General features: G+C 42.3%; 1 protein-coding gene across 1 annotated transcript; it reads left to right on the forward strand.

The window, feature by feature from the left end:
- Positions 1 to 28,044: 28,044 nt before the first annotated feature.
- LOC140724636 (extracellular calcium-sensing receptor-like) lies at positions 28,045 to 53,695 on the forward strand. Its single transcript, XM_073039060.1, has 8 exons — positions 28,045 to 28,070; positions 29,051 to 29,342; positions 30,322 to 31,155; positions 38,862 to 39,089; positions 46,532 to 46,660; positions 50,006 to 50,107; positions 52,583 to 52,706; positions 52,794 to 53,695. The coding sequence occupies exons 1-8, from the start codon at positions 28,045 to 28,047 to the stop codon at positions 53,693 to 53,695; spliced, it is 2,637 nt and encodes an 878-aa protein (XP_072895161.1).
- The last annotated feature ends 18,394 nt before the right edge of the window (positions 53,696 to 72,089 follow it).

Raw genomic sequence — 72,089 nt, forward strand, 5'->3', positions numbered from 1 at the left:
CTCTTGACTAGATTTACAACCACCTTTCTACACCATGGTTCCTGGACCCTACCATAATTTCCCTGACTCATTAGAACGTACCAGGGCAAAGTTCACGCAACTATCACCTGAACATTTGCCACGTCTTCCGTACATTTCCGTGAGAACATCTATTCCTAATTTATGCCTCCAAATTCCTGCCTGATAGCCTCATATTTCCCCTTACTCCAATTAAATTCCTTCCTATCTTGTCTGTTCCTATCCCGCCCCAATGCTGTGGTAAAGGAGATAGAATTGTGATCACTGTCTCTAAAATGCTCTCCCACTGAAAGATCTGACACCTGATCAGGTTAATTTCCCAATACCAGATCCAATACAGCCTTTTTTGGGGGGGGCAAAGTTACTTCCGATGGTAGGGGTTTCTAGAACAAGAGTGCACGATTTCAGGATTTTGGAACTGAGATGCGGAGAAACTACTTTAGTCAGAGTGTGGTAAATGTGCGGAATTTGTTGCCACGAGCGGATGTTGACGCCAGCTCATTGGGTGTATTTAAGGGAGAGATAGATAGCTTCTTATTTAACCCAAGCAGCAAAGGGTATGGGGTGAAAACAGAGGAGTCGGGATGACTGAAAGTATTGGATCAGCCCATGATTCAATGGCGGAAAAGTCTCAATGAACAGAAAGGTTCATTTCTGCTCCAGTATCTTATGGTCTCATGGCCTAACTCCAGTAAGTTTGTCAAACGTTTTATACTCTTCATGGATCCTCAGTGGTTCTTTTGTTGCTTTTCAAAGTTTTCCCCTCAGTTTTCCCGCAGTTCGTTGTTTTGTTTTAACTCCAGATTTCAGCATCTCACGTAATAGCCGCCGCCACTTATCGTTTCTCTCCAAAGAATACAAAAATAGCTTTCACAGAGCACTCAACAGTATAATGTGTAGCATCAAAATGGACAACAATTGACTGTCGCACAGCCAACTATGTTGAACTAACTAACTAACCAACCAACTATATTTAAACTAATGTGGCAGGGTGATGGGCACAAGTGCAGAGAGACAGAGGGTGTAAAATGAGGGTGGAAGCAAAAAGTAGTAAGGTGAAAAGTAAAAGTGGCAGACCGGCAAATCCATGACAAAAAGCAAAAATAGCTACTTTTCAACATAATTGTATAAGGGCTAAGAGAGTTGTAAAAACAAGCCTGAAGGCTCTGTGTGTCAATGAGAGGAGCATTCGTAACAAGGTGGATGAATTGAATGTGCAGAGAGTTTTTAATGAATATGATATAGTTGCGATCACAGAGACATGGCTCCATGGTGACAAAGGATAGGAGCTCAACATCCAGGGATATTCAATATTCAGGAGGGATAGACAGGAAAGAAAAGGTGGTGGGGTAGCATTGCTCGTTAGAGTGGAGATTAACGCAATAGAAAGAAAGGACATTAGCCTGGAGGATGTGAAATCGATATGGATAGAGCTGCATAACACTAAGCGGCAGAAAACGCTGGTGGAAGTTGTGTACAGGCCACCTAACAGTAATAGTGAGGTTGGGGATGGCATGAAACAGGAAATTAGAAATGCGCACAACAAAGGAACAGTAGTTATAATGGGTGACTTCAATCTACATATAGATTCGGTGAACCAAATTGGTAAGGGTGCTGAAGAAGAGGATTTCTTGGACTGTATGAGGGATGGTTTTCTGAACCAACATGTCGAGGAACCAACTAGAGAGCAGGCCATTCTAGATTGGGTATTGAGCAATGAGGAAGGGTTAGTTAGCAATCTCGTCGTGCGAGGCCCCTTGGGTAAGAGTGATCATAATATGGTGGAATTCTTCATTAAGATGGAGAGTGACATAGATAATTCAGAAACAAATGTTATTAACTCAAAGAAGGGTAACTTTGAAAGTATGAGACGTGAATTAGCTAAGATGGACTGGCAAATGATACTTAAAGGGTTGACGGTGGATATGCAATGGCAAGCATTTAAAGATCGCATTGATGAACTACAACAATTCTTCATCCCAGTTTGGCAAAAGAATAAACCAGGGAAAGAAGTGCACCCGTGACTGACAAGGGAAATTAGGCATAGTATCAAATCCAAAGAAGAAACATATAACTTAGCATAAAAAAGCGGCACACCTGAGGACTGGGAGAAATTCAGAGACCAGCAGAGGAGGACAAAGGGCTTAATTAGGAAAGGGAAAAAAGATTATGAGAGAAATCTGGCAGGCAACATAGAAACTGACTGTAAAAGCTTTTATAGATATGTGAAAAGAAAAAAGAGTGGTCAAGGCAAATGTAGGTCCTTTACAGTCCGAAACAAGTGAATAGATCATAGGGAACAAAGATATGGCAGACCAATTGAATAGCTACTGTGGTTCTGTCTTCACTAAGGAGGACATAAATAATCTTCCGGAAATAGTAAGGGACCGAGGGTCCAATGAGATGGAGGAACTGATTGGAAATACATGTTAGTAGGGAAGTGGTGTTAGGTAAATTGAAGAGATTAAAGGCAGATAAATCCCCAGGGCCAGATGGTCTGCATCCCAGAGTGCTAAAGGAAGTAGCCCAAGAAATAATGGATGCATTAGTGATAATTTTTCAAAACTCCTTAGATTCTGGATTAGTTCCTGAGGATGGGAGGGTGGCTAATGTAACCCCACTTTTTTAAAAAAGGAGGGAGAGAGAAACCGGGGAATTATAGACCAGTTAGTCTGACATCGATGGTGGGGAAAATGCTAGAGTCGGTTATCAAAGATGTGATAACAGCACATTTGGAAAGAGGAGAAATCATCGGACGAAGTCAGCATGGATTTGTGAAAGGAAAGTCATGTCTGACGAATCTTATAGAATTTTTTGAAGATGTAACTAGTAGAGTGGATAGGGGATAGCCAGTGGATGTGGTATATTTAGATTTTCAAAAGGCTTTTGACAAGGTCCCACACAGGAGTTTAGTGTACAAACTTAAAGCACACGGTATTGATGGTATGGTATTGATGTGGATAGAGAATTTGTTGGCAGACAGGAAGCAAAGAGTGGGAGTAAAAGGGACCTTTTCAGAATGGCAGGCAGTGACTAGTGGGGTACCGCAAGGCTCAGTGCGGTGACCCGAGTTGATTACAATATATATTAATGATTTTGACGAGGGAATTAAATGCAACATTTCCAAGTTAGCGGCTGACACGAAGCTGGGCGGTGGTGTTAGCTGTGAGGAGGATGCTAAGAGGATGCAGGGTGACTTGGATAAGTTAGGTGAGTGGGCAGATTCATGGCAGATGCAATTTAATGTGGATAAATGTGAGGTTATCCACTTTGGTTGCAAGAACAGGAAAAGAGATTATTATCTGAACGGTAGCCGATTAGGAAAAGGGGAGGTACAACGAGTCCTGTGTGTCATTGTACACCAGTCATTGAAGGTGGGCATGCAGGTACAGCAGGCGGTGAAAAAGGCAAATGGTATGTTGGCATTCATAGCAAAAGGATTGGAGTAAAGGAGCAGGGAGGTTCTACTGCAGTTGTACAAGGCCTTGGTGAGACCGCACCTAGAATATTGTGGGCAGTTTTGGTACCCTAATCTGAGGAAAGACATTCTTGCCATAGAGGGTGTACAGAGAATGTTCACCAGATTGATTCCTGGGATGGCAGGACTTTCATATGAAGAAAGACTGGATCGACTAGGATTATACTCACTGGAATTTAGAAGATTGAGGGGGGATGTTATTGAAACATATAAAATTCTAAAGGGATTGGACAGGCTAGATACAGGAAGATTGGTTCCAATGTTGGGGAAGTCCAGAATGAGGGGTCACAGTTTAAGGAGAAGGGAGAAGCCTTTTAGGATCGAGGTGAGGAAAAACTTCTTCACACAGAGAGTGGTGAATTTGTGGAATTCTCGCCACAGTTGAGGCCGGTTCATTGGCTATATTTAAGAGGAAGTTAGATATGGCCCTTGTGGCTAAAGGGATCAGGCGGTATGGAGAGAAAGCAGGTACAGGGTTCTGAGTTGGATGATCAGCCATGATCATACTGAATGGCAGTGCGGGCTCGAAGGGCCGAATGGCCTACTCCTGCACCTATTTTCTATGTCTCTATGTTTCTATGCTAGATACCTTGTACCGGCACAGAAGTAAATGTCCTCATTTAGCTGAGAACAAAAATCCTCATCAGCTGTTGTGGTAATCCAACAAAAACTTTCTTCCAGAAAACGTGCACCACCAGCCGTCAAACTATTTAATTTAATTGTCTTACTTTTAGTTTATAGATACAGCACGATAAAAGGCCCTTGACCCCATATTACACACATGCGAGCGATCGCCCAACTAACCCCTACCCCTTTGGGAAATTTCTTTTCTTTTTTTTTGCTACGATATCTAAGCTGAATACCAGAACCACTAATGCTTGACGCTACGAAAGCATCGTTGGCCAAAACATCTATAGATTATTCCCTGCAAATCTGCATTTGTTTATTGTTTAAATTATTTTAAGGGCAAAGTGGTTATCGATGTGCTGAACAACAAACACATATTTTGGCAATACACAAGAGAACAGTACTCCCATTATTTCACGTTGATGTACAGTGTTAATATTACCATTTCACCACGCTGCAACGCTGGAACTAAAAGACGGTGGCAAGTGTACGTAAAATTGCTAGACGATAGTTAGCTCTCGAATTCAATTATCTACTCTGTACTCAATGGTTAATAGCGATTTCTGCAAGACAGAGCGGTGAAGTATTGCCAGTATACAAGAAGTTAACTCACGTTTTGCACAGGGTGCTTTTCGGGGAAAGGGTAAACGTATGGAAGTCGTGAATCGGATCCAAATGTATTGTGAATATCCCGCCAAAGTTGATGTCTCCATCTTTGGACAAATCAGGTAATCTGACTTTTGCTCGACGCTTGCAGAGTATTCCTTGCGTCTGTGGCTTAGTGACGAATAACAGGAGAAACAGAAACGGAGACATGTCCTGCCGAACGGACTTTTCACGATCAGAGGCAAGAGCGTGAATTTATATTGTCTCAAGATCCGAAGACGTCCCAAAGTGGTTTACACTTCAGCTACTATTGCAATACATTTAGTCTCCGAAGACGACATGGTGAATAGGGACACAATTATTCACAGAGAATCAGCTTGGGGAATTCTCAAAGAATAAGAATTACTTCCAGCAGCAAAAGGCAAACGTGCTCTCCCAGCAGCGTGTAAAGATTTTCGAATGAACTCCAAAACAACCCCGGAGAGGCTGAAGTTTCCGTACTGATAATAATTGAAACCAGATATGCAATTTCGTCATTAGACACCTGATCCCATCCAGATTCCAGCATTTTCACTCTTTTGCTTCGCCAACAGAATACAAGTACACTGATGATTTCACACACGATCAACACTTGGAAAGAGTTGAAAATATCAGCAAATAATGATGTGTTGAGGAACTAAAGCGGGAGTCTGTTACTGACCAAGAGTTCTATCCGAAAGGCACAAAATCTCCATCGTGAATTGTCTTAACACTTGCCCCTCGACAAGCTACATCCTTTGTCCCCGAATCTACTCCCTGTAAATTCAAGACTCTGTGGGTATATTCTGCTCGAAATCCAGTGACACGTTTGCCAATGCCACCACTGGAGGGTGCAATATTATACAGAATGATGAAACAGTGTATGAGAACGAGATGGTGGGCTAACATGGTGCTATGATAAAAACCTTCGAAAATATGCAGAAAATAAAAGCGATGGTCGTTGACTTCAGGAATTACCGTGGTGCACGTGTTGAGCATCAGAGCATTGAGAGTTTTATAGGACAGAACATCGCAAAGTTCAAATTTCAGAGTAATATTATCATCAAATAACATTTACCTCATCATATGCTGAGATTATTTTTCATTATGTCAATTCAGAGAAAATACAAAGAAACACGATAGATTCATTGGAAAACACACAAATCAAGAAGGAGAACCAATATGTAAAAGACAACAAATTATGTCAATACCTACAGAAATAATTCTATTAACAGGAAAATTTACAAAGAAAATTAAGAACAAATGACAATGAAAAAAAAAACAACACATTATGTACATTCCAATGCCCATAGATTAACACGGCCTCGGACAGAAGTGGGGAGAGGAATAACAGACATTAAATTACTACACAATAGTCAGTTAGAACTTTAATTTCAGCGACGAAAACAAGAATCAGCACTCCACACACGCATAATCAATTCTGATAAGAAGTAGACACAACTGAATTTCAAAGAGAGCATAAACCAGAAAAAATGAATACATCATCATTATTGTAGAAAAAAATAACAAATACCATAGCATGACCCTCCATGGGAGATATCCCTACTATTGGGCAGACTAGATGTCGACAATCTTGTGTCGAACACGTGGCTCAGATTTTGACCTCTCTTACCAGAAATAGAAGGGTTTCTTGTGGCAATACAGGAAAAGGTGAGCAAAACAAACAAAAAAAATCGCACATTCATAATAAAGGAACAATAAATTTATGAAGATAAACGTAGAAAATTCCGAGGAAAAAAACAGGAACGTTTCAACGCACTACAATACCCCACTGACGTTTAACACAATCTGATTACTTACACAGACGCAATCTAGTGGCAAATATCATTCTCCAAGCTTTTGCTTTAAAGTACAAACTCATGAAAGAAACCAAATTTCTGCCCTAATTGTTGACAGAACATAAAACATATCTGTTCCCAAATGAGAAATCACAAATGACTCAGTAAAACATTGTCTTATTACTCGTTTACAAACCGTATTTACAATTCTAACATCATGCATCTCGGAATTCATCACCACTCCCTTAGATAGCCATAATACACTAACAGAAGAGCAGAGTGATTGTGATAAATGTTTGAAGAGATGTAAAGCAAAACTGATAATAGATTCGGTAATTCTAAATCAAGTCTGAAAAAAAGGAATATTCATTCATGTTGTTATATTCACCACCAAGACTTTACAAGCGTACTATGGTGTTGTGCAGATTTAAACCCGCTCTTTAATTCATAAATAGGGTGAAAAGATGGTATGAAATCAGAAACAGCCAAACGAATTATACTTTGCCACTACAGCTGTAAAGGGATGATTTGAAATCATACGATCTTTTATCAGTAAAGCTAAAACAAGTAATTCAACTTGTATCATTATTTTCGAAAGACATAAATAGAACTTTGGACAGGATGTGCAGAACATTAAACATAAAGAAATGTGCAATAGACATTTCGACTTAAAGGTAAGGGTAATGTTTGTTCTGACAATGAACCTCAAGGTGGCTAAATCCCTACGGCCTGAAGAGATATTCCCCAGGTTATTAAAATAAGCAAGATAAGAGGTTGTTTTGCCCCGACCAACATCTTCGATTCCCAAATAGACATTCAACGTTCTCACTGGATGGCGAAAATAATAATGCTTTTCCAGACCAGTGAATATCAAGACAGTATTAGAGAAATTACTGAAGAACATTCTTAGGAATAGGACTTAGGAACATTTGGAAACCGACGGTCTAACTGAGGAGAGACAGCGGAGACAGCGTGGCTTTGTGCAAGACAAATCGTGTTTTACTAACCTGATTCAGCTTTTTGACTAAGTTTCAAAGGTGATTCATGAAGGCAGAGCTGTGGATGTTGTCGACATAGCTTGTTGTAAGGCATTTGACCAAAGTCTTTCAGAGTAGCCTCATCCGGAAAATTAGCATGCATGAATCGATAGTGAATTGCAACGCTGGGTTCAGAATTGACTTGCCCATAGAAGAAGGAGCGCAGTTGTCGAAGGGATTTAGTTTAGCTGGACGTCTGTGATCTGTGGAATTCCACAGGAACCTATACTAGTATCTCTATTGTTTGTGATGCATGTAAACGATCCGGATGAACATGTAAATGGGTGGGTTAGTAAGTTTACACATACGAATATTAGTGGTAATATAAAATCTGGCAAATAATACAATGGGATATATGGGTAGAGAAGAGGCAGATCGACTTTAACTAGGCCAAACGTGCAGTGTATATATTGAATTGTTGGGGGGTGGGAATCAATTTGAAGAGAACAGGGGAGAGGAGGTTAGTTCACAAATAGAGAAAGCTGGTAGTCAGTGTGTGAGGCAGGATAGGCAGGAGATAAAGAATGGGAGCGCTCAGACCGAAGACGAAGGGGAGAAGGAAGAAAGGAGATAATAAAGCTGTTTGCACTGTTAGGGCTAAACAGAAAGAACGAGGTGGAGTGTTTCTTAAGTGCATTTATTTTAATGCGAGGAGCATTGTAAGAAAGGTGGATGCGCTCAGAGAATGGATTGATACCTGGAAATATGATGTTGCAGCTATTCGTGAAACATGGTTGAAGCAAGGGTGTGATTGTCAACTAAATATTCCTGCATTACTTTGCATCAGGTGTGATATAATCGGAGGGGCAAGAGGGGGAGGTGATGCATTGCTTGCCCGAGAAAATATTACAGCAGTGCTTTGGCATGATAGGTTAGAGGGCACGTCTAGAGAGGCTATTTGGGTGGAACTGAGGAATGGGAAATGTGTAGCAACACATAGGGCTGTATTATAGACCAACTAACGGGGAGCGAGAGTTGGAGGAGCAAATATGTAAGGAGATAGCAGATATATGTAGTAAGCACAAGGTTGTGATTGTGGTTGATTTTAATTTCCACACATTGACTGGGAAGCCCATTCTGTAAAACGGCTGGAAGGTTTGGAGTTTGTAAAATGTGTGCAGGATATTTTTTTGAGGCAATACATAGTGGTAGTAACTAGAGAAGGGGCAGTGTTGGATCTCCTTTTAGGGAATGAGATAGGTCAGGTGACGGAGGTATGTGTTGGGGAGCACTTTGGGTCCAGTGATCAGAATATCATTACTTTCAAAATAATTATGGAGAAGGATAGGACTGAACCCAGGGTTGAGATTTTTGATTCGAGAAAGACTAACTTTGAGGAGATGTGAAAGGATTTAGATGGAGAGTATTGGAACAATTGTTTTATGGGAAGGATGTAATAGAGAAATGGAGGTTATTTAAAGGTCAAAATTTGAAGGTACAGAATCTTTATGTTCCTGTTAGGTTGAAAGGAAAGGTTAAAAGTTTGAAAGAGCCATGGCTTTCAAGAGAGATTGGAAACTTAGTTAGGAAAAAGAGAGATAGATCTTCAATAAATATAGACAGCATGGAGTAAATAAGGTGCTCGAGGAACATAAAGAATGTAAAAAAGTATCTTAAGAAAGAAATTAGAAAAGCTACAGGAAGATATGCGGTTGCTTTGGCAAGTAAGGTGAAACTAAATCCAAAGGCTTCTGCAGTTATATTAATAGCGAAAGGATAGTGAGGGATAAAATTGGTCCCTTACAGAATCAGAGTGGACAGCTGTGTGTTGAAACAAAAGAGATGGGGGAGAGTTTGAACAATTTCTCTTCATCGGTGTTCACTAAGGAGAAGGGTATCGAATTGTGTAAGTTATGGGAAACAATTAGGGTAGTTATGGAAACTATGATGATTAGAGAAGAGGAAGGACTAAAGCTTTTAAAGAATATAAAATTGGATACGTCTCCGGGTCCTAACAGGATATTCCCTAGGTCTTTGAGGGAATTTAGTGTAGAAATAGCAGGGCCTCTGACAGAAATATTCCAAATGTCATTAGAGACGGGGATGGTGCCGGAGTATTGGCGTATTGCTCATGTGGTTCCATTGTTTAAAAGGGTTCTAAGAGTAAAACAAGCAATTATCGGCCTGTATATTTGACGCCAGTGGTGGGTAAATTAATGGAAAGTATTCTTAGAGATGGTATATATAATTACCTGGATAGACAGGCTCTGATTCGAAGCAGTCAACATGGATTTGTGTGTGGAAGGTCGTGTTTGACAACTCTTATTGAACTGTTTGAAGAGGTTACGAGGAAAGTTGACGAGGGTAAAGCAGAAAATGCAGTTTATATGGACATCAGTAAGGCCTTTGGCAAGGTTCCACACAGAAGGTTAGTTAGGAAGGTTCAATCGTTAGGCATTAATATTGAAGTAGTAAAATAGATTCAACCGCGGCTGGATTGGAGATGCCAGAGAGTAGTGGTGGATAACAGTTAGTCACTTTGGAGGCCGGTGACTAGTGGTGTGCCTCAGGGATCTGTACTGGGTCCAATGTTGTTTGCCATAGACATTAATGATCTGGGTGATGGGGTGGTAAATTGGATTAGTAAGTATGCAGATGATACTAAGGTAGGAGGCGTTGTGGATAATGAAGTAGGTTTTCAAAGTTTGCAGAGAGATTTAGGCCATTTAGAAGAGTGGGCTGAAAGATGGCAGTTGGATTTTAATGCTGATAAGTGTGAGGTGCTACAGTTTGGTAGGAACAGTCAAAGTAGGACATAAGGTGGTGAAGAAAGCTTTTGGCATGCTAGCTTTATAAATCAGAACATTGAGTCTAGGAGTTGTGATGTAATGTTAAAATTGTACAAGGTATTGGTGAGGCCAAAGTTGGAGTATTGTGTACAGTTCTCGTCTCCGAATTATAGGAAAGATGTCAACAAAATCGAGAGAGTACAGAGGAGATTTACTAGAATGTTACCTGGGTTTCAGCACCTAAGTTACAGAGAAAGTTTGAACAAGTTAGGTCTTTATTCTTTGGAGCGTAGAAGGTTGAGGGGGGACTTGATAGAGGTATTTTAAATTATGAGGGGATAGATAGAGTTGACGTGGATAGGCTTTTTCCATTGAGAGTATGGGAAATTCAAACAAAAGGAAATGAGTTGAGAGTTAATGAGCAAAAGTTTACGGATAACACGAGGGGGATCTTCTTTACTCAGAGAATGGTAGCTGTGTGGAACGAGCTTCCTGTAGAAGTGGTAGAGGTAGGTTCGATGTTGTCATTAAAAAATGGATAGGTATATTGACAGGAAAGGAATGGAGTGTTATGGGCTGAGTGCAGATAGGTGGGAATAGATGAGAGTAAACGATCTGCCCGGACATTAAATGCCGAGAAGGCCTGTTTCCATGCTGTAATCGTTACATGTTATATGGTTATATAAGGAGGAGGGTGAGTAGCCAGAGGATATGGTTCAAATCATTACTAACGGGATAGGTAGAAAGGGAGTAGTCGGTCTGCTCAGAGAGTCTATTTGTGTGGAATTTAAAATTGGGAGGATTGCAAACACTGTGATGGGATTGTAATACAGAACGCCCAACAGCCACTGACACATTGAGCAACAGGTAGGCAGGCTGCTTAAGGACAGATGTAAAGCAATGGGGCTGTTGTCATGGGAGATTCTAACCTCCTGAAAGAACCGCACATTCTCAGTTCAAAAGGTTTAGATGGGATAGAACCTGTTAGGTGCATCCAGGATAGATTCCTAATCAATAGGTCGATCGTCCAACACGAGGACAGGCTGTACTAGAGATGGATTATCCGCCTGGCCAGGTGACGGATATTAAGTGGGTGAGCATTTTCGGAGAGATGACTACAACTCCTTAGGTGTTCAAATAGCTACATAATAAATAAGGATCAGCATGGCCTTCTTGGAGAGTATTAAACCGGGGCAGTGAACATTAGGATAAAGCTGCTTTCTGACATGTTGTGGATGTTTAAATACAAACTGCACACGAAACAGTTACGTTTCATTAGCAGGAAGGTCAAGGATATCGGGAGTGGGGTGATGATGGATTATTGTCGAGAAGTGAAACGAAACTGATTTAAAGCTTAGAAGGCTAAAATTCGCAAGAGCTAGGAGTGGAATGAAAAGACCATGGTAAGTATAATTAAGGAAGAATCCTAGATATTCAATTATCATTCAAGCTGCATGTTAATACAGAAGTGTGAGACAGTGTACCCCGGCCTTAAGGTACAAACATTCAAAAATGCCAGTAACAAATTCAAAGAAACATATTCATTAGAAAAGTAAAAAGATAAGAGTCTAACATCCTGAGCAACAGTGTCTGGCAATCGCTGGTAGTCTTCCGGTGGTGTACAGACGCGGCAAACCTCCTGTCATTCAACAGCTCGAACACGGGAGGGCAGCACCGATGGGTCAGGCGAAACCGCAGTCGAGGTCAACTAGGTAGTTCTACCTCCTGCTGTGCAGCAGCAGGCACGCTGGAGGTTTGTGGTCTAGTTTTCGTTACCACCGAGGCTACACACCTCCCATGTCCATTCTATACATTCATCAGGAGCAAAAGGTTAACAGTGCAACCCCTCAAGGATAAAAGGTGGGAGACATTCGACTGGATGCCAAGGACCCAGGTGATATCCTCAATGTGAATTTCATCTTCGTATTTACCAAGAGAAAGGACAAGGACGGTAGGGAGTTCAGCGCCCTGTGCATTAATATGCTGAGGCATTTCGAAGTAAAGCAGGAAATAATAGTGTTGGGTCGCTTAAAGAGCAGTGAGGAGTAAAAGGCTCAAAGGCCAACTGCGATATACCCTATGATATTGAAAGAGGGAAATGAAGAGATTGCTGGTGTCTTGACCGATAGCTTTGTTTCACATTTGTGCCTTTGTACACATGTGAGGCCCCATTGGACTAGCGAACAGCTAGTGTTCTAGTGTTCAAGACTATGTCCATTGATAATCTAAGAAACTATGCCATGGTGAGTTTAACATTAGTGGTTGCGAATTTACTGGAGAAAATTCATAGAAATAGGATTCATGTGCATTTGGAAATTCGAGGAATCATTGGGAAGGACCAACATGCCTTTGCGCAGGACAGCTTGTGTTTACTAATTAGACTGAACTTCCTGAGGAGGTGAAGTTGGTGAGGTTCATCCAGAATGTTAAGATGCATGGGATAATTGATAAATTGGCCATTTCGATTTAGTGCTCTCTCGCCAACAGAAGACCGATTTTACTGGTCGAAAATGCTTACTCTAGCTCGAATCCTATAATCTGTTCCGCTGGGAATAGTACTGGGATTTCCACGTTTGTGGTGTATGTAAAGGACCTGTATAAAAATGGTTGTGTTATTCGGATTGCAGAAGATACGGAGATTGGTGTGGTTATGGATAGAACAGATGACTGTTTAAGAATGTGCAGGATATATATCAGTTACAGATATGGATGGAGAAATGTCAAATGAAGATTAATCCTATAAACTCTGAAGAGTTGCACGTTGGTATGACAAATTTAATCGTGAGATCACTATTAAGACCCAGACCCTGAACAGTGCTGATGAGGGTGCAAGTTCTTATCTCTCTGAAAGTGGCTACGAAGGTTGGTAGTCACAGCAACGGTATCTGCCGCGGAGATTTTTTTTGGTCTCGCAGGCGGGCTTATGAATGTGGTCGGGAATCTCGTTCTTAAGTATGCAAATTCCATTCCTTTACTGCTTTACTGTGGTGGTATTCAATACAATTTATTTTAGTTAAATCTTGTCGACTCTTGTCCAAAGTACAAGAGCGTTATATTTGTCCGTGTTCCGAGAAATAAAACCACAGCATAGACTAATGTTGTAAAGGACAGGAATCCAATTAGCATTACGTTGTTGCTTCTGAGACGCAATGCCGAACTTAACTGGTATTTTAGCAGTTTTATTGAACTTAGCGTTAACATAGCGTTTACTATTTTGTTCTGCGCTGATCTTCTTAAACCAAATGAACTCTTCAACCCGCTTCAGTGCCTCGCCGTTTGCAATTCGGCTATAAACGCACAGCCAATTCAGCAAAAATCGGCCGCAATTTTTTTTCAAATTTGAAAAATTTGAGTCAGCCAGGTCGATTCGGTGATGGTTCGTGTTAACTGGTTTACATGGTGAAACTCTTAAACAACCCCCACTGAGCCTGATCAACGCTCTACTGGTGCTAGTTTACGCCGCAGCACAATCCTTCCGAAATTTGTATTCCAGTTTAAGAAAGTATTCCTGTACCGTGTCAAAAGTCGACCTGCCAAATCCGTGACCTACGCCAAGACAACAGTGCAGCCTGGATGATGAGAAACATCTTGCCAATCTAAAAGACAACCAGGAAATTGAGTGCACATAGAGAAAGGGAAATGTCTCGAACATCTTTAGATTGTCGTCTGTCTTCATCCTCTCACTTTTCACCCAGTCCAGAGTCTGCAGAGGAGCCTATGTTGGTGGGATACATGCACGTATCACAGCAGGAGCGAGATCGGCGCAGAACTGACTCTTGTCTCTAATGTGGCGAACCATGATCCTTCCTGGGTATCGTGTATCAACCGCCCTGTAAAAGGTTATACTCCTCAGCAGGAACGGGGAATTTAACGTGTCGGTTTTCCATTGTAATCACATTCACTGAATGTGGAATCTTAGAGCAATGCGCTTCAAGCTTTTGTTGACTCCGGGGCAGCCGGGAACCTTATTGATTCTCTCTGGTCCACAGCTGGAGTGTTCAGACTGAGCGATCCAGGGTGCATATCAATGTAAAGCTCTATATGTTCAGCTCCTGGACACTGGTAAGTTCTTCCTTTCCTCTGAACCCCTCCAATTCATGTTAGTAGTTACCCATTGGGAAACACTCTCCTTCTATCTTGATGATTTGACTGAAGCGCATTTGGAGACTGGTGTTCCCTGGCTATCGTCAGCCAACCTACGGATCGATAAGTCTCTGAAGGCGCTGCAGAGTGCAGTCTGGAATGTCTGTCTACCTGCTTGGGCCCAGCCCAAGGCCCTGTTAGCGTATCTCCTCCTGTGGGAACTGATAGTGTTGAACTTTCTGAAGACCCGGAACCAACAGATTGTCCAAATATGCATTTAAGCACAAATTAAATAAAGATATATAAAATAAGTATGAGATGCAGATTCCTTGCAAGTGAGTCCGTATATCTTGGGAACTGTTCAGTGTTCGGCGAATTATGTTGAGAAACATTATCTCCTCTGTTTCAATTCAGATGGTTGAGAGGTAATAACTGTTCTTGAACCTGATGGCAAGGTTCCTGATGGTCCTGTACCTTCTTCCGTATTGCATTAGCGAGCAGAGAGCATATTCTGGATGGAAGGGGGAGGTGTGGTTGTAGCGGGTTCCTTGATGATGGATGTTTTTTTTCCTGCAACACTGCATGTTGTCGATGTGACAAGTACTTCACATTATCCGTGATAGACTGGGGCGTATGCACTACATTTTGCTGGTTTTTGCCGTACAAACGCATTGGTGTTTTTATACCAGGCATTTCACCCATGATGGAATAGCGCTGTAAAGTCTGAAGGGCGAATGGCCCAATTCTGTGACAATGTGAATGGTATTATTGTCACTGTCGAAATTCTTCAGCTATGTCCAGAACTCTTTGCGGCAGCACAGCTGCCAGACCAATCTATACAAAATCTGTATAGAATACTTTCTGTCGTGCATTAATAAAATAGTGAGTATAAAAAGAAGTACACCAACTATCTTTCTCCTCATGAAATAGATATGCTAGAGAGTTTTTTTCTGAATGTGGCATTTACCTGACATGTCCAAAAGAGTCTTATAATCAGATAAATACAAGATCTACGAACTCAGCAAACCATCTTACACGAGAAGTGGCAAATATGGACCAAACCATAACCCAGGAGAGCTTGAATGCAAAATCAACCAATGAAAGAAACATCAAGCGGTATCCGAGACAACAACATTTTACTCTCAGATCAGCTCAATTCTATTTTTTATGGTTCCTCAGCACTTCGAACATACAGCATCAAATGCAAAACAATACAGCTCAAGAATAACAACTTTCAAGCGAATAGGTTGGGCCGAATCAATTATACTAGTAATCAAAGTGATGATTAAAATAATCACGTCCGCCTGCAGATTGCCGATGTTATTCCATTTTCCTCACATTCATACCGATCTACACTTTTCTTATAATCTAATGCTTCTGCCTTTAGCACCACCCATTCCAGGCGCCCACTACTCAGATGTCTCCTTTGAAATTCCCTTTTCGCACCTTAATTGCATAAGCTCCGATGTTAGACATATCAATGCTTGGAAATATATATATTGCTTGTCTACTCTATCTTTGCCTCTCACAATTCAATCTTTAGATATAGCACATGTCCGCGAATACAGGCAACATCGTGGCATTTCGCTTCTGCACCGTCTCCTTGCAATACCCCGAGATGTACTCTAAATAGAGCTACAACATAACTTCCTGGCATTTGAATTCTATGCCTCGACTCAAAAGGACAAGCATGCCATATATATTCTTAATATATATACACTGCACATTTAAATGTGCATATATATTCTTACATCTGTGGCATTCAAATCTGGCCACCCAGCCCTTTACCATAAAACCAGGTATGAATTGCGGAGGGCTACTTCAACGGCAAAGAGACAATTTCGAAATAGTTTGGAGGCGACATTGGATGCACGAAAACTCTGGCAATGTTTGCAAGACATTACCTCCTACAAAGCAAAACACAATAGCATTATTAGCCGCGTTGCTTCACTACCAGATAAACTCAGCTACTTCTATGCCTGCTTTGAAAAGGATAATAACAACAGGTGTGTAGGTCCCTGCTGCAGCAGATGACCTTGCGATCTCTGTCTCAGAGGCCGTTGTTAGGCTGTCTTTAAATAGAGTGAACCCTCGGAAAGCGGAAAGTATCGATGGAGTACTTCGTTAGGCTCGGAAAACTTGTGCAACCAACCAGTAGGAGTGTTCAAAGAGCTGTTCAACCTCTCACTGCTACGCGTGGAATAACCTCTCACTTGCTTCAAAAAGGCAGTAATTATATCAGTGTCTAAGAAGAATTATGTGATTCGCCTTAATGTCTACGGCCCGGTATCACTCACAACAAGAGTGATGCAATGATTTGAGAGGTTAGTCATGACTAGACTGAACTCCTGCCTCAGCGGGGACATGGTCCAATTGCAGTTTGCCTAACGCCACAATAGGTGAACAGCAGATGCAATCTCAGTGGCTGTTTATACAGCTTTAGACCACGTTAGCAACACAACATCTATGTCAGATTGGTGTTCATCGACTATTGCTCAGCATTTAATACAATCATTCCCACAATTCTGATTGAGAATTTACAGAACCTGAACCTCCTACTGTACCTCCCTCTGCAATTGAATCCTCGACTTCCTAACTAGAAGACCACAATCTATGCAGATTGATGATAACATCCCCTCCTTGTTGACGATTAACACTGGTACACCTCAGCGGTGTGTGCTTACCTCACTTTTGTACTGTCTATTCGTCCATGACTGTGTGGCTAGGCATAGGACAAATACTATCTATAAATATACTGAAGATACAACCGTTGTTGGTAGAACCTCAGATGGTGACGAGAGGGCGTGCAAGAGCGAGCTATGCCAACTAGTGGAGTGGTGTCACAGCAACAACCTGGAATTCAACGACAGTAAGATGAAAGAGTTGATCGTGGACTTCCGGAAGGATAAGACGAAGGAACGAATGTCAATCCTCATAGAGAGGTCAGAAGTGGAGAAAATGAGCAGATTCGAGTTCCTGGGTGTCAAGATCTGTAGGATCTAATCTGGTCCTAATATATCAGTTATAAAGAAGACAAGACAGATGGGGGGGAGTGGTGGGGAGCAGGTGGGGGGGGGGGGGTGCTGCTACAGCACAGAACCGAAAGAAGCTACAAACGGATGTAAATTTAGATGGCACCATCTTGGGTACTAGCCTACAAAGCATCCAGGACATTTTCAAGGAGCGGAGTCTGGGAAAGGCAGCTTCTATTTTTAAATACCTCCAATACACAGGGTACCTCCAATACACAATACACCCTGTTCTCACTGTTACTATCAGATAGGAGCTACCTAACAGTACCTCCTGCCCGATGTTTCTTTCTTTTATATATTGTATTGCATTGAACTGCTTCTGATAATTTAACAAATTCACGACACATGTAGTGAGAATAAACCTGATGCTGAAATTTTCCAGAATGATTACGGGAAGTAAGGGGTAAACATATCAGGAGCATTTGCCAGCTTTTGTCCCGTATTCGCTCGAATTTACAAAAGTACAGAGAGATTTCATTGAATCCTACTGAATGCTGAAGATCTAGATAAGGTGGATGTGGAAAAGATGTTTCCTCTAGTGGGGCATCTAAAACTATAGGGCACGAAACAAAATGGGGGGGGGGGGGCGACCTTTTAAAACACAAGTAAGGAGCAATATTTTGAACCGAGGAGTGGTGAATCTATGGAATGTTCTTTCACACTTTATGGTTCAGGCTATGTCCTTGGGTATATTAAAAGTGTAAGTTGATAGATTCCTAATTGGTCGTGGCATCAATGGAAATGGCAAGAGGGCAGGAGTATCGGGTTGAGTAGACTGTGCGATCAGTAATGATGAATTGGTGGAGGGGAGCTGCTGGGCTGTATGACCTAATTCTGCTCCTATGCATAAATTGCTCCGAAACATAAACTGGGAATAGATGTTCTTAGAGATATGCAGAACAGAAATGTGACAAATATTCAGGGGATATTTGCGTGGAGTAATGCTTGGTTACGTTCCAATGAGGCAGGAAACTAATGGGAGGGATAGGAAGCATTGTGTACAAGGCTGTTGAACATCTAGTCCAGAAGAAAGGAAAAGCTTAGAAAAGATTGAAAAAAAAAATACTAGGTAATGATAGATATCCAGGAAATTATAAGGCGAGCAGAGAGGAGCATAAGAATGGAATTAGGAGAGCCAGAGGGGGCAATGAGAAGACTTTGGCCATCACAATTAAGAAAAAGCTCAAATCATTCCACAAGTATGTGAAGAACAAGAGGATAAGATGAGAGATAATAGAACCAATCATGTATGACAGTTGAAAAGTGTGTATTCAAACGTAGGTGGTAGCGGGGGTGCATAATGTATATTTTGCTTCAGTGTTTACTATGGAAAAGGACCTTGACGATTCTCGGGATGACTTACAGCGGGCTGAAAAGTTGAGCATGTACACATTAAGAAATACGATGTGCTGGAAATTTTATATAGCATCAAGTTCGAGATGTCATTGGGACCAGAAGAGATATAACCCAGGCTACTCTGTGAGGCGAGGGAGGAGATTGCTGAGCCTCTGGTACTGATCTTTGCATCATCAATGACGTCAGGAGAAGTTCCGGAGGATTGGAGGTTTGCAGATATTGTTCCCTTATTCAAGAAAGGGATTCGAGTTAGCCCAAGATATTGTGGAGCAGCGAGTCTTACTTCACTGGTTGGTAAGTTGATAGAGAAGATCATGAGAGGCATATTTTGTGATCATTTGGAGAGACACAATATGGTTAGGAATCGTCAGTATGGCTTTGACAAAGGCACGCCGTACCTTACGATCTTAATTGAATTTTATTGAGGATGTGAATAAACAACTTGATCAAATTTAGCAGTAGATATATTGTATATTGATTTCAGCAAAGCGTTTGATAAGGCACCCTATGCAAGGCTTATTAAACAAGCAAGGAGGCATGGAATCCAAAAGGACCTTGCTTTCTGGATCCGGAATTGGCTTGCCCACAGAAGACAAAGCGTGGGTGTAAACGGGTCATATTCTGCATGGAAGTCGCTGATCAGGGGTGTGCCTCAGTGACCTGATCTGGGACCACTACTCATCGTGACTTTTGTAAATGACATGGATGAGGAAATGGAGGGATTAGTTAGTAAATTTGCCTATGATCCAAAGCTGGAAGGGGTTGTGTATAGTGTAGACGGCTGTCAGAGGTTAAGCAGAACTTCGATACGATGCAAAACTGGTCGGAGAAGTGGCAGATGGAGTTCAAACCAGATAAGTGTGAGGTTATTTGTAGGTCAAATATGAGAGGAGAGTATAGCATTAATTTTAAGACTCTTGGCAGTGTGGATGATCCGAGGGATTTGGGGGTCCGGGCGCATAGGACACTCAAAGCTGCAGAGCAGGTTGGCTGTGAGGTTAAGAAGGAAAACGGTGCAATGACATTCTCAACCGAGGGGTTAGTTCATGCGCCGAGAAGTAATGTTACAGTTGTGTCGGACCCTGCTCAGACTCCACTTGGAGTACTGTGCTCATTTCTGGTCACCTCACCAGAAGAAAGGTGTGGAAACTATAAAAAGGGTGCTGAGGACATAAACATGGATGTTGCCTGGATTGGGGAGCATGTCTTATGAGAATAGTTTGTAGGAGTTGGCCTTTTCTCCTTGGAGCGTCGGAGGATGAACAATGACCTGATAGAGGTGTATAAGTGGATGGGAAGTATTGACCGTGTGGATAGTCAGAGGCTTCTTCCCAGAGCTGAAATGACTGACATGAGAGTGTACAGTTTTAACGTGCTTAGAACCAGGTACAGAGTGTGATGAGTGCGTTGAATGGGCTGACGGTTATTGTGGTGGAGGTGGGTCTTTGAAAAGGCTCCTGGATAGGTACATGGAGCTTAGAAAAAATAGAGGGCTATGCATAACCCTAGGTAATTTCTGAAATAAGTACATGTTTGGCATAACATTCTGTGTTGTAGGACTTGTATTTAGCTGTAGTGGTTCTATGTTTCTTTGTTTCTGAGACTGGAAAATGGTAAAAGTCATTCCACTCTTCAAGAGGGGACAGAAGCAGAAGATATGAATCTATAGGCCAGTTACTCAGTAACCGTGGAGAGAAGTTACTAGAGGATGTTGGAATTGATTTATAGGTATGGATTCTCAGGGTACATGGGGGCACATAATAACATACGCTTTAGACAGCATGGGTTCCTCAAAGGAAAATCTCCCTGACAAATCCAGTTCTTTGAAGAAATAACATGCAGAATTGACAAATTTATATTGGTTGATTACGTGTACATAGATTTTCTGGAGCCCTTTGATAAGGTGCAACAAATTAGCCTGGTTAATAGGCTATCCGACCATGATATTACACGATGCATTCCAGCGTGGATAAAATGTGTAGTGGTTTGTCAGGATGCAAAGAGTGAGGATAAAGGGAGCCTTTTCTGACTGGATGCTGGTGCCTCGTGTTATTCCACAGGGGCCTGTGTCGAGACCGATTCCTTTTATGTTATAAGTCAATGAATTTGTTGATAGAATTAAAGGCTCTGATGTACAGTTTACGGACGGTATGAAGATAAGAGGAAGGACAGGTGGTTTTGAGGACTTACAGAGGCTATGGACTAATTAGACAGGTTAGCGAATTTGTCAAAGAAATGGAAGATGTAATACAGCGTCCGGAGGTTTATCGTCCATCAAGTCGGTAGAGGAAATGAAAGAGTTGTCTATTTTCTACATGGAGAGAAAATACATAAAACAGAACTGCATAGAAACTTGTGAGCCCTTGTGCAGGATTCCTTAAAGGTTCATTTGTAGGGTGAGTCTGTGTGAGGAAGCCAAATGCAATGCCTGCTCTCATTTCAAGAGAACAGTAATATTAAGCAAAAACGTAATGTTGAAAATATACAAACCAGTGGTCAGGCCTCTCTTGCAGTATTGTGAGCAGATTAGGGCCACCTGTCTGAGAACGGAGGTGCTGAAATCTTAGAGACGATTCTAAGAATGTTCCGAGAAGTATTCTAGGATTGAAAGTCCTCTTCTATTAAGAGCGTTTGATGGCATTGGGTCCGTGTAGGCTGAAATTCAGAGGAGTGAATGGTGACCTCATTGAAATCTATCGAATGATGAAATAGTTTAATTAAATGGATGTGGAAAGGATATTTCCTCTTGTGTGAAAGTCTAAATCCTCAGGACACAACCTCAGAATAGCGGGGTGTCCTTTGAGAACGGAGCTGAAGAGGAACTTCTTTTGAAATTCTTTGAGACAGGGAGCTGTGGAGACAGTTTGCATATATGCTTTCCCTAATGCATCAACTAAAAAAAAACGGTAGGGATCAATGGTGTATAGCAGATTTATTTAGCTTACTGTGAAGGTAAATGTGTGATGAACTACATGACTGAACCAGGATTGGCCATTCGTGATGTTTACCCTAACTTGAAGCTGTTACAACTTTCAGCATCAGGGACGTTGATATAAAGAGCAGCATGTGAATTATCCCCTTTCCAAAATTCATCTGACAGCTGCTTCCTATTGTTGAAATTGAATGAAAGGACACCATATCGCTCTGCTCTCTATCTCCTTTCTTTTCTTCGACTCATTGCCATTCGAAGTGCATCTCACAACAGTTGTACCAGCTGCATATGTGCAACTGTAGTTAATGCGGAATCTGCCCATGTAGTGTATATATAATGGAGTTCCAGTGCACAGCCTTGTGGAGTATCTGTGTTGAGAATAATCGTGACGTACGTGTTGCTGCAAATCCTGCCTATCAACTTTCATTCATGCTCTGTATCAGACTCCCGCACTAGGTCTTCAGCAGGTCATTATTGTCTGATATATTTATATCTTCCCCGCTGCTTGTCTTGTGTGACTTCATCTGGATGCATGGATACTGTTCGTGCGGCAAATGTCTGCAAATTCTGGAATCTGGATCATTGAATTCTATTGCATTTTTGGAGAAAGTGTTTGCAACAATCAAATTCAAAAATTCAATTTCAATGTAAAATATTATCAAAGCAGGTATACCTTACTATGCACTATTTTTTAATTCAGTTTTGCAGTATATAGTGGAAAAAGGGAAATACACCAGAACTTATGAAAACTATCCATAAACAAAGAAACAAAACAACCAATTGATATGAAAACGAAGGTAAACTGCAAATTAAAATAATATTGAGGAGCCTCATGCTAGTATGTGAACATCTGCTTCTGAACCGGCTGGTGTGTGACCTAAGTTTTCTCTACTTCGGGGATTTCCAAACCTTTTTTATGCTATGCTCTAATACCATTAAGCAAGTGTTTCTGCAGTTGTTACTTCATTAAGATTTGATTTCAATCAGTGATCTTGAGACCAGCTGAGTAAAGACTAACTAACATACCAGGTGTCAATGATTAGCGGCACGACACTTTCGAATTCTCTGGAGTTCACTTTAATTTAATTCTAAACCCTTACAACTTTGCTGGGAGTGCAGGTTTACTTACTATTATTTCATGTAATTTTCATTCTCTGTGAAATTCCCCAGCTGTTATCCACATGTACCAACATCAATGCATGTGCCCCTCGTGTACGATGTCATCATCGCAGACAATAAAATAACACAGAGGTTGCAATTATAAATCGTCTTTGGATCTTTATAGAGACAATATAAATCCACATTCTTCCCTCCAATCATGGAAGATCGCTATAGCAAGGCAATGTCTCACCATTTGCTTTTCCTGTTTCTCATCGCTGCACCAAAAATGTACGGAATGACCTGTAATCGTCGTACAGAAGTTATTTTACCCGTTTTGTCAAGGAATGGAGATATCATCCTTGGTGGGATATTCAATATACATATGGAAACGATTGACGATTCGCAGACATTTACCTTTACCCCGCAACGCTCTGGGTGCAAAAGGTGAGTTTGCCTCTTGCAGACTGTCAATTCAACACATCACCATGAAATTACGACAGCTAAATGTCATCTGATATTGTTTTATAACTGTATTCATGCCCTTGACAGTCAAACTCATAGTGGAAGAGTAATTTCAAAATTATAATGTATCGACCAGGTTAGCACAGGGCAAAATGATCCCACAATGCTAATAAAGTGAAATGTTAATGCTAATAAAATACAGCTGCGGAGAAACTGCAGTGAAGGCAGAGTGTAGGATGTAAAGCCATGATCAAGTAGGGAGTGAGGTCAATAGTTAATCTGATGAGTAAAAAGTGCATTAATAGTCATAACAGCTGGATAGAAGCTCCTTGTAGCTTCAACGTTTAGATCTTCTGGTACCAAATTAAATGGGAATGCTGGCTGCTTTGCAGAGGCAGCACAAGTGTCGAGAGAGCATGAAGTGGAGGCTCGTTTCAGTGATCTGCTGAGAAGTGCCTACAGCTTTCTGCACTTTCTTCCAGTCACATGCAAAGCAGGTGCCACGGCAAACCGTAATGCAGCGGTAAGAAGACTTTCAATTGCGCATCATATTAAAAATTGATGAATATCGCAGCGATGGGCCGGATTATATCACATTGCTGATACAACGTATTTAAGGCTTAACTTTCCTCGTAAATTGGCAACTTGTTGAAACGTTGTTAGAAGTCATAAGTACGTAGCTTATGGACTTTCACTGCAGAGAAAAGTGTCATATAGCCCATATTGTTCATGCTATCCGTTAGCTGAATTAGTTCGGTGCTTACGATACAAGAATCTGCTCAAATTACGTACGACCCGAATAACTGCATCTGTGTAATGCATTTCTGTTTATGAAATGCAGTCTCAGCTACGCGGACGATGAACTGGGTGGTCTTTCCATAAGCTTGCATTTTAAGGTTATGCATTATTACCATAGTGAAAAATAGTAATACACTTTCTGAAGGTTCTAAAATCTTTGAAAATTACATATGCTCTTTTCTAAATGTTTTTTTTTACTTTGACTAAAACTAAACTATAGTTAGCCTGCATCTGGAGCAGTGCATTCTGTTCATTTGAAGCAATATAGGAAGGATATGAAAAAGATGGCGAGGATGCAGGAAAATGCTAACGCGATTACAGTACATGTGCCATAGGATAGGATGGGCAAACTGGGATTGTTTGCCTAGGGACGGCAAGTCGGTGTGGAAACCTGATAGAGGCTTATATAAGATGATCAGAAGGATAGATAGGGTTGAAAGCCGGTAGCTATATACCAGACATATAACGTATAATATTTAAAGGCATGTTTTAAAGATTAGAATAGCAAGTCCGAAGAAGAAGTCTGAAACAAGCTTAGAATGCATTGACAGGGTTGATCGTGGAGAAAAACACGATAGGGGCATTTTGGGGTGCTCTCAAGAGGTGCATGATTGTGCAATATGATCATTATGTATATTATAAAGGTAGAAGGAATAAGTTTAATTAGGCATATATTTATTCGTTTAATTCACTTGGCAGAACATTCCGTGTTTTAGTGCAATTCATGAACATAACTGTTCATAATCGTTCTATATCAAATATGTATTACCATTGAAAAAAAACATGGAAAATATAATGCATTTCAGAAATGCTATTGGGGATTACTATTAAATGATCAATTACTTTTCTACTAAGATTTACTGAGAGACCAGCATCAACATTTTAACCGACCATCTTTCGATCCATCTGATTGCCAAAGGCATCATGATATAACACCTCTGAAGGTTTTTTTCAGATCATTTATGAGTCAATAATCTGATGTCCATTACTACTGAGCGACTACAGAGTAACATAATACCTGAGCCCACTCTGTCATCGTTATCTGAGAATTTACGAAATTCAAAGTTCTAAAGTTAAAGGTGCATTTAATTATCAAAGTATGTATACATTCTTTATGTAGACAACCTTAAGATTGGTCTCCTTTTATTCATCCACTAACCAAAAACTTTAATATACATTAAGAAAGACTAAAAAAACACTCAATGTGCAGAGCAAAAATTTAAAAAAAAAACATCCCATGCCAAACAATAAAAACAAAATAAATTAGAAATAAAGTGATTCTGTCGACACGAAGTGCAGGGCCTCGGCGTCAGTTCATCACAGAGCAGAGCAAAGCGGAGCTCGCAGACACGCACCAGGGAGCATCCAGAGCAGGTCACAGCCTCACCCTCAGTGCCGTGGAGAGTGGACTAAACGTCGCAGAGCAGCGAGCAGATCCTGAAACTCGGCTTTTTCTCTCAATCTAGCCTGGAATTTAATTTGTCCAAGCATCAGAATGACCTGCGAAATGCTCTAGGCCTGTACCCGGCCGCCACCTACAAGCCCACAGCGCACTTTTCCTCTGACTTCTCTCCGCTGCGTACGCCGATTCAGTCTTGTCCACGTCTCGAAGTCGCTCTGACCACTTCTTTTCGAAAGAGCCTCAACCTTGCTCCGACCTTGCATCGCACCCACACCCTTCGACCCTCGAGACTTCCCTGCTTTCCCCCGTCTCTTCGTTGTTTGCGTTGATCTTTTATCAGAGCTTTCCACAGAAAAAGTGTTAGCTAAAAATGTAGTATTTTACTTTCTGAAACGCCAGTAAGCTGTTGCCCATTTTCAGTAGCGTATCTGAATCTGAAAATCCTCATACTTACGAATTCGGCCGTTCATGATTAGGGATAAAAATACTATGGGTAGAAACGGGGTATTCCTTTCATCTCCTCTACTGTGAAGTTCGTTGATTCTTTTTTTACTTTGAGTGAGGTTGATATCTTGAGCTAATAGGTGGTAAAACATTTCAAACATCAGTATGTGTCCGGAAGTGAGATGTGCGCTGGGAACACCAGAGGGCAAGATCGTAGCCAGATGTGTCGCCGGAACTGTAACAGGCAAACTGAAACCAACATAGCAGCTGTTACATGCATCGATACTCACTGTGATGTGCGATTTACTATGTCGTTACCTATGCAATATTCTGTAAGAATAACGAGGAATTTGAATGTTCATTTGTTACACTTTATCAGTAAGTACTCAACAGTTGGATTTTAAATCTTTGACGTGACATCTGATAGACTTCAGAAGCTGAGGAGTTTTATCACTGCCTCTCTGTGGTGAAGTTTTAGACATCATATCTAAAAGATGATATACTTGCAATAGAGTGTGTCCAATGGAGGTTCATGTGCAAGTTCCCAAGAATGTATTCATCAATCATGGGATTGCGGTCAAGAACTGGTATTGAGTGATCTGGTGTTGGGATTGAACCTGCTGATATGGTATTGGGAAATTAACCTGGTTGATCTGCTATTGGAAAATTAACCTGGTCGAACTGGTATTGTGAAATGAAACTGGTGATCTGGAATTGGGAAATGAACCTGGTCGGGTGTCAGGTCTAACAGTGGGAGTGCATTTTGGAGATAGTGATTACATGTCTATCTCCTATACATAGATTTGGAGAGGAATAAGAACATACAATTTAGGGAAACGTTTAATTGGAGTAAGGGGAAATATGAGGCTATCAGACAAGAACTTGGAAGCATAAATTGGAAACAGATGTTCCCAGGGAAACGTACGGCATAAATGTGACAAACGTTCAGGGGTAATTGAGTGGGGTACTGCGTTGATACGTTCCAAAGAGACAAGGAAATGATAGTAGGGTACAGATACCGTGATGTACAAAGGCTGTTCGACATCTCGTAAAGATGAAAACAAGAGCTTACCAAAAGTTCAAACACTAAGTAATGATAGAGATCTAGAAGATTATAATGCTAGCAGGAAGGAGCATAAGAATGAAATTAGAAGAGCGATATGGGGCCATAACAAGGTCTTTGCGGATAAGATTCAGGAAATCGCCAAGGCATTCTGCAAATATGTGAAGAGCAAGAGCATAGTACATGAGAGAATAGGACCAAATAAGTGTGGCAGTGGAAATCTGTGCATGGAACCGGAGGCGAGGGCAGAGGAACTTTGCATTAGAAAATACCACGGAATAGGAAATTGCCGATTGCAGGGATGACTTGCAGCAGACTGAAAAGCTTGAGCATGTAGATATTAAGGAAGAAGAGGTGCTTGAGCTTTTGGAAAGCATCATGTTAGATAAGTCACCGGGACAGGACGGGAAGTACCCCAAACTACTGTGCAAAGCGAGGGAGGAGATTCCTGAGCCTCTGGCAATGCGCTGTGCGTCATCAATGAGGACGGGAGATATTCAGGAGGATGGGAGGTTTAGGAATGTTGTTCCCTTATTCAAGAAAGCGAGTAGAGAGAGCCTAAGAAATTATAGACAAGTACGTCTTACTACAGTCGGTGGTAAGTTGATGGAGAAGATCCTGAGAGGTAGGATTTATGAACATGTGGTGAGGCATAATATGATTAGGAGTACTCAGCATGTTCTGTGACCGCTACTCTTTGTGATTTTACTGAATAAACATGATGAGGAAGTAGAGGGATGGGTTAGTCAATTTGCTGATGACACAGAGGTTGGGGGTATTGCGGATGGTGTGGACCGCTGTCAAGAGCTACAGAGGGGCATTGATAATTTTCAAAACTGGGCTGAAAATGGGCAGATGGTGTTCAAACCAGATAAGTGTGAGGTGGTTCAGTTTGGTAGCTCAAATTTGTTCTCAGAATGTAGCATTGCTGTTAAGACACTTGACAGTGTGGAGAATCAGAGGGATCTTGAGGTTCGAGACCACAAGAAACTCAAAGCTGCTAATCATATCGCGTCTGTGATTAAAAATAAACATACCGTGCATTGGCCTTCGTAAACCATGCCACTGAGTTTAAGAGCCCAGAGGTAATGTTGCAGCTATATAGGCAGCTGGTCAGACCGCATTTGGAGTACTGTGCTCAATTACGACCGCCTCTCTACAGGAAGGACGGGGATTGGGGAGCATGCCTTATGAGAATAGCTTAAATGAACTCGGCCTTATCTCCTTGGAGCGTCGGAGTATGAGATGTGACCTGACAGAGATGTACAAGATTATGAGAAGCATTGATCATGTGTATAGTGATAGGTTTTTTTTAGCAGGACTGTAATGGCTATCATGAGAAGACATAGTTTTAAAATGCTTGGAAGTAGGTGCAGAGGAGATGTCAGGAGTAAGTTTTTTGTTCCGCTGGTGAGTGCGTAGAATGGGCTGCCGGCGTCGATGTTGGAGGCGAAAACGATAGGATGTTTTAAGAGACTCCAGCATAGGTACATCGAGCTTCGAAAAATAGAGGGATTAGCGCTAGGGAAATTTTTGACAATTTCCAGAACGGTCTACATGGTGGGCACTACATTGTAGGCCGAAGGGCCATTAATGTGCTGTAGATTCCTATGTTCTATGAGGAACATTTCATAATTATGTCGTGACTGAAACTTAGAAGAATAAGGGGATCGCTTTGAAACAAACCGATCAATGAAAAACCTCGATAGTTTGGATGAGCAGACGATGGTTCCAGTAGTGGCAACATAAATCAGAGTCTCAGCAAATAGGACATCTCTTTACAGCAAGGATGAGGAGACATTTATTCAGCCATAGGATGGACGGTGAATCTGCCGAACCTGGTGCTACAGACGGCTATTGAGGCCAATCTATAGGGTATATTTAAAGCAAATTCTAATAGATCCTTGGTTAATTGGATAATGAAAAGGTTAAGGGAAGAAGACAGGATACTGGGTTTGAGAGTGTAAATAATTCAGCGCATCGAATGTCCAAAGAGAGTTGAAAGGCCGATCGGCGGAATTCTGCTCCGGTACGGTATGGTCTAATGATCTCTTTTATCCCACAGTTTTGAAGTTGTGAATTTCCGACTGGCGCAAACAATGGTTTTTACTATTGAAGAAATAAACCAGAATGAGAATCTTCTCCCCGGAATTACACTCGGATATCAGATCCACGACGACTGCTCGTCTTCCGCGATCGCCTCGAAGGCAGCGCTCGCTTTGATTAACGGAGATGAAAAATCAGTTGAATACCCTCAATGTCGAGGTTCCTCCAACGTTCCTGCCATTGTTGGCTGTGCTATGTCCACAAATTCCATTGCAACTGCAAGAACAATAGGATCCTTTGGGATTCCGCTGGTAAAGTGTCAAATACATCACTGCATTTTTACTCTAGTGTCAGCATCACCTTATTAGCAGGGGCACTAATACACGATTCTCATGTCGTGACTGAAATAGGGAGTGTCATAATTTCAGCTGATGCTTCGCTCTTATTTTAGACATTGTGTTTTTTATTTTAAATAGTAGAATTCCACTAGTTGGTTCTGATTCACCAGTCACAAAAATAAACGTTAAAAAAGCGCCATTGTTAAGTTTCGTTGCCATAGATCACAGAAACCAGAGAATAGGACAGCACAGCCCAAGATTTTTTGACAGACTAATTGAACTATTAACGAAATGTTTGACTATACTGGTTCATTTTGTTGTCGCAATATTGTGTCTCTGCCTTCTGTATATTCTTCTGCTTAAGTAAGAAACTTTTAAGCTCCTACTTCATATTTGCTTCCATCTCAACACCTAGTAGCGCATTCCAAGCATCCACCGTAGTCTGCATATAAAAGAAAAACGTCCCGGATATCTAATTTAAAAGTACTTCCTTCTCACCTTAAATACATGCCCTCAATCATTGGACATGGGAGGAAAGATGCTGTTTATCTACTCAAGTTTGTACCGTATAGTAAAACAATGCACGTTTGTACAAATTTCCGCATAGTCTATCCGCTTTAATTCAAGAAGAATTCTGGTAGAACGCTTAGCTAACCTCCCCAAAGTGTTTCCTATAAAGGAGCCAACAGAACTTGAAGCAATACACTGAAAGCGGATAACTATCCTTTTATTAAAAGAGAAATAACTAAGTACCTTAACTAGCGATCTAAATTATGCCAGAATTCCGGTTACTGATGGCTTGTGCAGTATGTTCTATATTCTTCAGGAGGCAATTTCAGTATTATGGTTATGCCAAAATGAAACGATTCACATAAAAACTCCGATGGTGCATCAGTCACTTACAATCACAAAGCAGGACACATGAATTCATCTGTTCCTTCCTTCTCTGCAGGTCAGTTACTACTCAACTTGCTTCTGTCTAAGCGATAAGAGAGAATACCCCACGTTTGTTAGAACTATTCCCAGCGACCAGTACCTGTCCAAAATTCTCGCTGAACTGGTGAGAACTTTTGGCTGGACTTGGATTGGAACCATTAGAAGTAATGACGATTATGGTAATTTCGGAATGCAGGAATTTATGGAACATATCGGAGAATTCGGGGTCTGTATTGCCTACTCTGAGTCATTCTACAGAACCGATCCGCCAGAGAAAATCAGACGAATTGTCCAGATGATTAAATATGCATCCACTAAAGTGGTGGTGGCCATTGCTCATATTGGTGATATGCGAATTTTATTGAATGAAATTTGGCGTCAGAATGTTACCGGTATACAGTGGATTGGAAGTGAGGGTTGGGTAACAAAAAATCTTCTCCCACCTGAAGAAAGAGCACTTTATCTCTCCGGGACAATCGGACTGGTCTCTCCCCGGATAGAGATAGCTGGTCTCAGAGATTATCTTCAGACAATCCAACCTTCTAACTTTCCTGGCGATATTTTGGTGACGGAATTTTGGGAAACATTATTCGCCTGCTCTCTTGCAGCAGACAACCTGACAAGCTTGGCGAATTCCGCAGGTCAAGTTCGTCAATGCACAGGGAAGGAGAAAATGGAAGATATAGAATCTACCTATATTCCGGCGATAATGGATGGAAGTTCGTTTCACGTTTACACAGCCGTCTACTCTATCGCTCACGCACTCCACGATCTGCTAAGCTGCGTAGAAGGGAATGGACCTTTTTTGAATAACACGTGTGCCCAAATTTCAAACTTCAAGCCGTGGCAGGTAAGAATATATTTAATCTGCAACAGAAAGCACCTAATTGACAAAGCAGTAGATGTAGTTGCAGTTGAAAGCTAATCTTCTTACGATTTCATATGCGAGAATTCAACCACTGACCACCATTTTAGCAACCATTTCCATTTGCCGATTCTGACGATTTATTCTTGGAAAAGGGATTCAGTACAACACATTGCAGGTCGTTCGATCTACGAGGTCGTGCTTGCCTGAAAACTTCCAAATACGTATGTATTTTATTTAGAGATACAGTGTGAACTAGGCCGTTCAGCGTCTTTTCGAGCCACGCAACCGCTTCAACACCCGCAAAACCCAATTAACGCTAACCGAAACACGCGGTAAATTTACAATGACTAAATAACCTATCTGATACACATTTGGATTATGGGAAGAAACCGAATGCCCGTAGAAAGAACAGGCATTCCACTGGGTGGACTGCACAGCAACTGAACTGCAAACGCTGGAACGCCCCAAGCAGTAATGGTGTCAAGTTCATTCTGACACTCCTCTTACGTTAGCACTCCACTTTTCTTTTATCCATCTGCCTATATACGTGTCTTTTAAACGTCTCTACGGTGTGTTCCTCCAACACCACATCCAGCTGCGAGGTCTTCGCATCTACCACTCTTTGCAAAGACAATAAAACTACCTTTGACATCCAATCTATACTTTCATTCTGTCGCCTTAAGTTTGTGTCCTTTTGCATCAGCTATTTCTGCTCTGCGAAGGGATAGTTTGCTTCTCCACTACATCTGTGCCTCTTGTCCTTTTATACATCCCTTTTATCCTCCCTTGCTGCAATGAGAAACGTTCTATCTGACTAAATCAATTCTCATGGGACATCGTCACATTTTTCCAGGCAACTCCTCAGGATTCTGAGGCTATGTCCCCTAGCTCTAGACTCACAACTTTCCTGCCTCTATCCTATCTATCACTTTAATGTTTACTTACCTTTCTATAAGATCGCCGCTCATCGCTCATTCTTCTAAATCCAGCGAGTACAGTGACAGACGACGGAATCTGTCCTCATAATCTGACTCCCTCATCCCTGGAATCATCTTGGTGACCCTCATCTGCACCCCCTTAAAAGCCAGCTTATCCTCACTCACGTAAGACCAGAACTCCACGCATACCCTGTATAGTTGCAGCATTATCTCCCTGCTCTTAAATTCAATCCCTCTAGCAATGAGAACACATATTCCATTTGCCTTCTTAATAGCCTCCTGAACCTGTAAACAAAGTTTTCCACTCAATTCAGTATAATTAACAAACTTAGATAAACTACACTCAATCATCTCTTCCAGGTTGTTCATGTATATCGTGAACAGTTGCAGGCCCAGTACCGACCTCTGCAGCACACCGCTCAGCAATGATTGTGAAATTATCACCCATGTCTCCCAGATTTCTATCCAGTCCTCTATACATGTATATATGCCACTCCCAACTCTCTACATTCTTATCTAATGTAAACTAATTTTTACATGGCACATCAACCGCCGTAACGCCGTTTGCAAATCCAAGTAAATAATGACTATCTCTTCTCCTCTACCTACTGGGCTCATTATATCCTCAAAGAACTCCAGGAAGTTAATCAAACTAGAGCTGTCTTTGCTGATTCCATGTTACACCTGTCTAATGGATCGATTTTTTTTCCCAGATGCTTCTCGATTTCATCTTTAATGATAGTTTCAACCATTCCCGCAACGGCAGCTACATTAACTGGCCGATACTTACCTGTTTTTTTTTCCCCCTTACATCCGTTTTTGAACAATACCGTGACATTCGCCCGTTCCAATCAGACGTGAGCTACCCAGAGTCCAGAGAATTTTGGTAAATTATCATCGATTCCTCTACAATACCCTCTGCAAATTATTTCAGTACCCTGGAATACATTTCATCTGGACAAAAAAAAACACATATATTCCGGCCCACAAGTTTTCTCAGCCCTACCTCTTCAGTAACATCTGTTGCATTGAGGCCCTCACCTTACTTCGCATCTATAAAATTTCTCACCGGCATGTTAGATGTGGCCTCCATTGTGAATACGGACACAAAATAGTTTTTCAAAGCTCGACCATTTCTTCATTACCCTATATCATTCCCGCCCGCCCCTCCCCCGCATCGTCGTCCTCCATGGGACCTACATTCACTTTCGCCATCATTTTCCTTTTTTTTAAAAGAAAATATATAAAAAATCCTCCAGCCATCCTTATTCCCGTTTTCTCCCCATACCTTTTGATGCCGCGGCTAATGATGAATCTATCTATCTCTGCTTAAATGCGCCCAATGAATTGGCATCCACAGACAATAAATTCCACAGATATATCACGCTCTGACGAAAGTAATTTCTCAGCATCTCTGATCAAAATAGATGTCCGTCAATATTGAAGTCGTGCTCTCTTGTCGGAGACTCCCTTGCCATGGGAAATAACTTTGTTCTATATAATCTTTTCAGGGTTTTTAACATAGGGAATGTTTCATTGAGATCCACCTCAATCTCCTGAACTGCAAGGGAATATAGTCGAAGAGCTGCCAGTCGTTCCTCATGCAGTAAGCCTTTCATGCCTGGAATCATTCTCCTTAATCTTTTCTGAATCCTCTTCATTGTCTCCACACCCTCTGAACCCTTATTAAACTAAAGAGCCCAAACATGGTCGCAATAATCCAGGTGAGGTCTCCCGAGTGCCTTATAGAGCCCCAACATCAAATCCCTATTCTTATATAATATACCTCTAGAAATGATTGCAATATTGCATTCTCCTTCTTCACCACCGACCCAACCTGGAGGTTTACCTTTAGGGTATCCTGCTCAAGGACTCCAAGGTCCCTTTGAATCTCTGGGTTTGAACTCTCTCCCCATTTAAATATTACTCTTCCTCTTTATTTATTCAAAGAAAGTGCATGACCTTACGCTTTCTAATATTGTATTTCATTTGACACCTCTTTGCCCATTCCCCTAAACTATTTAACTCTCACTGCAGGCTCGCTGTTTCCTCTACACTACCCGCTGCTCCACCTATCGTTGTATCATCGGAAAATTTATCCGGAAATCCATTAATCCCACAGTCGAAATAACTGGCATACCTCGTGAAATCCAACGGTTCAAACACCGACACTTTTGGATCCCCACTGCTAACCGGCAACCAGACAGATTAGGATCGCTTTATTCCCACTCTCTGTTTTCTGCCGATCAGCCAATGCTCCACCCATGCGCTTAACTTCTCTGTAATTCCATGGCTGTTATCTTGCTAAGCAGCCTAATGTATGGCACTTTGACAAAGACCTTCTGAAAGTCCACATACACCACAACCACTGCATCTGCTTTGTCTATCCTGCTTGTACTTTCCTCAAGAAATTGCAGTAAGTTAGTCATGAAAACATGCTGGCTTTGTCCTATCTTGCCATGGGTTTCATGGTACTCCCATAGCAATCGATTCCAACATATGCTCAACCACTGATGTCAGGCTAAAAGGACTATAGTTTCCTTACTGCTGCCTCCCAAACTTCTTAAATAACGGAGCAACATTTGCAATTTCCCAGTCATCCGGTAAAATGACAGAGTCTATGGATTCTTGAAAGATCATTGCTCATGTCTCGGCAATCTCTACAGCTAGTTCCTACAGAATCTGAGTCTGTGTTCAGTCAGGCCCTGAAGATTTATCGACCCTCAGACCATTAAGCTTCCTGAGCACCTTCTCTGTCGTAATTTTCACAGCACAAACTTCAGTCTTGAATGTCCGTATCCTGCAGATGTCTTCCACTGTGAAGTATAACGCAAATACGCAATTCAATTCCCTGCCATCTCTGCATCTCTCATTACAATGTCTCTACCGTCATTTTCTATTGGACCTATATCTATCATCCTCTATCTTTTAGCCTTTATATACTTAATAAAAGCTTTTGGTATATTCTTTGATATTAGTGTCCAGCTTCCTTTCATAACTCATTTTCTTTCCAACTACCTTCTTAGTTTCCTTCCGCAAGTTTTTAAAAGCTTCCCGATCCTTTATCTTCCCGCTAGCTTGTGCTTCCTTGTAGGCGCCCTCTTTTGGTTTTATTTTGTTCTGACTTCAATTGTCAGCAACGGTAGTGTTAATCTTCTTTTCGAAATTTTCTTCTTATTTGGACTATATCTGTTTTGCACTTCTTTCATTTTTCGCAGAAACTCCAGACATTGCTGCTCTGCTGTCTTTCCTGCTTGTGTCCCTTTCCAGTCAAATTTGGCCGGTCCCTTCTTATTATATTGTAATTTCCCATATTCCACTGAAATATCGACACATTGGATTTTATTATTTATTACACACAGTGCCACACTCCCCACTCTGCCTACCAACCTATCTGTCCTATACACCGTATATTCTTCGACGTTCGGCTCCGAATGGCAACAATCCTTTAGCCAAGTTTTAGAGATGGCAACACAGTCATACTTGAAACGCATAGCTGTCGCTGAATTTCAATATCGTCCGTTTTCTTTCTTAAGGGTTAAGGACACTATTCAGATTAGACCATCAAGGACATCAATCTCCTTCATTTGAAACCATTCCTTGTTTGTTCTAGCAGTGTGCTTTTAGATATTTGTTCCGTTGAAAGACAACTTGTCTCCCTAATTAAGCTCTCTAGCAAATGCTGGCAGCATGTCATCCATTTATCTGTATCAGCAACATCGGTCTTCCCATCAATCCTGACTAGGATTTCATTCGCTGCTGCTGAACAGCATCCCCACTGCATGATGATACTTCTACCATGCTGTACAGCAGACTCTGTGGTTCCTGACTGATGCAGAGCATCACATTTTTGCCGGAAGTACCTTTTCATGTTGAGGATCAAAGAAAAGTTTTATTTTAGTCTTATCCGAATACTAGACCTTCCTCCATATTGTATAGTATCTGAGGAGTGACGCTTTGCAATGTTCAGGGATATATCTCCCCCGTTTACACTAGATCACTAGAATACTAGAATGCTACAGCACAGTACATGCCCTTCAACCCTCGATGTTGTGCCGATCCATATATTCCTTTAAAAAAGTACTAATCCCACACGCCCCCGTAACCCTGTATTTTCCTTTCATCCATGTGCCTGTAGAAGACGCTGTTAAATACCCCTAATGTTTTAGCCTCCATAACCATCCCTGGCAATTTATTCCAGGCACCCACAACGCTTTGTGTAAAAAGCTTAACCCTGATGTCTCCCCTAAACTTCCCTGCCTTAAATTTGTGCATATGCCCTCTGGTGTTTGCTAATCGTGCCCTGGGAAACAGGTACTGGCTATGCACACTATCTATGCCTCTCATCAATCTCTATCAAGTCCCCACTCATCCTTCTACGCTTCAAAGAGAAAAGTCCCAGCTCTGCTAACCTTGCTTCATAACACTTGTTTTCCAATCCAGGCAACATCTTGGTAAATCTCCACTGCAGCCAATCCATAGCATCCACATCCTTCCTATGATGAGGTGCCCAGAAATGAACACAATACTCTAAGTGTGTTCTCACCAGAGATTTGCAGAGTTGAAACATGACCTCTCTCCTCTTGAACTCAATCCCTATTAATAAAGCCTAGCATCCCATAGGCCTTCTTAACTATCCCGTCAACCTGTGCAGCGACCTTGAGAGATGTCTCCGAATACATTTTTTTTTTTGTGCACGGGAATTCAGATGGTGGAGACAGAAACTTCATATCCAGTAGCATCCATAACTTCTGCAGCTTATTCAGCGTGAGTGCTGGCGTCACATTAACCTCTCGTACAGCTGTCATGCTTCAGCAACGACTGTTTCGAGGGCAGGTCTGAGCTAAGCAGCCGGATTTCCTTTGCTGTTTCAGAATTGCCTGCACTGAGCTCCGATGTGTGCTCAGTGCTTTTCAGATAACCATGTACCCTTCTACAATTTTGTGCCTCTTTTCTATTATTACCCGACTTGCCGTGATGCTTCTTTTATCTCTATTATGAGTAGGTCTGTTGAAAACCTCCCTTAGTCTTAGACCTTACAGACAAAAGGGAATCCATTCGGATATGTCCATACATGGCCTCCTCTACTGTCATGATGAGGCCAAACTCAAGCTGGAGGAGCAAAGGCTCATATACCGGCTGGGTAGTCTCCAGTCCCTTGGTATGAACATCAAATTCTCCAACTTCTGGTGATTCCCTCCCTCTCCCTTTCCCCAACCCACTTTAACTCTGCCTCCGCTTCCAGCTGCCTATCACCTCTCTCATGATTCTGCCTTCTTCTACTACACATACTGCTTTCCCCTTACATTCCTTCTTCACCTTTCCTGCCTATCCCCTCCCTGCTTCCCCTCCCCACCCGTTGATCTTTCCTCTGATTGGTTTTACACCTGGACCCTACCAGCCTTCCCTTTCGCACCCTCTTCCCACCTTCTTTATAGGGCTCCTGCCCGCTTCATCAGACCTGACGAAGTGTCTCGGCCCGAAACGTTGACTGCTCGTTTCCACGGATGCTGCCTGACCTGCTGAGTTCCTCCAGCGTGTTGTATGTGTTGATTTGACCGGAGCGTATGCAGTGTACTTTTTGTTAACAATGTTTCATGTCTGGTTCCACCACAGTTTTGGTCAACTGTATCATTACCTCGTTACTCTTGACTACTGTACAACAACACACCATATATCTTGTTCATCACTCCATCAACTTGGCCTATCGATTTGAAAGATCAATGGACATTGACCCAAAATCCCTCTGTTCCGCCGCATTGCTAAGAATCTTGCGATTAAGCCTGTATTTTGCCTTCAAGTTCAACCTTCCATCGTGTATATATTTAGACTTTTCTGGACTGAAATCATTGCGCTTGCTCCCAGAAGAATACGGCACCTATCAAAGTCCTAACCTTCGCGTCTACTGTGAACGTACTCGGCCACTCTTCCACATACTCATAGAAGTCATTCATAAAATCAGAATGAGCAGGGATAATAGCACAGATTCATTCAGAACACCTCCGATTACTAATCTCCAGTCCGACTTCGCTCTATCTACTAACGCCTGCAGCTCTCTTTAGGCAAGCCACTTCCGATTCCAGAGTAGCACACACAGAATGCTGGAGCGTCTGAGCAGATCAGACAGCATCTGGGCATAAACACTTGTCTCTTCAGACCGATAATACACGAAGCCAAGTCCCTGCATTCTAACCTCGTGAGTTTATGATTGAGCCTACCATCGGGAAGATGCCTTAATAAAATCCACTTCATTAACTTTATCTGCTTATCATATCACTTCCTCAAGTGTTTTAGTTATTACCTGGTTCTCTAATTCCCGATGTCTCATTTAGCTGGGATGCAAAGAAACCATGGGAACTAAATTTGCACTCTCCAAAGATCGTCACCCACGCCTTAGAAATAGTTACTTTATACTGATGACCCGCCTTATCAATTCTAAAAGCAACTTACTGGAGGAATGCACCGTTTGAGATAGATTCTGTGGAGAGAACTGGACAGTCGTCGCAATTTTAGCCACAAATCTGTCTGGCACACTGAATACTCAGCAGTCCTTGTTTCTTTACATTAGATTATATAACTCGAAGTCTAACCTTCGGCAGTCTCAAATGTTTGTCTCTTTATGTGTTAATTAACCTACAGTACATTTCATTTTTTTTTTTGTTTTTTTGGATTCTTTAAAAGTCTGCATGTGCATGCACTGAATCCACGTTCCGGTTAAAAACTAACCTCTCCTGCTTTGTTCCTCTGTAGTTACTGCACTACCTCCGAAATATGAATTTCACTGCGAAGATTGGAGAAGCCGTGTACTTTGATGTAAATGGTGACCCAGTGCCAAGATACGAATTCGTGAACTTACAAACGAATTTGCGGGGTAAATTGGACATAGTAAACATTGGGTATTATGATGGCTCGGCTCCGCCAGGTCGCGAGCTATCGATGAATGTCAATGAAATCGAGTGGAGCACGACAGGAAATGCGGTATGACACTTATTTTCAAATGTATTCATGCTGGCAAACAGAGGAAATCGTTGTATGCATGGGGTATGGGTGATATTGGAGATAAAGATATATTGGTGCAATTTAAAGCGCCGACTCGGCAGTTTGGGTCTGTTTTAAGAGTTCAGCTAAACAAGGATCAGGTTATTCAAAGACCTGGGAACCTTAAGGTAGATATTAAGATCGTTAAACAGCTGGAGAGTCTCGAACAAAGGTAAATAGTCTCGAGATCCTTGGCTGTTCATTTCCCTCTGATGTGGGCAGACATATCTCTGCCACCGAGAGGGATTGTAGCCCGATCAATAGATAAGCTTAAGATTGGGACAGATAGTTATGATAAAGGGAGTTCGGGTGGTAGGAAACTGGCACAGGTGAGTTACCCCCGGAGTCGATCGGCCACGAAGGGGAGAATGGTCTAGGCTTCTTTCCTTGTGATCTTCTGTGGCTGTATCTTGTCAATCTACCAAAGGTAACATAGCAAATATTTCAACTTTGTTGCGTATCGCAGATTTTGCTTGTAGTACAGGTAAAATATACATAGAATTGGAACCAACCTTACAGTGTCCACTTCTCATGTGTTCGCAGCAGTCCCACTGGAATTCATTCATTGCTGAGCAACAGCTACTATTGTTTGGTTTCAGAGGACGGCAAACAGATTAGACACCGCATGTACTTTAGGGATCAAAGATTAATCAAAATACATTTTATTATCATACGCACAAATGCATGTACAAAGCGGTGCAATTACATATTTGAATCAATAACACTGGCACAGAGCACCATATAAACACAACTCACAAGAAAATCACGAATCATGCGTTTAGAATTTAAAATCACAAAGGATAAATATATATTTAGGATAAAATTATCTATTTTAATAGAAATCTTAGTATATTTAACGGATATCATATATTATTACATATTTATTATATGTTTGTGTATATATAATCTTTTAATAAAAGGGCCGAGATGGCCTGTTCCCGTGCTGTAAATGTTATATGGTCATATGATTAATGTAAAAAAATCAAATCAAAGACAGTTTTGCTGAATTATAGTGATTAGGATTGCGCCAACTCTTTCAATAACAAATAGTTGAACAGGTTTCTTTATTCTTCAAACAGACAGCATGCGAATGCTGGCTACTGTACTACTACTTATCCACAAAAAGCTGCAAAAAACTAACATTGCCAGGTTGGTGGCTAACTTTGATAATGTTTGCTGCCTTCCTCAGGCAGCACTTGCTCTAGATAACGTGTATGTACTGGTTTGAAAGATCTCAGTAAATTAGAACTTACAGATTAACAACCGCCGCGACAACGAAAAATTCAGGCTAAATGTTTAATAAGTTTTATGGTTCAATTCACAGCACTTCATCAACATTACAAAAATGACGTTGCATTACATTACAAGCGTCATGGAAAAAGTTTTGTGCTTTTTGGTACCTGGCCGTATGTGATATTCTATACAACGTGATCAACGTATGTGAAGCTGATGCTAACTCTTTTGACCACTCTTGCCAAGTTGAATGTGTACAGTAACTACACCTATTACTCATCCGAATAACTCAGAGGTCCCTGCAATTAACCTTGACAAGGAAAAAAAAACGCCGATGTGGAGGGAGCATTGAACTGAATTCATTCAGGTCAATACTATATCTGAGAGTTGTGAGTGCTTTACGGAATAGCTACTTAGCGAGACTTTAGATACATGCGCATTAATTTCAGAGCAGAGGTAAGACCTTGAGGCCATAATATATAGGAGGAGAATCAGGCCACTTTGCCTATCATGTCCGCTCCGCCATTTCCTGCTGTCGAATCCAAATTTTCTCTCAGACCCAATTTCCTGTCTTTCTTCGGTGTCCCATTTTGCCCTGAACGATCAAATTTATCTTAACCTCTGCGTTAAATATACATGCAGACTTATCCTCCTCTACTACCCGTGGCGAAGACTTCGACAGAAATTACCACCATCAATAACGAAATTCCTCCTTATCTCGGTTCTAAAATTACGCCCCTTTATTCCGAGCTTGGCCTTAGACTTTCTCACTATAGAAAAAATATCCTATCCATTATACCAAGGCCTTTCAACATTCTATAGATTTTACTGAGGTCACTGCTCATTCTTCTGAATTCTGGTCAATGCTATACAGAGCTATCAGAACTCTCCATAAGACAAGCCATTCAAATCGGGAAGCCTTTTACTTTCAGTTTTACTCCTTCCAGATTCAGCACATTCTTTCTTAGATCGGGGGGGGGGGAGGTTGGTGGTGCTTGTAAATCTGCTAACCTGTACTTAGAATGGTTCAGCATTATGTCCAGGATATTATATTCCAGTCCTCTTGAAATGAATTGTATCTGCCTTCCTCACCACAGATTCATCCCGGAAATTAAAAATTAGGGATTCCTTCAAAGTACCCACGTCCTTTTGCGTCTCGTTTTTTTTTAAATTTACTCTCGATTTAGAAAGTATGCGAGACTTTCATTTCTTCTACCAAAGTGTATGAACCATACACTTCCCGACACTTCCTGTGTTCCATCTGCCAAATTTCTGTCCATTTTCCTAACTTGTCAACTGTAGCCATTCTACTTCTAGAAAGCTACCTGCCACTCCAGTTATCATCATGCCGCGGCAAAATTTGCAACAGCACCACCAGTTTCATAATCCAAATCATTGATATAAAAAGTAAGAAATAAACCCTTCCCTGCACGAACACCCGTGGACACCACTGGACACCGGCACTATGTCCCAAAAGTGTCCCTTGATTCCGAGTGTTTGCTTACTGCCCATCAGCCACTGAATTACCCATGCTAGAGTCTTTCCTGTAATACCATAGTTTTTTTTTCAGCAACATCATATGTGGCACCTTGCCAAAGGCTTTCTGAAAATCCAAGTACACAACATCAACCGATTCTACCTTGTCGATTCTGCTTGTTACTTCATCAAAGAATTTCAACAGTTTTACTTAGAAACATAGGAATGCTACAGCACAGTAATCGGTTTTCGTTTGGAGAAAGAAGTAGGAGGATCAGAACGCGAGTGCGGCCCGAGCCATCTTGAATTTTTCTTATTCTCATCGGAGTTAAGAGAGGCGGGACTGCACAGCTGCGTGAAAGCGGGCAGTGAAGCGAGGTAGATTTAAAAAAGACACAGCCTTATACAGCGGACAGCGTCGTTTGCGGGCAATGGAAAGAACAGGGAGCAGAGTGAAGGCTTAAGGGCTTTGGCTCAATGGGCTTAGGTAGAAACGGGCGAGGCAAGGTAGGTTTAGGTTTTAGTGTTTTGTGTTAATTGAGGAAAGGGGAAGGTATGAGAGTGAGGGCAGCTTGTTGTTCTCGGTCTCGGATGTGGGAGGTCCTGTAGTCTTCTAGCCACTCAGACGTCCACATCTGCACCAGGTGCGCCGAGCTGCAGCTCCTAAGGGACCGTGTTAGGGAACTGGAGCTGCAGCTCAATGACCTTCGTCTGGTCACGGAGAGTGAGGAGTTGATAGAAAGGAGTTACAGGCCATACCGGGATCACGGGAGGCAGACAGGTGCGTCACGGTTAGGAGGGGGCAGGGGAAGAGTAAGGTACTAGAGATTACCCTAGAGGCTCTACCCCTTGACAATAAGTACTCCTGTTTGAGTGCTGTTGGGGGGGGGGGGGGGACAGCCTACCTGGGGGAAGCAACAGTGGCCGTTCCTCCGGCACAGAGTCCGGCCCTGTAGCTCAGAAGGGTAGGGAAAGGAAGAGGAAGTCAGTAGTAACAGGGGACTCGATAGTTAGGGTGTCAGTTAGGCGATTCTGCCGACGCAATACGGAGACCCGGATGGTAGTTTTCCTCCCTGGTGCCAGGGTTAGGGATGTTACTGATCGCGTCCAAGATATCCTGAATTGGGAGGGTGAGGAGCAAGAGGTCGTGGTACATGTAGGTACCAATGACATAGGTAAGAAAAGGGAAGTGGTCCTGAAAGGAGAATACAGGGAGTTAGGAAGGCAGTTGAGAAGAAGGACCGAAAATGCAGGAATCTCAGGATTACTGCCTGTGACACGCGACAGTGAGAGAAGGAATGGAATGAGGTGGAGGATAAATGTGTGGCTGAGGGATTGGAGTAGAGGGCAGGGAATCAAGTTTCTGCATCATTAGAACCTCTTTTCGGGCAAGGTGTGACCTGTACAAAAAGGACGGGTTTCACTTGAATCTTAAGGGGACCAATATCCTGGCGGGGTGATTTGCTAAGGCTACTGGGGAGACTTTAAACTAAAATGGTTGGGGTTGGGAATCAATTTGAAGAGACTAGGGGAGAGGAGGCTAGTTCACAAATAGAGAAAGCTAGTAGACAGTGTGTGAGGGAGGATAGGCAGGTGATAGAGAAGGGGAGCACTCAGACCGAAGATGTAGGGGAGAAGGAAGAAAAATATAATAAAGTCGATTGCATTGTTAGGGATAAACAGAGAGGAAGAGGTGGAGAGTATCTTAATTACATCTATTTTAATGCTAGGAGCATTGTAAGAAAGGTGGATGAGTTTAGAGCATGGATTGATACCTGGAAATATGATGTTGCAGCTATTAGTGAAACATAGTTGCAGGAGTGGTGTGATTGGCAACTAAATATTCCTGGATTTCTTTGCTTCAGGTGTGATAGAATCGGAGGGGCAACAGGAGGAGGTGTTGCATTGTTTGTAGGAGAAAATATTACAGTGGTGCGTTGGCAGGATAGATTAGAGGGCTCATCTAGGGAAGTTATGTGGGTGGAATTCAGGAACGGGAAATGTGTAGTAACACTTATAGGGGTATATTATAGACCACCTAATGGGGAGCGAGAATTGGGGGAGGAAATTTGTAAGGAGTTAGCAGATATTTGTAGTAAGCACAAGGTTGTGATTGTTGGAGATTTAATTTTCCACACATAAACTGGGAAGCCCAGTCTGTAAAAGGGCTGAATGGATTGGAGTTTGTAAAATGTGCGCAGGATAGTATTTTTCTGCAGCAATACATAGAGGTACAGACTAGAGAAGGGGCAGTGTTGGATCTCCTGTTAGGGAATGAGATAGGTCAGGTGACGGACGTATGTGTTGGGAAGCACTTCGGGTCCAGTGACCACAGTACCATTAGTTTCAATATAATTATGGAGAAGGATAGGACTGGACCCAGGTTTGAGATTTTTGATTGGAGAAAGTCTAACTTAGAGGGGTTGCGACGGGACTTAGAAAGAGTGGATTGGGACAATTTGTTTTATGGAAAGGGTGTAATAGAGAAATGGAGGTCATTTAAAGGTGAAATTTTGAGGGTACAGAATCTTTATGTTCCTGTTAGGTTGAAAGGGAAGGTTAAAAGTTCAAGAGCGCCATAGTTTTCAATTGATATTGGAAACTTGGTTTGAAAAAAGAGGAAGATCAATAATAAATATAGGCAGCATGGAGTAAATGAGGTGCTCGAGGAATATAAAGAATGTAAAAAGAATCTTAAGAAGGAATTTAGAAAAGCTAAAAGGAGATACGAGGTTGCTCTGGTAAGTAAGGTGAAAATAAATCCGAAGGGTTTCTACCGTTACATTAATAACAAAAGAATAGTGAGGGATAATATTGGTCCCTTAGAGAATCAGAGTGGACTTTATGTGTGGAGCCGAAAGAGATGGGGGAGATTTTGAACAATTTATTTTCTTCGGTATTAACTAAAGAGAAGGATATTGAATTGTGTAAGGTAAGGGAAACAAGTAGGGGAGTTATGGAGACTATGACGTTTAAAGAGGAGGAACCACTGGCACTTTTAAGGAAAATAAAAGTGGATAAATCTCCGGATTCTGACAGGATAATCCCTAGGACCTTGAGCGAATTCGGTGCAGAAATACTAGGGGCTCTGACAGAAATATTTCAAAAGTCATTAGAAAAAAGGATGGTGCTGGGGAATTGTACGTATTGCTCATGTTGTTCCATTGTTTAAAAAGGGATCTAAGACTAAACCTAGCAATTATAGACCTGTCAATTTGACTTCAGTGGTGGGTAAATTAATGAAAAGTATTCTTAGAGATGGCATATATAATTATCTGGATATATAGGCTCTGACTCGGAATAGTCAACATGGATTTGTGCATGGAAGGTCATATTTGACAAACATTATAGAATTTTTTGAAGATGTTACGAGGAAAGTTGACGAGGGTAAGGCAGTGGATTTGTCTATATGGACTTCTGTAAGGCCTCTGACAAGGTTCTGCACGGAAGGTTAGGAAGATTCAATCGTTACGTATTAATATTGAAGTAGTAAAATGGATTCAACAGTGGCTAGATGGGAGATGCCAGAGAGTAGAGGTGGATAACTGTTTGTCAGGTTGGAGGCCGGTGACTAGTGGTGTGCCTCAGGGATCTGTATTGGGTCCAATGTTGTTTGTCAAATACATTAATGTTCTGGATGATGGGGTGGTAAATTGGATTAGTAAGTATGCAGATGATACTAAGGTAGGTGGCGTTGTGGATAATGAAGTAGGTTTTCAAAGCTTGCAGAGACATTTAGGCCAGCTAGAAGAGTGTGCTAAACGATTGCAGATGGAGTTTAGTGCTGATAAGTGTGAGGTGCTACATTTTGGTAGGAATAATCCAAATAGGACATACATCGTAAATGGTCGGGCGTTGAAGAATGCAGTAGAACTGAGTGATCTAGGAATAATGGTGCATAGTTCCCTGAAGGTGGAATCTAATGTGGATAGGGTTGTGAAAAAATCTCTTCGTATGCTGGCCTTTATAAATCAGAGTATTCAGAATAGGAGTTGGGATGTAATGTTAAAATTGTACAAGGCATTGGTAAGGCCGAATTTGGAGTATTGTGTACAGTTCTGGTCACCGAGTTATAGGAAAGATATCAACAAAATAGATTGAGTACAGGGAAGACTTGCCAGAATGTTACCTGGGTTTCAGCATCTAAGTTACAGGGAAAGATTGAACAAGTTAGGTCTTTATTCTTTGGAGAGTAGAAGGTTGAGGGGGGACTTGATAGAGGTATTTAAAATAATGAGGGGGATAGATCGAGTTGACTTGGCTTGCCTTTTTCCATTAAGAGTAGGGGAGATTCAAACAAGAGGACATGATTTGAGAGTTTGGGGGCAAAATTTTAAGGGTAGCACGAAGGGGAATTTTTTTACTCAGAGAGTGGTAGCAGTGTGGAATGAGCTTCCAGTAGAAGGGGTAGAGGCAGGTTCGGTATTGTCATTTAAAGTAAAATTGGATAGGTATATGGACAGGAAATGAATGGAGGGTTATGGGCCGGGTGAGGGCCACTGGGACTAGGTGAGAGTAAGCGTCGGCACGGTCTAGAAGGGCCAAGATGGCATGTTTCCGTGTCATGGTCCGGATCGGTTCCCCTTTAAATTTAGTTAGGTTGCGATCCGGACCATTGACTCCTTGGTCCCTTCTAATTCCGTTTCACTCGTCCCTTGAGCTTGTCAATCAAGGTAATCTACACCCGACCCGAACCGGCAGTTTATAAGCTCCTGGCGTTAGCTGTTCGGGGCGAGAGTGTTAAGAAGCCTTCGCAAGTCGCCGCAGCTAAAACAATCCAGAGTCATCCAGCCCGCATCGGAGTACCAGCAATTCGCCTTCCTGCGCCAGAGTGTAGTCCAGGCTCCTCAGCGAAGTGGAAGAGAAGCAGACCCTAGTGAACAGATGCTGCCCCCAAGTAATGAATGGCTTCCGATGCCGTTGATTGCGCGAAGAGGTCGTGCCCTGGATTCTGCTGCGAGGAGTGACTCGAGATCACCAGGAAACATGAGCTATTCACCAGCGTTCTTCACTAAACTGGAAAATACTTCCCCAATGGTGAAGTCAAAGAAACAGGAGATATTTCATAAGTTGAATTCCTCTGGCGGTGGGGTGTCTGACATTGCTAATGCTCCACTGGGACTGAGATATTTAACCTTCAGCTGTGGTTTTATACGAGACAGGCGGAGTCCTGACATGACGTTCATGCTCCTTGTCCATGTCTACACCTCGAAGAGTCCCGGCTCGGTGCCTGAGTGGAAGGCGGAGTCCTGACTCGACGTTCATACCCCTTGTCCATGTCTACCCCTCGAAGAGTCCCGGCTTGGTGCCTGAGTTGAAGGCGGACTTCTGGCTCGATGTCATGTCCAGTGTCTGTGTCTACCCCCCGAAGAGTCCCGGTTCGATGTCTGATCTGGAAGAGCCCTGGTTCAAGATTCCTTGTCCTGTGTTTTGGTGTTCACGTTTCTGGCTGCGGTGAATCAAGGTCCTAGTCTCCTAGTCTAGGGTCCGCGACGATCGAGGTTCCACGTTCCCGGCTGCGGCGATCCATGAATCCTAGTCCCCAAGGGCCGTGGCAGTTCCAGTCCCCAGGGTCCAAGTCATGGCCGCAACGATCAATGTTACCACCGTCCGAGTCCAAGGTCCGCGGCTGTCCATGTTCCCCTGTCTGAGTCCAAGGTCCACGACTGTCCATGTTCCCACTGTCCGATTCCAAGGGTCGCGGCTGTCCATGTTCCCACTGTCCAAGTCATGGCCGCGGCGATCCAAGTCCCTAGTCCCCTAGTCAGAGGTTCGTGTTCCTTTGTCCTCCTTGATTTCCCAATCTTCTGTGTAGCGAGTAATAAACGCTATTTTACTGTACCTACGAAAGACGTGTTTGTGTCCTGCTTGTGGGTCCACTCCCAGCACCTTTGTCCCAACCTCGTGACACTCCGTGCTGTAATTGTTATATAGTTATATGGTTAAATATGGTTATAAAGCCCATTCGGCCCACAATTCTGTCAGCCAAGATTTTCCCTTGGGGAACACATGCAGTTTATGGACTTTAAAAAAAAATCTTTTTCTTCTTAATATCCTGAAACCTTATCCTTAATAATCGACTCCAACACCTTGCCATCTACAGAGCTCAGACTAACTGGCCTATATTTTGCTTTCTTTGACTTCTCTCCCTTCTTGACGTGTGGACTGACATTCGTAAATCTGCAGTCTTCCAGAACATATCCAGAATCTAGTCATTCTTGAAAGATCTTTACTAATGCTTCCACGACCTCCTCAACCACCTCTTTCTGAATTCTGAGTTGTACACCATCTGACTTATCTTCTAGTGGGTTATCTACCTTCAGATCTTTCAGGTCCCCAGGAGCCTTTCTCTAGTTATGGTAATTTCACATAAGGCATGGCCCTTTACACCTAAAACTTCCACCATCCATCTAGTGTCTTCCACAGTGAAAGATTTTAAAAAAACACGAATTCTCTTCGCCCACTATTTCGTTGCCCCAAATCTCTTCTTTTTCAGCATTGTTTTCCAATGGCCTAAAATCCACTCTCCAAGCTCTTGTACACTTATTGTATCTGAAGAAACGTCTTGTATCATCTTATTAGCATTAGCTAGCTTACAATCCTATTCCATCTTTAGCCACTTAATGAGTTTTAGTTACTTTCTGATGGCTTTAAAAGCTTCACACTCCTCTAGCATCCCAATTACCTTTCCACTATTAGATGCCCTCTCTTTGTAATTTATGTTGACTTTGCCTTCCCCTGTTAACAATGGTTGTGTCATCTTTCCTTCAAGAGTATTTCATCCTCTATGGGATGTATTAATCCTGTCCCTTCCGAATTGCTTACAGAAATACCAGCCACTGCTGCTCGGCCATCATCCCTAGCATTGTTATGTCCCAGAATATTTTGGCCAACACCTTTTTCATGTCTCTGTAGTCCGCTTAGCACTATTTCCATATAACCATATAACAATTACAGCACGGAAACAGGCCATCTCGGCCCTTCTAGTACGCTTACTCTCACCTAATCCCACTGACCCGCACTCAGCCCATAACCCTCTATTCCTTTCCTGTCCATTTACCTATCCAATTTTGCCTTAAATGACAATACCGAAACTGCCTCTACCACTTCTAATGGAACATTCTCCCTCATGTTACCCTTAAACTTTTGCCCACTAAGTCTCAACTCATGTCCTCTTGTTTGAATCTCCCCTACTCTCAATGGAAAAAGCCTATCCGCGTCAACTCTATCTGTCCCCCTAATAATTTTAAATACCTCTATCATGTCCCCCCTCAAACTTCTACGGTCCAAAGAATAAAGACCTAACTTGTTCAATCTTTGCCTGTAACTTAGGCGCTGAAACCCAGGTAACATTCTCCTAAATCTTCTCTGTACTCTCTCTATTTTTTTGACATCTTTCCTATACTTCGGTGACCAGAATTGGGAACGCGGTACTCCAAACTCGACCTTACGAATGCCTTGTACAATTTTAATATTACATCCCAATTCCTATACTCAATGCTCTGATTTATAAAAGACAACATACCAAAAGCTTTCTTCACCACCCTATCCACATGAGATTCAACCTTCAGGGAAGGTAGAAGCTGTAACGAGAAGCAGCCATAGTGAAAACCGCCCACTGCTGGTGCGACTAATCAGTATTCATGCTGCAACGCTGTAATGATTACATCATCTGGACTGTCTTTCGTGATTAGGATGACTGCGAGATAAAGGAAGGGATCTCGAGCTTCATCCGGAAATGCACGAGGACGTAGCCTTCCAGAATTTGGTCAGGGCTATCCAAACAAGAAACCCTGGATCAACAGTTTCATGCGTGCTGCAATCACCACGCGAGGCAGAGGTTTCGACGCTAGCAACCACCAGGAACTCAATTAATGCAGCTAGAATCTATGCAAAGTCATCAAGGCAGTGAAACGACAAATCGAGGACAAGATCCAGACACAAATCTCCATCAATAAGGCACGACGCTTATGGCAAGGACTGCCCAGCATCGCAGACTTCAAAGCCGAAGGCAATGGTGCTACAAACATCGCCGTCTCTCTCGCAGATCAGCTAAAATCTTTTTTTTTACGCTCGGTTCGATGTCGCCAACACTGAGTCACCGAGGAGAACAGCCAATGCGACTTGAACCTTGGTCATCCCTGAAGCTGAAATACGTTGGCGTTTCCTACGAGGGAACAGCCGCAAAGCTGCGGGACTGTTCGACATCGCAGGGCGGGTACTCAGCTTGTGCGCGGCACAACTGGCAGGTATGTTTGCAATTACTTTTATCTCTCCCTTTGCCAGTGAGAAGTGCCCTCCTGCCCTCTAAACATCTAGCAGTGAGCCTGTAACTAAAACGTCCAAGGTAACAAGTCTGAACAACTGATGTCCTGACGCACTGACCTCAATAATAAGCAACTGATTTGAGAGGCTGGTCAAGGACTGCATCTGCAGCATGCTACCACCCATTCTGGACCCCCGTACAATTTGGCTCTCGACACAACTAAACGACAGATGTCGCAAGATCCATAACTCTACACACCGTCCTTACACATCGGGAGAAGAGGAATGTTTAAGCTGTTCTTGGACTACCGATCAGCTTTCAACGCCATACTTCACTCCAGGCCTGACAAGAAGTTCAGAGACCATAGCCTTCATCCTGCCTTCTGCAGCTGGATTCTCAATTTGCTGTCAGATCACCGGCAGGTGTTAAAAGTGGGTTTCCTCCGCTCTGCTCCCCTGAACCTCAACACAGGAGCTCATCCATCCGGGCTGTGTTCTAAGCTGCTTCCTCTACTCTCTGTATATCCATGACTATCGGCATCCACAACTTCTATATGCTCATTAAACATGCAGATAATACTACATGGATGGGCTTTATAACAAATAATAACGAGGCAGCCTACAGAGAAAAAGTCATCACCCTGACACAATGGTGTCATGAAAAAAACCTTCCCCTCCGTTGCAAAAACAGGCTACAAGACTAAGGGAGGAACGGAGACAGGCTCAACCCCATTGACATCAATGGTTCTGGGGCTGAGAGGGTGAACAGCTTTAGGTTCTTCGGTATACACATCACCGAAGACCTTACTCGCTCTGTACATACGGCTCTGTGGTGAAAGTAAAAGCACCACAGTGCACTTTAATTTGAAGAAGTTCGACATGATTTTTCGAATTTAAAGGACATTCTACGAGATGCCGTTGAGAGCATCCTGACTGGCTGTATCACTCCCTATAGGAACTCTGCTTCCCTTAAGGGCAGGACTCTGAAGAGAGTGCTGTAGACAGCTCAGCGCATCTGTAGATGTGCACCCTCTATCTAAACATTTACAGGGACAGGTGCGTAAAATGGGCTCGAAGGATCATTGGGAACACGAGTCACTGCAACCACACACTGTTCCAGTTGCTGCCATCCGGGAAACGGTACCGCAGAACTAAAGCTAGCACCAACAGGCCCTGGAACAGCTTCTTATACCAGGGTATCAGACTGATTATTTCAGGCTGATAGAATTGTATTTCTAAGCTATATTTGTTGTTCTGGTATATATCTCCCTGTACAGACTATTCATTACAGATCACTATAATTTGCACATACACTCAGACGGAGACGTAATGTACAGAATTATGCTCTCCATGTCTGTGAAGGATGTAGGAAGTTAATTCAATTCAATTTAACTTCTAAATTGAAGGCCCTCTACTCTGAGACTCCGTCCTCTCCCCACATTAGAAAAAGATCCTCTCCACATCCACTCGATCGAGGCCTAACAACATTCTATAGGTTTCAATCAGAACACCGACGCCGCAATTTTCTGTATTCCATATAAGGAGTCTTGAAATCATGTTTGTGAATGCCCTTTGAACGAACCCAATGCAAGTATATGTTTTCCTATATAAGCCGCCCCAATCCACACACAATACCGCATTTTGTATAGCCTCAACCTTACACATATGCCTTTATATTATAGTCCTCTGGAAAAGAGTGCTAACATCGCCATTCCGAGTTCAACTAAATTCATTTTTCCTGTGCTCGATTCATATCCCTCTTTTTCCTGCATGTTGGCTTGTTAAACAGAACTACTCACTTTGGTTTATCCAGCACATCAGTCAGCCCGTTCCAGCCATCATCACTACTTCCAAAACCCTGATTCTATCTCGCCCTATATTTCCCTCCATTTGAACTATTATTATTCTGTTATTTTTATTCCGGTAGGTTAAGTATAATTTAATGTAACTTACGTTCATATAATTTACATTGTCCTGTTTGTAACGTATTGAGATGGTGACGCTGACTGTACATGTTCATGGCAGTTATACCCTGTGTATGTATACCCGTGCAAACGAACTTGATTTTGATCCCCGTCTGTGAAAACGAACTTGAATCATTCAAGTTTCAGCCCACCTACACCCCCGACATCTCAGCTTAAATGTATACCCTCCAGTATTAGGCATGTGTTGCCTGGGAAATGATTCTGACTGTCGCTGCTATATGTGCGACATATAATTTATAATTTCTAACGGGTAAAAATGATCAATCAATGTTAAACCAAATTAATGTTGAACAACATTGTTTTTATAAAATACATATAACTTTATATTTTGATAACGTTTTGAAGGAAGCACTAGCACGGTTCGTGGAAAAGCTACGCATTGAAACCTACAATATTATTGAAGAATGTCAGATTGAAACATGCTCAGTGTCAGTTAATACTTTGATAAGATCAGGACGTTTTCTGTTGTTTCAGATCCCAAGAGCAATCTGCTCGGAAATCTGTCCTCCTGGGAAAAGAAAAGTCAGGCAGAAAGGAAAACCAAAATGCTGCTTTGACTGCGTAGAGTGTCCTGATGGTGAGATCAGCAACGCCACTGGTAAGTGCATAGATTCACAGCAATGTCTCTCAATTCTACAGATCTGTGCTCACACGAAATTCCCATTGCATGATTTTTTTTTTTCAGGTTCCGCGGATTGCATCAAATGCCCATCAGATTACTGGTCCAATCGGGCAAAAACCCAATGTGTTCTCAAAAAGGTTGAGTTCCTTTCCTTTCAAGATAGTCTGGGGTTTGTATTAGCGATGTTTTCTCTAGTTGGAGCGTGCTTCACATTGGCTACCACTGTGATTTTGTACCGGTTTCGAGACACTCCTATGGTCAAAGCGAACAACTCTGAACTCAGTTTCATGCTCCTCTTCGCCCTCCTTCTTTGCTTCATTTGCTCTCTCGCCTTCATTGGAGAACCCTCAGGCTGGTCCTGCATGTTGCGCCGCACAGCTTTCGGAGTTGTGTTCGTTCTTTGTATTTCCTGCATCTTGTGTAAAACAATTCTTGTCGTGGTTGCCTTTAAGACAACCCTTCCCAACAGCAGGGCGATGAACTGGTTCGGACCCGCGCAGCAACGCCTAAGCGTGTTTATGCTGACTTTTTTGCAAGGATTAGTTTGTGTTGTCTGGCTGAGTGTGTCACCTCCGTACCCCCTGAAGAATATGACCCAATATAGAGAAATCATTATTCTGGAATGTGACGAAGGCTCCTTGACCGCCTTTTGCATAGTCTCGGCCTATATTGCGCTGCTGTCCATTGTGTGTTTAGTGCTTGCATTCCTTGCTCGTAATCTCCCGTCCACTTTCAACGACGCCAAGTACATCACCTTCAGCATGCTGATCTTTTGCGCCGTCTGGATAACCTTTATACCAGCTTATGTGAGCTCTCCAGGAAAGTACACCGTTGCTGTAGAAGTGTTTGCTATTTGGGCATCAAGTTTTGGTCTGCTTGGCTGTATTTTTGCACCGAAATGTTACATAATCTTACTGAAACCGGAGACTAATACAAAGAAACATATCATGGCTAAAGGGACATGACTATAACTGCTAGCAGCCCTTTGCATCATTGTCCCATCAGTATGTGTATTCCACGATTATGCAACGTAGTTCTCAATCTTTCTCTCGTGGTCCAGCAGATAAGTAAGAATTTAAATCAAATGATTGAAAAACTTTTAAAATCTGTTGTCAGTGGTTTGGAACCGATTGCGAGTATGTTTCTTTAGCACAGAGTGGAACTAAGAAAGAAATACGATGCAGAATACACATTTATAGTTACATCATGAATTACCTTTACTGATCTCAGCTTCTCCTCTGCGAGCATTGATCTCAATTTTACTCAAAGCACTTCCTATCCGTCAGTCTAATTATAACCTGGGAAATTTAAAGATTGGATCTTTTTTACTTTTTTTATAATTATTTACTGCTATCTAGACTGAGCCATGGCGCTTCAAAATACGTGATAGGTTGCTGATGTAGAGGGATAAAAAAAATCAATGTAAAATATATTTGACCTCAAATGGATTGGAGTGTTACTATCGAAGGAGTTCATTTTGAGCAAATGTCATAACATCACAGACAGCACATATCGCCAGACCTGCTATGCTGGACGTTAGTTGCTAAACAAAGGAACTGTTGGTTTTAGTCTCAGAGATTTTTACAAGATGGTTTTAGAGTCGATATCTACTTTCTCTAACATCTTTCAAACTGATATAGATTCACATAGATTCAGATGGAGACGATATGTTATCCAATTATTGAATGAACAATGATTTATGAAAGTGCCAGAAACTGTCATAAAATTGTTGATCTCAAAATACCGAGAAAATAAAATTATGGATGTGTGGAACAATCGTGGATATCTGAAGAGTGTTATGTTTGTCTAACGTGATTAGAGTCGCTGCCATATGGAGCGAACGTCGGCGACCGTTTTTGTCTGGAGAGGGCATCCTTTTCAATAATAAGTATAACGCTTTTCATAGTATCTGTTTCTGACCACCTACCCGGGCTAACGCAGAGACCTGAGCTCTAGCACTTAATATGACTTCCTGGCTCAGAAAAGAAGAGTGAGTGGATAGGCTTTCAGTAATGATTGGGGAAACGTAGATTGTATTCTTTTCTTAAATGTTGCCAGGCCTGCTGTGCTCCTCCAGAATTTTGTATGTGTTGCTTGGATTTACAGAATTTGCAATTATTTTTCTCTTGTTTGTGATCAGATTATCTTGCAGCGCAGTTACAAATTGTCGGGTAAGATGTTGTGGGCATCGCCACGTCCCGCCTGAAGCAAAGTAATAGATGCAAGCTTAATATCCAAGGATATACATTGTAGCGAATGGAAAGGCATGAGGGCAGACGGCATGGGGTGGTCTTGCTGTTAAAAATGAATTCAAATCCTTAGGAAGAGGAATCATAGTGTCGGACACAGAATTCCTGTGTGTACAGATAATAACATGCAAGAACAATATGATCCCGATAGGAGTTATTTAACAGTAAATAAGATGTGAGCGACAAATTATATATGCAGATCAAAACGACATGTAAAAAGGTCAATGTAGTGATTTTCAAGAGAGCATTTGAAAATAAGACCATAAAATCATACAATTCAGGAGCAAAATTATTGGAGTTAAAACCGAAAGCAGCAAATTCTGAACTGAAAATGTTAAAAATGAATCCACGCAGAGAAACAAATAAATACATAATCTTGAAATTCAGCTACAGATTGGCAAATATGCGGCTGTGGCCAACTTTGAATCCTGGCAAAAGGTGGCCTCCATTGGGAGCTGAAAGTCGAAGGATATACGGTGTATCGTAAAGATAGGTTAATAGGCAGAATGGATGGTGTGGCACGGTGTATACGAAATAATATTAAATCAGTAGAAAGGGATTACATGTAATCAGAAGTTTAGAGTCTCTATAGGTTAATTTAAAAAATGCAAGGGTAAAAGGACCCTAATGACAGTTGTATACAGGCCTCCAAATAGTAGCCTGGATATGGATTACAAATTACAGCAGGAGAATGAAGAGGCATGTCAGAAGGGCTATATCACGATGATCGTTGTGGATTTTAGCATGAAAGTGGATTAGGAAAGGCAGATCAGTACTGAACCTCAAAGGAGAGTATTTGTAGATAGTCTACAGGATGGCTATTTAGAACAGCCTATTGTTGAGATACATAGAGGATCGATTGTGTTGGATTGGGCGTTGTGCAATGATCCGGAAGTGAAAAGAGAACATAAGGTTAAGGAAATATTATGGAACAGTAATCACAATATGATCGAGTTCACTTTGAAAGCTGAGAAGGATAAACTAAACTAGGCGACAGGGTGACCCGTTAGTAAACCCTTTGAGAGAAAGGTAGTGCAGTCTGATATGACCAGAATGAACATTAAATTTTCAAGATGCTACTGGTATTGCTTTGCTTTGGAAATGGAAGATGAAAACTTCAGTTTATTAAAGATGACAGAGGCGTAGCAAGGCAAATATAGCTCCTCCTGGTTTAACGACGGACACTTCTGATGGCAACATTTCTAGTTTTCCTCTGATGGATCGGAAGCTCGGCTGACATCTCACCCCAGTTCCTCCTCCCTTCGAAGAACCACTATCAGCCGTCCCTATTTACCGTCTGACCCGGATTGTAACTCAACAATATAAACTACAGCTCCCAAAATGCACTTCGCAAGCGACGGCCCAAACGCAGACGAAGTCCATTTCAGCTGGTGGGAATAGGTGGGGTACGGGTTATCACGTGATATATTTGGAAAATTTGAGCATTATCCTGCTTAAACTTTTGTAAAAAAAAAGTTCAGTTTTACCACGTTTCGTGCCGAGCTCCGACTGCAATCTGCTTTTCAATCATGAACCCATATCTATCCTGCAGCTTCAACATCAATTTTTTAAAAGTGGTGCCCCTTCAGATATTTTTCGTTTATGACAGTCAGCTTGAAGCTGAACAGAAATGTAGTTTTAGACTACTTGCATCACATAGGAATGAAGAGAAACAAAAAAAACCTTTCATTGAATATAATGTGTTTAATTGTACAAAAGTGCTGACGCTTGTAATAGCTCAACTAAGCTGAAATGTTTTGCTGATCATTTTAGTTTGTACTCAATGTGCGAGCCTTTTCTCTTACATATCTAACAATAATTAGTTAGCATCAAAAGATCCCAGCTTCCCTGATACTGTGATACTGTTTCAAAGTGATTGAATGTCCCCTTGAAACCTGTCACTTTATTGAGATACGAAGCAGTAACACCAAAGCGTCCAAGATGCTGATTATTCTAAATGATGTGGTGGGCGCTCTCCTAAATGGGCGTGACTACTGTTGTTTGGCTGCAACAAAGGGTTTTATGGATATCTTGAAGAACCGCATTAAAATAAGATTAGTTTATCTCTTATTGATGGGTGGCAGTTAGATCTGTCCCAATCCTGCACATGCTGAGGGTGATCATCAGTATGTGACCATTCGAAATAGAGCTGTCCTGCCCTTTCGCTCTGGTTGGTGTGGCCGCTGAGGCTGGCCGTGCGCATGCCGTCTTGGTGCCACGTCCCGATTTCCATGATGGCCAACGGGCTCTCGGGTAAAATCGGGGCAGTTTGTTTTGGCGAGTGAACAATTGTATACAAATATATAACCCTGATCTTTCCCTGCATGCTGTAAGGTAGCGCATTTTAAGTCGATATAGCCAAAAATAGTGCGGTACTAATGCACCGTATGGAAGATGGCGAATGCCACGACACTGTTCAGAAACGTCTGTGGGCAAAAGGCAGGTAACCATAGGCCAGGTAGCTTAACATAAGTAGATAGGAAAATCAGTAATGAAGACATAACGAGGCATGTGGAAAAAATGAATGCATTATGGTTTCAGCAAAGGCACTTCCTGTTTAACAGACATACTAGAGGTATTTGAGGATATAACAATCGCAATGGATAGAGAGGAACGGATGGACGTTATTTCCTTGGATTTCCATACGGCCCTCCCTTGGAGTGTGAATCTGTGGAACTCCCTACCCATGAAGCAATGGAAACTACCTCAGTAAATATGCTTAAGAAAAGGTTGGATAGATCCTTATATAATAAGGGGATTAAGGGTTATGGGGAAAAGGCAGGTAGATGGAGATCAATCCATAACCAGATCAGCCAGGATCTTACTGAATGGTGAGCAGGCTCAACGAGCCAGATGGCTTACTCCAGCTCTTATTTCTTATGTTCCTATGGTTTTATGGCAATGTAACAGTGAGGTCATAAACCGAACCCAGGTGACAAAGGAGCAGACATTTGCTGTCTTGCGGCAAAATAGGGTGGAAGAATTATAAGAGTCTGTGGAAGACAAGTCAATAAATTTCAGGGGCACCAGGAGAGGTATTTCGAACGTTCGTGAGATGGTAGAGGAATGGAGGACCGCTAATGTTGTTACCTTCATTTAGAAGAGCTCTACGAACAATTAACGAAGTTATGGATAGTAAACCTGTCATCACTAATGGGTAACCTACTGGAAGATATTCTAACGGTTATATGCATATGGATACCTAGAGAATGGATAGGCATGGTCAACATTGTTTTTCTGCGTGGTAGGTCGTGTTTAACGAATCTTGTAAATGTTCGAGTCAGTTAGCAGGGAAGCCTGCATGGACTTCAGCGAGACTGTGAACAGGGTTGCGCATGGGAGTTTGGTCAAAAACGTTCTGTCACTTCGCATTCATCAGGAGACATTCAATTGAATTTGACATTGGGCTTTGTTGGAGAATCCAGGGAGTGTTGGTTCATAGTTGTAGCTCTGATTGAGGCCTGTAAATAATGGTGTTCCGCAGTGATCGGATTTGGTTTACTTGTTTGTTATCGTCTGTGGGCACATTATAACTTGACAAATTGAATCAGCAAATCGGTGGATAACTCGACGAATCTAGTTGTAGTCTTTAGCGAAGAAAATTATCGAAGCTTGTAGTGGTATCTGGATCAGCAAGAAACATGGGCTGAAAATGCTATACTGCAAGAGCCTGATATTTGTTGTGATTTGGGAGATCACGTTAGGTTGGGACTTACATGGTGACAGGTAGCGCACTGAGAATTACAGTAGAGCAGACGGATCTGGGAATACAGATCCAAAATCTCTTGAGTGTACAGTCACGCGTCAGTAGAACTGGTCTTCATAACTTGAAATACTGAGTACATGAGTTGTGAATTTACCATGCTGGAGCCTAACTTGGAATATTGTGTTCAGAACTGGTCACCTGCCTACGGAAGCGATTTGATAGCAATGAAAGACCGCAGCAAAATTTCACAAACAAGGGGATCTCTGCAGGTGCTGGAGTTCCGAGTTACGCACACAAAATGATGAATGACCTCAGCAGGGCAGGCAACATCTATGGAAAAACGTACAGTCTCCAGCGTATTCCTGGGTCCCGTCATATTCTGAACAGCCAAGAATTTAATCAGCTCTGACTTAAACTTACATAAATACCTCACCTCCTCAAATGCTTTGGTAAACAGTTACATAGATTCTTCACTCACTGGCTAAAGGAATATCTCCTTATTTCCGTTAGGAAAAGGCGACTTTATATTTTGAATATGTCAAGGACTTTCACCATTCGATGATTCAATGTTTATCCCTATTCTTCTGAATTCTAATGAACACAGACCAACAGCATTCAAAGACTGTTCATATGTCATGGAATTATTTTCCTGAAGCTCCTTTGAACCCTCTACAATTGACGCAAATCTTTTTCTAAGAAAATGGGCCTAAATCTGCTCACAACACTCAATGGAACGGTTCCTTACTACTGATTCAAAGTGCAAATTAACCTTGAGGGAATCTTTGATCAGCAATCCCAAGTCCCTTTGCGCATCTTTTTCCTTGCATTTTCTCTCCTTTCAGAACACAGCCTCCCTGTACATTTATTCTAATAAGTGCGTGACCATACAACTCCTGATACTGTATTCAATCTGCCACCTTTTTGTCCATTCTACCAATCTGTCTAAGTCCTTCTGTATCCTCTATTTCCTCGAAACTACCTGCGCTCCCCCTATCTTCATATCATACGCAAACTTTGCGACAAAGTCGCCAATTCCAAAATCCAAGTCAAATGCATATAACGTAAAATCAATCTATCGCAACTCAGATCCCAGTGGAACAGCCAACCAGGAAAAGGCTCCCTTCATTTCCACTCTTTACCTCCTGGCAATCAGCCACTGCTTTATCTATGTTAGAATATTTCCTCTTATCCTGTATTATTACTGGGTAGCTTACTTTCTTATTCCACCATTACCTTCTGGATAAGTTTTTAGCTGTCTTCAGTTGATTTTCAAATACTTCCAACCCTCTCAACTTCCGACTAATATTTCTCTATTATATGTCCTCGGTTTGGATATTCTGCTGCCTATGATTTCTCTTGTTAACCAAGGTTGTGTATATTTCCTTGGTAACACATCTTCGTCTTTGGAATGCATATATCATGTGCCTTCCGGATTGCTGCACTGCCGTCTTCCCCGCCAGTGCTCTTTTGCTATCAATTCTGTCCAGCTGCTCACACATGCCTTCTTAATGCTCTTTACTCCACTGTAGGGTTGCGATATATAGCTTCAGCTTTTTCATCTCTAATCTTAGGGCAAATATCATCGTATTATGATCTCTTAGGCCATAAAGCTGTAAAGCATAGGAGAATAATTAGATTATTTGGCCCATCTGCTCCGCCATTTATTCTTGGCGGAACTTGCCCTCCTCAGCCGTCTCGCTATAACTTTTGTCGATGTGTCCAATCAAGAACCTATTGATCTCCACCTTATATATATCCAGCGACCTGGCTTTCACAGTTGCCCGTGGACAAAACATTTCACAAATTTACAACTCTTTGGCTGAGGACATTTCAGCGTATTTGTTTTCCATGTACGCCTCTCCATCCTGAGGTTGAACACTCTTGTCCTAAACTTCTCAATGATGTGAAACATCCTTTTCATATCTACTCGGTCTAGACCTTTCAGCATTAGAAAGATTTCAATGAGATCCCTCCCCCTCCCCCATCCTATTGAATTCCAGCGAGTACAGTCGCAGAATTATCAAGCGTTCCTTGTATGATAACCGTTTAATCCACGAAATTATACGAGTATCTCCTTTGAACCCTTTCCACTGCCAAGACATATTTCTGAAGAGATGAACCCAAAAGTGTTCAGAATACCCAAGGTGAGACCTTACAACTGCCATATAAAGTCTCAGCATTACATCATTGTTACTCTATTCTGGATCTCTTGAAATGAATGCTAACGTTGTATTTACACTTCCTCACCAATTTGTGCAAAGTAACTTTTAGGGTATTCTGTACAAGGTCTCCCAATTCCCTTTGCGTCTCAGATGATTAGATTTTCCGCCCATTTAGAAAATAGTCTGCAGAATTATATCCTGCACCACAGTGCATTACCAAGCATTTTCGAACATTGCGTTTCATTTGCCACTTACTTCCCATTCTCCTAATCTGTATAAGTCCTTCTGCAGCCTTCCTGTTTCCTCAAAACTACTTGCTCCTCCACCAATCTTCGTACTTTCTGCAAACGTGACAACAAATCCATCTAGTCCATCATTTTAATCATTCATCTGCAGCATGAACCGACCTCTGTGGAACCCCACAATTCACTTGCAGCCAGGATCTTTTTATCCCCGCTCGTTGCCTCCTACCAATTTCAACATGCCGGTATATTTCCCTTAACACCATGGGATCTTATTTTGGTAAGCGGCCTAATGTTTGGCACCTTGTAAAAGGGCTTCTGAATGTCCAAATATACAAAATCCATTGCATCCCCTTTGCCTATCTGGCTTGCAATCTCCTCAAAGAATTCAAACAGGTTCTTCATGCAAGATTTTACCTGAAGGAAACCATGATGTCGTTGTCCTTCCTTGTCCTGTGTCACCAAGTGCTCTATAATCTTCTTAACAACTGATTCCAACTCCTTCACAATCACCGATGACAGGGTTACTGCTCCATAATTTCCTTACTGCTGACTTGCCTTGTCAGTCATGGTTGTACTATCTTGCTATTTGAGTATTTATTTATTTTCCCATTGTTTGCAGAAACTCGTACCGTTGCTGTTCTTCTGTCATCCCTGCCAGGAGCTCCTTTCAACTTACTTTGGCCAATTCCTCTCTCATTCCACTTTAATATTCCTTACTTCACTTAAATACTGCTACGTCAGACTTTAGTTTGTCCCTATCAAATTTCAAGGTGAATTCAATCATATTGTGACCTCTGCCTGCTGTGGGTCTTTTTTGTTAAGCTCCCTAATCATATCCAGTTCAATACATAACACCCGATCCAGTATAGCGGATCCCCTAGTAGGCTCAACGACAAACTGCACTAAAAAGCCATCTCGAAAAGATTCAGCAAACGCGTGCTCTTAAGATGCATGACCAAAGTAATTTCCCAATTGACCTATACGTTGAAATAGCTATCACTATTTTGCCCCTTTGATACACCTCTCCGATTTCCGATGTGGACCGCAGATTCTAATGTCTGGTGCACGTCTCAGCTATTGTTGGGAAGACTGTATATAACTGTTATTAGGTGCTTTTTACCCTTGCAGTTTCTTAACACAAAGATTCAACGGCTTATGATCTTATGTCACATCTTCCTAATAATTTGTTGTCATTCTTTACCATCAGAGCCACTCCATCCCTTCTGCCTACTTCCCTATCCACCTAATATAATGTGTAAACTTTGGATATTCAGCTGCCAGCTACAAACATCACCCAGTCACCATTCAGGGATTACCGCACATCAGACCTGACAATCTGTATTTGTGCATTAAGTTCATACACCTTATTTTTTAATATTTTTTGCATTGAGAAAAAAACACACTTTGCGTATTGCATTTGCTATCTTTTTTTTTTTAAATTCTGAATCTCTAATACACTGATACCCACCTTGCTAGGTGCAATTTTGTACTTACATCTGCCTGCCTGTCCTAGCAGCCTATCTTAGATGTTTATTTTACCACTTGTCCTTTCCTGAGCACCTTCTCTCCGGTTCACATTCCCTGCCAAATTAGTTGATACCCTTCCCAACAACTCTTACAAACCAGCCCGCGAAAATATTTCTCTCCCTCGGGTTCAGGTGCAACCCATCACATTTGATAGGGCATACCTCCCCCAGAAGAGATCACCATTATCGAAGAATTTGAGATTCTGTTCCTTGCACCAGCTTCTCAGCCACGAATTAATGCTCAAGTCATTCCGTTTATACATTTAATAGCTTGTGGCATAGGCAGCAATCCATAAATTATTACTCTGGTATTTCCGCTTCTCAGCTTTCTACTGAGCTCACTGTTTCCTTTTCACGACGTGTTTGCCTTACTTTCCTATGCCATTGGTGCCAATATGTACCTAGACATCTGGCTGCTCTCCCTCTTTCCCTTCTGCACCACGGAAAATTGGTCTTTAGGCTTTTTGTTACCTTAATGTCTTTGATCAATTCCGGTTTGTTGCACAACACCCGATGTAGAATAGCTGATCTGCTAGTGGATGCAACAACGAGCTGCTCTGGAAAGTCGCCTATCTGATATATCGAAATCCACCATGAAATTTGTAATATTGCCCTTTTGCCATGCATTTTCTAGCTCTCGTTGTTATGTGCCGAGCACATCGTTGCTACTCTTTGGGGGTCTGTATACACTCCTATCAGGGTTTTTCCACCCTTGCAGGTGAATGTGCAGAGAACGAATAAGCTCTGACTATTCAAAAGGGTCTATTTTAGTTTTTTCATGTAGTTAATGGTTTAATTACCTCGTCACAACATATCGGGCAATGCTATTATTTTTTCCATGTACAATGATCTATTATACCAGAATGTTACCACATAATGTACTGAAGGAAATAAATAATTACAGTTTATTATTGTGAATAAGTGTTTGATACAGAGAGTGGTAGTATCGTGGAAGGCAATGTCAGCGCCGGTGGTAGAGGCAGGTACAATAGGGTCTTTTAACAGATTCTTAGATTGGTTCATGGAGCTTAGAAAATTACAAGGTTATGCGGAAATTCAATGCAGTTTCTACGTCACATGTTCGGCAGAACATTGTGGGCCGAATTTTCTATAGTGCGCATGTTTCTATATTTCTATGAAGGGCGCATAACAGCGTCGGAAAAAAAGTCTAAGATCTGAAACATCTTGTGTTTTATTTCTTACAAATTGCTGAAATGAAGGCAAGGCTATATGAAGGCAATGGCTCTAAAAGAGGATGTCCATCATTAAGCATCCTCATCGTGCAAGATATGCCCTCTTCTTATTGCTACTGTCAATACAGAGGTATAGATTCATAAAGACAGACACTTAATGTTTTTGGAACAGCGCTCTTCCCCTCTGCCATCAGACTGCTCAACGGACAATGAACACACCTATACAAGCTCACTCTTTTTTTTGTTCTTTTCTTGCACTCTCTATTTAACTCATAATTATTTCTGATTATAATTTATACTTTATATGTACTGCAATGTACTGCTGCCACAAAATATCAAATTTCATGTCAAATGGAGGTGATATTAAAACTGGCACTAACTGTAGTACGGCTTCCTCTCAGTCCTCACATTGAAACAAAACAAGCGTATGTTTCTGTCCGTACTAATAAGCTGATCTTGTTGTAAGAGTAAAATTGCAGTCAAATATTTGGGTGACGGCAAACCAATCTGCAGAGAAACATACCAAATATTAATTTAACATCAAAAACTTCTATTTAGAATACAATAATCTAACACCTATGTACCTGGATGAAAGTTTGCCCAAAGATTCGATCTTTGCTATTCATTGATATTGTCCCTGATCTTCTAGCACAGCATCCCATCCATATCACTAATTTCGTAACATCCGAAAGTTATGTCTTCCAGATGTGGTTTATTATTTTATGTCTAAATACTGGATCTCACTGCTTACTTGTAAGTTCACAGCTTTACTATTTATTATCCCATTGGTAAGCAGTTAGCCTTTGACTTTAGATCGGCCATTAATAAATCGATTCTATATTCATTCATTCGTCTGAACCACGTTGTTTGAAGTCCAAAGAATTTCGAACAATATTCAAATCTTCCGTTAGCATGTCCACAACTACGGTCTTCTTTCATTGGCCCGATTTGCAGTGTAACGCATTGGTGAATAATAAAACTGCTTTAATCCACAACTGCGTCGGTAACTGAGTTACCTATCTGTCCCTATTAAGAAAACAAAGAAAATATTTGAGCGTGCGCAGAATAGTAAAATCACACACTCATCAGTGATTTCGTCCGCGATGGAACTCATATTGATTCTGCGAGGTCACACATGACATAAAGTTAAATTATCAACAGAGAAGGGAAACCTTGAAACTACGTCAGTGTGTTTGGTAAATTAATCTAGATTATCTAAACAGTCGAACGGTTCAGCGGACAAGTGCCGAAGCAGCGCTAAACGGCGTCGTTTGTAGAAAGAGTAATTTTGGTTAAAGTGAGGCAGGCTGAATTAAACGCAAATAATCCCGCCTGGAAGCCACATCAGAGGCACTACAGCACGAAAAGGAGGCGGAGGTTCTTTTATCCGCGGCCAAACACTTTGAGGTGAACTGATAAAGACGATATTAGATTAAGCTCATTATGTCATTCAGCAGAGTGGACCTCGAAGAATCAGTCTGTATATGATTATGCATACCCACCAGAAAATACTGAAGACATAGGCCATCCAGTCAAGTCTGAAACATGCTGGAACCAGATCTTTCGATATTCGCAGCCAGGCGTCACCTGCTGACGGCCGGTCTCACCAAATTCGATGATCAACCAGATCATTACTCGGCTTGGATTTCCACGTTCTTCAGTCACACTGGTGACCTCAACTTAAAGCCTAATGAAGTCGCTCCCCGGCTGGTGAAATGGCTTGGACTCCAGTCTGTTGATCATCCAAGCTGATTAAGGTAGTTTAAAATCAAAGCTCCACTGCTGCTCTGAGTTTAGTCTGGCAAATAATATATAAGTGCTACAGATCTAAAACTTCAGAAGTTCCTAACAGGCAATGCCCTCTACATTGGAAACCACAATCTCTCGGGAAGAAGCGATGCCACAGGGAGAACATTTAGAGGAGCGAAGTGCCTTCCTTAAAGAGAACACTACATGTTTCCAGTGCTGTTTGTCAACCGGACACTTGCCGAAATACTGTAACGCTGTTTTCCAGTGCTTGGAATAAGACAGCGACAAATGCTTTGCAGCTCTTCTTGTTGGCCCACGTCCTGGTCTGAAGACACAAGTATCTCTTTAAAGCTTGGCACGGAGGGAGATGAATCCCCTTCCTCTCTAGTTGCATGGCTTCCTGCACTGTCTGTGATTAAACTCCACCAGTTAGTCATGTTCAAAGATCTGCTCTGTCAATGTTTATCCGGAATGTCAGCGTGAGCTAAGGATGAGGATTTATGTTGTGTTTGACCAGAGCAACATGTATCTGGCTAAATCCTCTTTCTTCAACATGCTCAACATAACCAATGATGCCTTCCATACCGAACACAGCGATAGGTATGTTACAAACGGTTGGGTGAAGAGCAAGAGGCTTTACAGCCGAATCTGTTGAGGAATCTCGTTCAACACTCCCCATACCTTTTGAATGCGACGAATATCCGGACAACAAGAAGCAAATTCTCATTCCAAAAGCAGCGACAGAGCATTCCCACCTCAGCCCTCTTGCCAGTAGGATACTGTCCTCGACCTAAAGGCTGGGATCTTGTTTCTGCTAGGAAGAGACATTACACGTTCACAATGTAGAAGTGCAACATTTGGTCTCTGAATGCTCAATTTTCAGCATAGATTAGCACTTGTGTGGGTCATAGCAGGAGGCGTCTGCCTAGGCACTGCACATAAACCAACTGTTAATGTCTTCAAAAATGAAATTGAAGAAAACAGGCGCTCCTGTCTGACAACTTCCTGCCTTAGCAACATCCACTTCAAGTATAGTAGAGAAAGCCATGAATTCCGTTGGTGGCGTATTTACAGATCCCAGGCGGTGAGAGTTATGTCTTCCTGAATGTGGTTTGTTATTTTACTTCTCATCACGAGAGCTCTCTCTTACTTGTAAGTTTAAGCAACGGCTTTGTGTATTCGTCTTGTCCTTGTGCCTCGCTCAGACCAGGAGTACCTTGCCCAGCCCGGTGATGTGGTTCCCTTGTCCTCTGCTGGGGTTCCCTTGTCCTGTCAAGGAGTCTCACGTCCCGTCATCTTGCCTCTCCTCGTCCTGTAGCTACATTTTGTCCGAGCTTGGTTCTGGAGTCCGAGCCCGAGTCAAGACCCAAGTTCTGGGTCCTTGTCCAGTCTCTGGCTTTGAGTCTTAGCCCAGGCTCCTAGTTCCCAGTTCCATGTCCTGGTTCCGCTATCCTAGTCAAGTTCTAGCCCAGGCCCGGAATCCTTGTCTCGTCCAGGGCCTGTGCCATGTCCAGCGTCCTTTATTTCCCACTTACCTTGCTTCCTTCTCACGCCTAGCCCTGTTCCTGGTAGTTCAGTGTCTGTGTCTTGCATTTGTGTCCGTTCCCAACGCCTCCACCCTCCCCCACCCCCATTATGATACAAGTACAAACTGCCTTAAAAAGCCATCTCGGAAAGATTCAACAAACTCGCGCTCTAGAGATACATGACCAACGTAATTTTCCCAATTGACCTATACGTTGAAATAACTATCAAAACACTGCCCCTTTGCACACCTTTCCGATTTCTGATGAGGACCACAGATTCTAATGTGTGGTCCACAACTCACCTATTGTTGGGAGGACTGTATATAATAGTCATCAGGTGCCTTTTACCCTTGCAGTTTCTAAACTCAAAGATTCAACAGTTTATGATCTTATGTCACTTCTGCCTAATGATTTGATGTCATTCTTTACCATCAGAGCCAAGCCATTCTTTTTTGCCTACTTCCCTATCCATCTGATATAATGTGTAGCCTTGGACATTCAGCTGCCAGGTACAAACATCACTCAGCCACGATTCAGGGATGACCGCACATCATGTCACGTACCTGACATCATGTTTTGGTGCAGTAAGTTCATCCAACTTATCATTTTATATACTTTTTTTGCATTGAGAAAAACACTTTCTGCATACTGCATTTGCTATCTTTTTTGATTCTGAATATCTAATGCTCTGATACCCACCTTGCTGAGTGCAATTTTTTACTATCATCTGCCTGCCTGTATAAGAGCCTATCTTAGTTGTTTATTTTACCACTTTTGCTTTCCTGAGCCCCATCACTCCGGTTCACATTCCCTGACAAATTAATTGATACCTTTCCCAATAACTCTTACATACTAGCTCGCGAAAAGGTTCGTCGTCCTCGGTTTCAGGGACAACCTGTCACTTTTGATATGGCATACCTGCCCCAGAAGAGATCACCATTATCGAAGAAACAGATTCCGCTCCTTGCCCCAGCTTTTCAGCCACGCATTGATGCGTCCAATCATTCTGTTTATACATTAAAAAGCTTGTATACATTAAAAAGCTTGTATTAAAAAGCATAGGCAGCAATCCATAAATTACTAAGCTGGTTTTTCTGCTTCTCAGTTGTCTACTGAGCTCGCTAAGTTTTATTTTCAGGACTTGTTTGCCTTATCGTCCTATGCCATTGGTGCCAATATGTAGCTAGACATCTGTTTGTTCACCCTCTTTTCCTTCTGCACCACGGAAAATTCCCCTTTAGGCTTTTTTTTTTACCTTTGTCTCAGATGAATTCCGGTTCGTTGCACAACACCCTGTGTAGAATAGCTGATCTGCTAGTGGATGCAACAACAAACTGCTCAAAATGGCAATCCCATTTGTATTCTGGAAAGTCCCCTTCTGATACATCGAAATCCACCGCGACAATTATAATATTGCCCTTTTTTCCATGCATTTTGTAGATTCCGCTTTCATGTGCCGAGCACATTCTTCCTACGCTTAGGGGCTCTGCATACACTCCTATCAGGGTTCTTCCATCCTTGCAGATGAATGTGCAGAGAACGGAATAATAAAAACACTGACTATTCAAAAGGGCCCATTTTAGTTTGTCATGTAGTGTCACAAAGTGGGGGCAATGGTGCTGGAGTAGGACACAAATGCAGGACACAAACACGTTTTTGTAAGTTTAACTAAAATAGAGTTTATTACTGTTTACAAGGAGAACCGTGACGCAAGGATAGAACAAGGAAATCAAAGAGAGAAAGGGAATAAGCGTAAAGGACGAGGGCACAGGTGCGGGACTAGGCTAGGACTCAGGGTCTAGTGGGCCAGGACTTGGAGATCGGGGATCAGAGCTAGGACTCGGAACACAGACCTTGGTCTTGGAGACTTGGATCGCCACGGCCAGGACTTGGAGACTGGGGACTTGGATCACCACAGACAGCACTTGATACTTTGGACATGGAACACCAGGGCCAGGACTTGATACTCAAACACAGGACATGAAGCACTGAGCCGGGACTCCGCCTTAAGACACCGGGCATGGAGCCGGGAATCTTTAACAGCGGGGTCAGGACCCTTCTAGGGTACAGGGCCGGAACCCCACTTTAGACAGGACATGGATACGGAGAGCACACAACGACAGTCCATACGAATAGCGGCAAACAGCTTGTCTACTGAACTGGATACAAGACGACAAGACAACAGACCGTACTATCACTGGACCCAAGTTTGTTCCAAGCTGCCGGAGCTCTTATCTCACCCCGGCGGGTTAACCTTGCCCAGACCCACTCTGGCAAGGGAAGGCGAATTGCTGCCACTTGCTGCGGGAGGAGTCTTTGCTTGCTCCGGCAAAAAAACTTAGTTGGCTCCGGCTAGATGACTTTGGCTCGCGGTAGCTACAGAGACTTCGCTAATGCTCCATAACGCTCTCGCCGCGAATGGCTGAAGCCAGGGACTTATAAACTGCCGGTGCTGTCGAGAGTAAATTACCTTAATCACCAAGCTCGAGGGACACGTGAAAAAGGGAATTAAAGGGGAAAAAGGAGTCAACGGTCCGGATCATAACACAATCTAGATAAATTTAAAGTGAAAGCGATTCAGGCCATGATATATAGTTAATGGTTTAATTACCTCGTCACAACATATCGGGTGATGCTGTTATTTTTTTCCGTGTTCTATGCTCTAGTATAACAGACTGTTACCACATAATTTGCTGTAGGAAAAACATAAAATAATGACAGTACATTATTGTGAATAATTGTTTGATGCAGAGAGTGGTGGTTGCATGGAAGTCATTTTCAACGCCGGTGGCAGTGGTAGGTCCAATGGGGTCTTTTAAGAGACTCTTAGATTGGTGCATGGAGATTAGAACATTACATGGTTATGCAGAAATTCTGGGCTGTTGCTAGAGTAGGTCACATGTTCGGGACTACATTGCGGGCCGAATGGTGCGTATGTTTCTATGTTTCCATGAAGGGCGCATAATACCGTCTGAAGAAAAGTACAAGTTCTGAAACATCTTGTGTTTTAGTTCGTACAAATTGCTGAAATTAAGGTAATGCTATATAAAGGGAATGGCTCAAAAAGAGGATACCCATCATTAAGCATCCTCATTGTGCAAGATATGCCCTCTTCTTATGGCTACTATCAATGCGGAGCTATATATTCATAAAGACAGTCACTTAATGTTTTTTGGAACAGCTTCTTCCCCTCTACCATCAGACTGCTCAACGGACAATGAACCCACCTATACAAGCTCACTCTTTTTTTTATTCTTTTCTTCAGGCTTTTTCTCCTCCAGGCTTGTCCGGATGGTCGCGATGGAAGCTTTGCATGAGGGAGGAGTCAGAAATGAAGGAGCGAGGACCCCAGGCACGCTCTTCCGGTCCGTACCCTTTCCAGTCGACCAGCTATTGGAGCCCTCTGCCCGACGGCGTAAATCCAGTAGCCGCTAGACAGTGTATGCCGGCTGGTTGTCGATGATCTGCGCGGGTGAAGGGGTTTCAGTCGGAGGACACAAGGGGCTGACAGAAGCTGGTTTTACTTAAGAGATGTGAAAAGTTGGGCGGATGTGCATAGACTTCGGTAGTATAAGCCTGATTGCTGTGGGCCTAATGATACTTTCGACCTCGAAAGGGCCCAGGAAGCGAGGGGCGAGTTTCTTGGTCTCGTTTTTGAGGGGAATGTATTTGTACGAGAGCCACAGCACCTGCCCAGGTTGATGCTCGGGTGCAGGAGTCCGCGGCGATCGGCGGTCCTGCTATTGCACTCGGCTGATCGGAGCAGGACCGAGTGTGTCTCCCCCCAATATTCTGGCACCGATCGATATGGGCCAGAACAGAGGGAGCAGCAATCTCCTCTTCTTGCACGGGGAACAGCGGAGTTGGTACCCAAGGGAACACTTGAAGGGAGACCTTCCGATGGCAGTACTAACCAGAGAGTTGTGGGCGTACTCAACCGACGCGAGATGGCCACTCCAGGTCGAGAGGCAGTTTGTTGCTATACAACGTAGCGTCACCTGAAAATCCTGGTTGACCCATTCCGTTTGTCCGTTCGTCTGTGGATGGAAGCCGGATGACAGACTGATCTAGGCACCTAAGGCTTGACAGAAGGCCTTCCACACCTGCGATACGAATTGGGGACCTCGATTGGAGACAATATCCGCGGATATTTCGTGGAGGCGGAAGACGTGGTGGAGGAGAACGTCTGGTGGTTTTTTGAGCAGAAGGGAGTTTAGTGAGGGCTACAAAGTGCACCGACTTAAGAACTCAGTGAGTACGGCGGTGTTTCTGTGTGAAGGGGGTAGACCGGTGACGAAATCTAGGGCGATTTGCGACCAAAGACAACCAGGGACATTTTGGGGGACGAACTAATCCTGCATTTGCCCAATGGGAGGCTTTTCCACGGGCACACACGGAACTGGCAGAGACATAGGAACGGGTATCCGCCTCCATGGAAGGCCACTAAAAGTTTCTTTTTAGGAGAACCAGTGTCCGATAACTCCCAGGGTTGTAGGCGAACCGAGATTTTTGCCCCCACCTGAGAACCTGAGATGTGACGGAATCAGGCACATAAAGGCGATCGGCGGGTTCATTCCCTGGGTCAGCGTCATCTCGTTGGTCTTCCTTTATTATAGACTTAATCTCCCAAGTGAATGTGAATGTGAAAGTGAATGGCGGGAGAGCACTTCCAGCTTGCCATTTTTGGACCCTGGTCGGCATTTGAGGGAAAACTTCAAGCGTCCAATAACTAATGCCCAACGGGCCCGGCGGCAGTTCAAACGTTTGGCGGTCTGAGTATATCCCAGGATCTTATGACCAGTCCAAATATTAAAGGGGTGTTCCGCCCCCTCCAGCCAGTACTTCCACTCCTCCAATGCTAGCTTGACAGCCAGTAGTTCCCGTTCCCGACATCGTAATTCCACTCGGCGGGGTGACAGTCGGCGAGAAAAGAGGGGACAGTGATGAAGCTTGTCGTCCGGACTTGATGGCTGGGACAGGACTGCTCCTACCCCAGAGTCGGA

The sequence above is a fragment of the Hemitrygon akajei genome, chromosome 3 (assembly GCF_048418815.1).
Source record: "Hemitrygon akajei chromosome 3, sHemAka1.3, whole genome shotgun sequence".
NCBI classification, from domain to species: domain Eukaryota; kingdom Metazoa; phylum Chordata; class Chondrichthyes; order Myliobatiformes; family Dasyatidae; genus Hemitrygon; species Hemitrygon akajei.

Coding starts and splice junctions, on each gene's coding strand:
- LOC140724636 (XM_073039060.1), top strand. CDS start 28,045: ATGCCACTGAGTTTAAGAGCCCAGAG. Junction 28,071..29,050: donor CTGAGTTTAAGAGCCCAGAG/GTAATGTTGCAG, acceptor TTTATCCCACAG/TTTTGAAGTTGTGAATTTCC. Junction 39,090..46,531: donor GGAGCACGACAGGAAATGCG/GTATGACACTTA, acceptor TTGTCAATCAAG/GTAATCTACACCCGACCCGA.